This window comes from Condylostylus longicornis, unplaced genomic scaffold, assembly GCF_029603195.1.
Source record: "Condylostylus longicornis isolate FDR11 unplaced genomic scaffold, ASM2960319v2 ptg000055l, whole genome shotgun sequence".
NCBI classification, from domain to species: domain Eukaryota; kingdom Metazoa; phylum Arthropoda; class Insecta; order Diptera; family Dolichopodidae; genus Condylostylus; species Condylostylus longicornis.
Window position 1 is genome coordinate 3,784,536 of NW_026578024.1, and position 72,089 is coordinate 3,856,624.

Consider the following 72,089-nt stretch of genomic DNA (forward strand, 5'->3'; position numbering starts at 1 on the left):
TTATTAAATTTCCGGTAAAGGGATCCGGAAACAAGATGAAAATAAAATATTAACTCTTATTCTTTAAGTAATAATAGTAACATCCCTTTGATTGATGCTTACTACGACCTACTTTCTATAATTTTATAAATATTTTGAACACCCTACTTCAGTTCACTCCTTACTTATGCACAGTAAAATTCCAAATAAGAATATTAAATTCTTTGAAAACGCATTTCCTATGTGAAAATATTTTGCATTTGAATTATGAATTTGAATATGAGATAATTTTCTTTTAAGACCTGGTGAGTAAAACAACAAATGAATTATGACTAAAAAATATTTGTGGCGCCGAATAAGGACAATAACGCCAAAAAAAAATTTGACTCAATCAGATAATTTTAAAAGAACAAATATCGTGTGCAAAATATTGAGTGATTTCTTTTCTATCCTAAAACTGGTTTACAATTTAATGCGTTTAAACTAAAAACTTAAATATTTCAAACATATTATGTATGTGGATAAAAGCGCATAATTCTGCTAATTCAGAATCGAGTGAAAATCCTCACCGGACTCTTGTCGGGTTACGCTTGCCGGGTCTATGATGAAGATATGGAGTCTTCAGTACAACTTCTGGGGGAGTGTGTTGCTCTCACTCGTATGAGAAGGGAAATATTGGACAATTTTTTCAAAGCAAGTACATCAGGTAGGTGAATCTTGAGCGGGTGTTGTAGAGGCGCGTCTCGCACATAAGTCGCAGTGCAGTGTTACCCCGTGTTTGCAATCTACGTTCTGCAATCTACAATCTAATTTAATTTACTATTTTAACTACAAACAGAAACCTGAACACGATTACTCCAGTAAATATATAAAAAATTCTCAAAAGGATTTCATTTTCATTCAACAACATCCTTTTTCGCATAATATAAAAATTTAATTTGTGGTAAATGAAAGTTTAAAGAAATCGTTTAATAGCTGCAGTTCGAAAAATTTTACTTCTTGCATAATTAATTGTTAATCAAAAAAGAACATTTACAAGATCAAAAGCATTAATGACGCAGCATATGTGCTGTCTAGACTTTTTTATCCTTTTGAATCGTTATTTTGTATGTGTAATCAAAATGTGTTATGGAACAAAGATTCCTTCTAATCTGAATTTGATGCAAGTTTCGAATTAAAATAAATGATTGATTTAAGGGCTTTTCTTTTTAATTTTGGAATTTAATTTTAGACATAGCTTTAAGGATTTTTTTTAATTAAAAAACTTTCACAATTCTATTTTTAATTTTATTTCACTCAAAATTACAAAATTTTAGAAATATAAAAAGAATTGCATAATTAAATATAAGAGACGCATTTAGTTCATTACCATCAATTTCCGTGGGTTTTGAATAAAGTGGTTGATTTTCTTGAAATTGTGTTTCTTTTAAAAGAGTAATTTTTATTTAACGATTGATTAATTATCAATATAAATTTTCATATTTAAAATTATTTTCTATCTAATTTATTTTAAAGGGTTCATATAAATGAAAATTGAGTGTAGGTGCAATATGTTTCATTCACTTTTCCTTTCGAAAGCTCCTTTAGAATTCGCAGTAATTTTTAATATGCGTGTATATTTTAGTTTCTTTGAAATGTTAAGCTCATTGGTGTGGAACTAATATTAATACTAAGAATAAAACAAAAGAAAGACTTATACGTTTTGTGTGCATTCCTGTTCGTTCAAATCAATTTCACGCTCTATTGCTTGCTATTAAATGAGAGGTAAATTGATATATGAAGGTGGTATTAAAGAATTCATTGATTGAAATTTAAAAGATGTTTAAGTAATGTACTCAGTTAACAATGTATTCAAAGCTTGAATAGCAAAAAAAAAATGATACAAATCATGATTTTAAAAGTAAAGGTATGGAGTACAAATTTGCTCTCAAGTTAATAATTTAGATTGTCAACGTACTTGCAGCTCCTAAAACTTTATATTTCACAGAATTATTAAGAAATATGGCAATAATTTAAAATTATCTAGTGTGGTCAACACATTGAGCCAAGTGTATTATCTAGTTTGGCGAAAACATTAAATATCTAGAAAATGGGAATTTGGCTCTAAATATTTTACTTAATGCCATCCGGATCCTCCAAAAAGTTTTATCGGTTACTTCTGTTAGCCAACTGAACTCAAATACTAAATTTCCACAAAATCTGCTGACTAGTTTCTTAGATATGGTAAAAAATGTAAAATTGGTACGTAACTCAGTTTCTAAGCCCTGATATTTCCAAAAATTTTAGACGTTCATTGTCTTAATACCCTGAATTAGAATGTAAAATTTCAAAGAAATTGATTAATATTATGATTCTCTTTATACATGCTAAAATGTAAATTTGCCCCGTAGAGAACGTTTAGTTGCTGGTACTTCATTTATTCCGAAACTTGAGTAATTTTTCGTATTGTCAAACGCAACTTATATATAAAACTTAAATTTAATATGTTGAATACTTTCTTAATACTTAATTTTCAAAAATGTAAAACAGGCCCAAAAAACAATCCGTGACATAGCCAAAATAAAGTTACATATAAAATTTCATCAAAATCAATTTAGTCGAACTGCAGATACACGTGTACACACACAGATGGACAGACCGATATCTTGCTAAAAATAGTTTATTTACGCTTCTTTACTATATGTGTAAGTGGATTTCCACCGAAAACTCAATATGCGAAAATTATTGTGATCACATTACCTCCCTTATTCTATGCAAAGCGGTTGTCGGTAAAAAGGCATTTTGAGATGTAATTAAGAAATGTTTGTGGTTAAATTGTCAAAAATGCCATTTAATCAACTGTTTTGAAGATTTTGAACGACAGTACCTTTCAGGGGAGGCTATACTTCAAAATTCATAAATCATATGATTTGGAAAAAATTTATTTATTTTCCAAGCATAGTTCATAACCTTAACCCTAGCAAGACGGCCTTGGTGCCTTTTACTAGGAGAAGGAAGCTGGAGCATCTGCGCACAATCTATGTGTGCGGAGCGGCTGTAGAGAGAAAATCGAAGGTCAAATACCTAGGAGTGGTATTTGATTCCAAGTTTCTTTGGCAAAATCACGAGGAAGCTGTGTGTACACGGGCAACCCAGGCACTTATGGCTTGCAGGGCCATCTCGGGCAGGTCGTGGGGCAACTCTTCGTCTGTCATGTTGTGGATGTATACCATAATGCTCGTGCCGTTCCTGACTTATGGAGCAGTGGCATGGGCAAGAAGGGTGGCTCTTGGTACGGCTAGAAAGAACCTGGAACGAATGCAGAGACTCGCATGCGTCTGTATCACAGGGGCTATGAGAACTTGTCCAACTTGTCCAACGGATTTTGGGACTAATCCCTTTGCGCATCGTTGTGGAGATGGCAGCGAAGGCTGCCGTTTTCAGGTTGGGGAGAAATGGAGCCGGAATAATTGGAGTAAGAGATCGAGGTCGTCTTATCGGGGAGGTTCTGCTCCCATCGGGACGACATGGTAAGGAGGTACAGTTTCGAGAAAAATTTTGCCTCGTTGCTGAGTAACAAAAGGGACTGGCAGCGTCGCCCAGTGGGAACACACGTTATCAGATTGTACGCAGATTGGTCAAAGAACAGTATTGGGACGGGTGCGAGGGTATTTTGGCCAAGAAATTCTCCGAACCTGTGGGAACTTTTCCGAGTGTTTTCGGGCTGAGTTACACGCCATTGAAATGTGCGTGAGGTTCAGCCTGGAAAGGGGTAAAAGGAGATAATGATTATGTCGAATAGCCGGGCTGCGATCGCAGTGCTGAACTCGTTTTCTGTATCCTGCGTGGCAGTATGGGGCTGTCTTGAGAAGCTCAATGAATTGGGCAGATGCAACCGGGTCACATTGTCACAGGGCGCAAACACACCTCTTCTTGGGAATCGGATCACATACTATTCGTTGGAATTTAGGGAGGAATCAGAGAGAAGGCGGTCAGAGCGCTGAAGAAGTCTTCCGGGGCTGCGACAAGCCAAGGAGCTCCTGGGAGATTATGAATAGAAGCGATTTAAGAAAATTATAGGGATGAGCAAGAACCAGGTGAGAGTCCTCACAGGCATTTTGACAGACCACTGCAAGCTTAGGGGACACCTCAGTCAACTGGGCCTGGAAAATGAGGATACTTGCAGATTCTGTGGGGAGTATGGAGAGACCTCATTGTTCATAGAAGGGGAGAGGTGCTGGGGTCTTTGCTTTAACGGTGACGGAGTTATGGTCTTCTGGTCCTCACATTTCCTTGAATTCATCGGGAGGGTAGGTCTCGAGCGTGTGTTGTAGGTAGATAGATCTTTATACGTGGTCGCGGTGGACTGTTGCTCCCGTTGTATAAATCTACATAATTCATTGAACTGTTATAGTTATTGAAACTTCTTAGTAAATTGGGACCTCTTGTTTTTCCTTTCCTGAAAACTTTTTGACACTTTTTGTATTAGGCCTCTGTTTTAAGATGAAGTTTAATTTAAGTTTTTAAATTAAAATATTGTTAAACAAAAGAAATATGAAAATTTATATGCAAAACAAGGATAATTCCATAAAGTATAAGATAAGGTATAAGGTTTCTGTCGTCTTAAGTATTTAGATATAAAAATAAAAAAAAATATTCTGTTTCAACAAAAGAGAAATAATGACCTTAACTTCTTTGATTTGCACAAAAAAATTTTGAATACAAAATATGAATATCAAATATCATACCCTACATAAAAATTAATTTGACCCGGATTCCATTCAACTGAGAAGGATTTTTAAAACTTTCTTTTTGTTTTTGAATAATTTTCAGAATTTCCATATTTTTGGTATGTAAATGAATTGCTAGGATATAACAAGAAAATATTAACATCAATATTATTCGTATTCAAACAAAAAAAGGTTTTCTATAAATGGGCAATTTTTAGAAAGAAAATGTCCTTGTTATTTCGAAAATGTATGATGAATTTTTCTCAAAGAATTTGTTTTTCGAAATACCTATTGGAAAATTTTATATATTACATAACTACATATATATGAATGGTCTTGAAGAGATGCCCAGGCCATTGAATTTTGTTCTTGATACTTTGAAATTTTTGTTTATTTTTTCTTTTACATATTGTTCGAATTCAATAACAAAATAGCAGACATTTTAGACAATATTTACTATTTCGAGATAGAGAAATAGATTTGTTAATATTTTGATTTTGAAAAACAAAATTTGTTTATTATGATTCTTAAGGCAAATAGCAAGAGTAAGACCAAGAGCAAGAAAAATATTAAATTTCGCATCTATTATGTTTTAAAATTGGTTCTTATGTAGGATTTCATTAACATCATGTTAAGGCTATGACCTTGAATGGTTTTCTTCAGACTAGAGTAATTGAAAATATGTATAACAATTGTAGAAATAATTTTGTTTATTGCTCTGTTCTCCTGGTTGTATTTTACATTGTTATAACTTATAACCCACATGCATAGTGTTGTACTTAAAAATAGATTTATTATTTATTTTGTTAAAACTACATGTACAAAATTTTTAAATAAATTACGTGAAAAAATAATAAAAATTATTTTACAAAAGCTATAAATAATTCATAAGTGAATTGAATTTTTTGGAATTTTAAAAAAATTTTTTATTAGAACGCAATTGTAACGCAATTTTTATTGTACTTCATGTACTTACTTACATTTACTCTTATTCAAATTTATTCTAAAGTGCCTTCTAAACTCTCATATCAGTTGTTAATAGCTAATTATTAAAACTCTCATATCATTTTCATAATAGCTAATTATTAAAAAACAGTGCTTTGTTATTTTTTAAGTTTCCGATATTTCAACATACAATCAAATACACATGTGAGCATCATTTGCTTTCTTTTGATTTTTTGTCACTTGCATTCCTGAAAATTTTTATGTCAAAGCAGAATTTCACAATTTGTCAGCTTTAAATCATCAAGTGGTTCACATTAATTTCATTTTTCCAAATATCCTACATCTATAAGGTAGCTTACTTTAAAACTTTAAATTTTAAGTTAAAAAGTACAACACGAATGCTTGAAAGCGAATGTGTGATCAAATTTTCACTTCTATAATAAGTAAATGAAAATTACTTGTATAAAAAACGAAACACTTAATTTTAAGGCATAGATTTTGGAATCAAATTAAATTTATACTCGTCTTATAGATAGCTTTTAATATTTTTTGCTCTTTATATGAAAATTTTATTGAAAAAATTCAGAAATTTCGTTTTTAATAATTTCCTACATTTCTTCTTTATTTTGCAATTACAACTTGAAAAATAATTACTTGGTAAACTAGATATGAACAATTCCAAAAATTAATTCAATTCTGCTTATGGTATTATAAAAGAAGATCATGATTTCTCTCAGTCTCGCAACATAAATGGGTAATTGATACAGAACGACGGAGATCATTTAAATAAATTATGCATTGATTGGGACTTGATTAGTCAATAAACTGAGTACATATACGTATGTAAATTATAATTAAAATAATTAATGTTGACAGTAACAAACCTAAATTCAATATTTCTACCTAAACTGATTCAAATTTTTGTTTTACAAAATTACAAATATGTATGTAGGTACAATTCTATTTTAAGAAAAATAGAAAAAAAAGGAATTGTTCCCAAAAAAAAACTCTTCAAATTGAAAATAAATTTCAACTGTCAAAATCTTGTTTTCATTTCGTTTTTATAAAATTTTCCACTTAATATCCAATAAGCTTCTTCAATTCAATTATTATAGAAAAGTTTATTAAATTATTTTTGTAACAACAATGACTTGGTAAAAAAGAGATGGAATATTTTTAAAATCATCAATAATTTTTCAATAATATTCGCCTACATACATGCATACACCTATTAAATATATATTTAGTACATTGATATTTCTGAGTATTTATTAGTAAATTAAAACAAATTCAGTATACATAGATGCATACATAGGTACAGTATTAGAAATCAGAACAATTGATAGAGATTTAAAGTTCTAAAAATAGAATACCCTAATATTCAAGTAGCACAAAAATAAAAAAAGAAATGAATGATATAATTAGTAAAATTAAAATGTTAAAATGCACCTAAAAATATTCCATAACCTACGCCATCAAAATTTTCTATCGGATTCAAACATCAAACGTCACTCAATTCAAAATGGGTATAATATCTTCTGTCTCATTTTTCCTCTCAATAATATTAAATGAGATCGATTAGAGGTAAGATTGTTTTTTTGTTTACATAATCAATTTCTGTCTCTTCTTCTTGACTTTTTTTCGAGAGAGACTTTAAAACAATAATATAACGGTAAAATATCAGATTTTGGTCAAAAGTGTTACCACTTAAAACAAACAAGTTTTAATTTTTTATTTTTTTTTTTCATTTTTGTTTGAAATAAAATATTAAAGATAAAGAGAAACAAAAGCTAAAATAAACATGAAGGTGAAAATGAAAATTTATTACTGCAGAAGATTGACCGTGGCCATGATTCAAGGCGATCATATGTGTATAGTCGCAGTCAGTCATATGATGATTTTTGTTAAATTTTTCTTACCTTTTTTTTGTTGAAATGTCAATCTCAAAAAAGGCGAAATGAAAGATTAACACAGTTTGATAACTGAAATTCTGCTACCTAAAATTTTTTCATATTTACGCAATTTTGCTTTATTTTATCTTCAAACGATCGGAATGATTATTGAATTTTACCGTAATTATTGCACGATTTTGAAAATTTATTGATAAAAATGTTATTTTTAAGAATAAACCGTCCAATTATTTGAGATGTTTATCGAATGTGTCCAATATGATAGAGATGAATGGTTCCTTCATGTTCATGGAGCAACAACAATTATTGGAATATAAGTATGTAGAATCTGTTTTTTATTTTTCGAACGGTAGCGCGAAATTTCTTTCAAATCTAAAGTTTTTTTAATTTTCAAATTTTTAACTAAATTTTAGGTTTAATTCGATTTATAGCCATAAAAACTTAATCCCGTACAACTCCATAAGATTATTACCCATATTTTTTATAAAGTAAATTAACCAACTCTTACCCTACTTATCAAATGTTTCTAGGATAAAATATTTCGATTGAATTGCTAAGAAATTCCTTATTATCTAACAGGAAAATTAAATTGAAAATGTTTATGTATAAATTTTTAACAATTTCAAAAAAAGGATTAAATTAATTTAATTTTATTTTTTTCCAGTTAAAAAACAAGATTTTTGAGTTTAAAATTTTTAATCTTACAATTCTAAGAAGAAAAATCTTAAATTGATTTACTTACTATAAAATACTAAATAGCATCTTCTTGTATCTGAATTTTAAATTTTTAATATTTATTTAATAATATAAAAGGTATCTAACCAGGGTTCTTAATCCCCTTTTTCAATCATAAAATTTTTAAATGTAAATAAGAAAAATTCTTTTTCCTAAAACTTTTATTTCGTTTCTTTAATGGAACAATTATTGTAAAATTCTAAATTTAATAAATTTCTGGGAACCTCACTGAAAATATTTGGTTGACCTGAAGCAAAAATTATAGTGTTGTCAATAGTAATGTTACAAAAAGTATAATGAGAAACTTCGTTTCCTTGTTTAAGAAATTTCCTTAAGAGATCATTGCTTTCATATTGTTCTAATTTCAACTTTGAAAGTTTCTATTTACTCTTTGATTTTGAATTAATACTGTGCATAATATAAAAATATAACCTCAAATATATAAATAAAGCTGTATTTTCTATGGAAATTCGGAATGTCAAAACTGAAGTATTTCAGTTCGCTATATTATAATGAAATTTTTTAATTCTAGTTTTTAATCAATACAAGTTTTAAAGGGATTCTTAAGGGGTTCTATTGAAATGATTGTTTGGAACCTAATTCAAATTTTCAATGAAATTTTTTTGGCAATTCATGCAACGCTATACAATTTACTCTTAACTTATCTTATGAAGTAAACCAGTTTTGGTTTAAATACGAAATATTGTTAAATTGCATTTTATATAACAAAATTAATGTATCAAGTCAAGTATTAACGACATCTACATAATATTTTTTCTCTCTTTTCTTTCCACATCTTATTCATTTTAAAATAATTCCACTTATAATATAAAAAAATAACATTTTAGCTTTGACTTTTTAAGGTTATATAATCACTTAAATATTGATCTTAATATGGAATAATCCAAAAATTAAGAGCATATCAAAAACCATAAAAAGAAGAACGCATATATTAAGTAAATGATGGTGATATTCACACTTCAACTTCCAATAAATAATTTAAGCGTGATCATTTGTAGTATACGACATTTAATAAAATGTGAAGTATTAAAAGACGCTTTTAAGAATAGTTTTATAGTACATTGAAGATTTTTAAGAAGTTTCCATAATTTGATCGAAGTAGCATTGTTCAATATTCAATTTAAGAATACGGAAATTTTAAAAAAATAATTAAAAATTATATGACATTTAAATAACAGCGATTTGTTTATTTAATAGGGAAGTAAAAACGGGAAAATACAATTTAATTACAAACATGTTTTATACAAAATAAGAGAAAAAACAACAAAGTTAAAAATTTCTTTGATGGAGATGACAAAATGAAAAGCATCAGTAATTAAGTATGTTAATAATAAAATGGAGGAAATAATTAAATTAAATTCTGTATTTACATTGAAAGTAGATCGTAATAGTGTTGACATTAGAATTTTTATTTTATAGAGTGTCACCTATTTAAATGCTTTGCATATGTCCCCCTGATTAGACAAAACTTCTAAATGGAGACAATGTTAAAAGCTTAACAGAATCGAAGTTACGGGGGCTTAATGTCAATATAACTAATTTTTTTTTTTTACTTCTTGAAATTTTAAGTATAACTCCGTGTCTGCGTAAGACAGGCGTATTTTTCAATTATTTGAAAACCTCAAAATAAGGGCTGCTTCACGAATATCTACGTCTAGTTATAATCTAGTTATAATCTATTCACATTTCGAAATAATATGACCGTATGATGAAAATTCGAAAAATTTGAAATTTTAATTTTTCATACTTCAATTTAGCATATGAATCTACCTGGCCTGGGTTAGGAGTTGTTGAGAAAAATACGGTGCTGCAAATGTTATTTTACACGAAATTTTTTCTTTAATGACTTTCACTTCAATGACAAAATGTGCGACAACCCTTCAAAATTGTGTCTGTCTTCTTCAATGCAAATGAATTTGTCTTAATAACAAGATTTGTAAGCTGTGAATATAGTTTTTTCTACTTATACAATGGTCTATAGCAGTGCACTTAAATATCAGACATCCTGTATATAAACTTGCGTTAGTGCGTCGTATAGTTATTGCTCTTATATTAAACATGCATTTTGCGTTTTCGAAACAAACAATTTATTCTTTTTTTCTTTCTCCATTGGAATAGAAAAATTTAATTATTTTTCATTTTCAATACAAACTTACAATTTTTTATACAAACTTGCATTTTTGTATTGACAGTGTTGAAAATTCATGACAATATTTCGAACAATGTCTCTGAATCATTGTCATGTCTCTAACATATGTCCCTTAAAACAAAGTGCCTCATTCGCAATAGAGGACTATTTATTTCCAAAATGTAGACAGCATACGTTCTGGTATTTGTAAAATGAGTATTTAGTCATATTCAAATTGTTTTTAATTCCAAAAACTTGCGTTTTCAATTGAAAATTCGTATTGCCGCAAGGCGATTGCAAAGTTATTCATATCAAATATAATATAATTAAGTAAGTAATAATATAAAAATTACTCCAAATCAATTTTTTTGTTAACATCGCAGATGCCGTTTGTAGTTGATTATATCAAATTATCAAATGCGCCAAAATCATAATCTTTTCTGTGTCGTCACACTCTTTGAGTGGCTTTACTTCTAGAATATTCTGCGGTAGTGTTATAGGACAAAATAAATTTTGCTTGTTCTTTAGTAATTGTAGCTAATTGTTATTGGCAAATTCAAATATCACATTTCGGCTTAAATGGCGTTTACATGTGCGTATCAATAAATATCTCTGTATATGTCTACTTATGTGTGTGTATAAATGTAAATCAAAAGACCCATCGATAATGAAAATTTTATGATTGTGAATTTTCATTCTTAATATGCATATGATTAGTTCCAAAATATACAAACATACATATTCGTGTACATTTTACGTACATACTCACGCACACATCAAATAGTAAACTTCTTGTTTCTAAAAATTTTTTGTGTTTATACCCTCATATGGAAAATTATGTAGGTACCATTCCGTTATTTTGTAATTTGATTCTAATAGGTTTTTTAATTTATTAAAAACATGGTTTGCCTTTTAATATAAAATGTGGGTAAAAATTAAAAATTGTAATTGTTTCCTTTTTGGTAAAAGGGTTTAAATAATTAGGCAAAATATTTTCATAAAAAAAATTTGGATGTTTATCGTTTGATTCTGTTTCTCATTCTCATTTTACATCAATTTCACTATATAAAACTTAAAAGGATTTTTAAAGATTCGTGCAACATCACAGTTTGCTTAAAGTATTTTTTCCCATTAGCATATTTAAAAAATTTAAGGAATAACATAATGGGAACTAAAAATTATGTAGAACGATTCCATGTTTTAAAAATACCCACACAACAAAAATTAAAGTTAAAAATTAATTACGGTTAATGACCCTAAAAAAAAAACTAAAAATTATTTAAAATTTCATAATAATTACCAATGATAAGTAAGGTAAAGTAAGGTAATTTCGTCAGTGCATTTAATTTCGTCATAGGTCGCACTTCCTTCACATATTTGTCAAATATAAGAAAACCCCATCTATTTTCAATAAACTTTAAACATTTTTGTTTTTAAATATACTTGAAGTGAGAAGATCCGTTTTTAAATTTTAAAAAATTAGAATAAATTAATTTTAAAAGACATTCTTAATTACTGAAAAAATTCCGGGGCAAATTTTTGCTTTTTCTTAGTGTTTTCGTTAAGAAAAGTAGAAAGTTTCTTAAGGGTATATCTGTTGAAATATGTGTAATTTCTTACATATTTGCTTATATTTTGACAAATTAAACTTAAAAAAACATTATTAATAAGAAAAAAATTGAAAAAGTGAAATATTAAAAAATAAAAGTTAAGTGACGAAATTACCAACCAAATTTTTTGGAGTTGGAGATTATTTCGTCAGAATGACGAAATTGAGTGGTTTATTAAAACATTTTAAAATATGAATATTTACTTTTGAAACTTAAAATATTAAAAAAAATTGAATGCAGAACTTTTATTTGCAGTGTTTCTTGCCAAAATATAAAATTTCGTCAGTTATATTTTATTCAGGTATCACCGGTAAAATCTATTTTAATAGTAACGAAAAATGTAGATTGCCAAAGTTTTTCTACAAATAATGATAAAAACACGAGAAAAACGGAAATTGAAATGTTAAATTTGACAAATATAACAGTTCTGTACAATATCTAAAAAAACTATTAAATTTAAAACTAACTTTTACTAAAATTTTATTTACAATCATATTTTGTGAGGCGGCGGAATGTAATACTTAAATAGGGTGCTGACGAAATTAAAATTTTACATAGGTTTTGAATTGTTCAAATTTTGTCATGCTTTTTTTTCAAAATTGTTACCGGATAGTTATTAATTATGATATACACAGTTTAAATTTGCATTAGTTTTTATTTTAGTCCAATGAACTGTATTAAAACCTAGTTTTTTTTGCCATGACGAAATTAGCAACTCCACATGACGAAATTAAAAACTCAAAGTTTTTGCTGACGAAATTACATGACTTTTGGAGATATTTTAAAATTTAAAAAAATATAATAATTCACAAAGTAACTGTCTGAAAAAGTTAAAAATAATTTTGTCAACATTCCAAACTAACAAAAAATGATATTTTTTTTGCACACACATTAACTATTCGAAATACATCGTTAAAAAACCGAAAAAGTCCCTTAACATGACGAAATTACCTTGCTTTACCTTAAGTAAGATATTTCAAAACTTGATTTTGAATTTGTTAAAAGCGGAATGCTTTAATAAAAAATGTAGAGTGGGCGTCAATAAGTCAACAATTACTCTGCAACTATACGTTTTTAATTTGAAATTAATTTCGGTTTTCTGTTTTCAACAATAAGGGTGATATGGAAAAATTCATAGTTAAAATGTGCTTCGATTTTATGAGCTTTATTTTTATTTTGTTCCAACACTTTGTTGAGAGCCATTAAATCATCAATAAATTGTCAGAGGAGCATCAATAGCTTGGTTTTGCTTCATTTTGTGATCTTAGATAAAATAATACACCTAGACCTACCAGCAGAATCCTTTATTCCAACTTTTTATTTATTCTTCTCTCAGGGTAATAATTGTTTTATGCTTTAATTACTAAAATAATAAAACTTCCATAATAATTTGTTTTCGACCTTTTAACACATCAAAATCATGGCTATTAATAGAGAAGATCAGTTAATTAGTGAACATTTTTTTTTCGTCTTCTAATTATTGTTTAAGCCATTAACGAAAATAAATTTTATATTTTATTGTAAATTCTACAAGTTTAATGCTATTAAAATACTAATTTTAAAATTTTTTTTTTCTTTCTCATTTCAGGTTAGTGAAGCTACATGCAGATTAAATCACAACAGAGCATTCTTAAAATCAAGTTGAATTCTAGTGTTAACATTAAAAATATGCTTATGATTTTATTGGCAATTAATTTATTCTTTAGTATTATTGTTTACAAGTAAATTTTCATTATCCTTCGAGTTTGGTTATTTACAAACGCTATTAATTTGCAAAATTTATTACAAAATTATTTGTTATTTTGCAAAATATACAAATTAATAGCATAGTATTTTATGCTCCTTTAGATAATATTATAAGATAATTTTATTCCATAACGAATATTTTATTAATTTATAACACGATTGAATTTTAATAGCAGCAAATATTGTCGTGATAATTGCGACCAACATTCAAACGAATTGCTTGTCTTTATTGCTTTATGAAATTTTTATGTAGCTATACGTGATGAGAGGATATTCATATTTTCGTAACTCCAATTGATTCCAAAATCTTTATTCTTGTTAGTATGTTATTAGCTATTAACGCAAATAATAATTATTTGGGCTCTGTAGTGTCCATTTGTTATTCATACGATGTGTGTGTATTGCTGATTGGACGAATAACACAATTTATCTCAAATAAACAAACCATTTACAGTAAATGGTGAAATTCTGAAATTCTGAAAAGGTCAATGTTATTTTCCCACCTTGTCATTCTTGAATCGTGAAACGTTAAAAAAATTTCGGAAAGTAATCTCTCTCAAACTGATATCGTAATTAATCACATATTTTATACAAATACCATTTTTATTAAAAATTTCTTAAATACTAAAAACTATATAATTTAAAACTTAATGTAATAATTTTTCTTAATTTTAAGTTACAGTTCTTCACTTTAAATACTACTACAAATCTATGCTAGAATAAGTTTATCTTCCGTTTTGTTTTCGGGCCAAACTACTGATTCAATCCAATTTATGTAGGAACTTATATTCGTATATATTCCAGGTGTAGATGAACCACAGACCTGTCCATATGAAACAATACCTACTACACGTTCTCCTAACAATAGTGGTCCGCCAGAATCGCCCTTTATGTAAAAAAATAAATCTATAACTAAAAGAATTCATAAAAAAATTAAATTGCACATACCTGACATGTATCTTGTATAACTTGTTCAGTGCCATTATAAATTCTCTCTTTGCCCACAACACATAATTGGGATTCAATAATTTGATTTTCCCCATAGTGTTTTTTACATACATCGTTACTTAATATTGTCATATAAACTTTTAAGAGTCTTTTCGCAAATGGGCCCCCTGCAAAATATACATCGTAAGGAAAACTAAAATTTTTAAATTATTAAAGCGTATTATACCAAATGATGTTGAGCCGTATCCTGCTGAAATAGCATTAGAATCAAATTCCAAATTAAGTTCTCCAAAAGTCCAGAGACAAACAGGAGTTGCACTAAGAAAAAGTGAAAATTGAATTTATTTTATTTGTTTACTTATTTAATGCATTTATTTTTTTTTACGTGTTCACTTACTATACCGGTTGACCTAACACTAATACTGCTATGTCATTATGATTTGTATCACTTTGATAGTCAGGATGAGATACTACTTTAACAACTGGTACCACTTTAGTAGCATTATCAGATAACGGATCTCCTCCAATTCGTACCACAGATGGTGGTTCACTAAAAGGTAAAATGAAATGTAAAAATTTTGTTTTATTTATATAACAAATAAGAGAAACTCACTTATTATACGTGGCGCAATGAGCTGCTGTTATTACGAAATTTCTGTCAATTAAAAACCCACCACAGTTATATGTAGGATTTTTGATGTCACCATAACCCACAACAGCCATGAATGGGAACTCATCTTTTTTCGTTTCATAACCACCAACAGCAACAGGACGCTGTACTGGTGGGTTTAATTTTTGACATACTACGAAAAGAATTAGAATTATTTTGTTTTTACAATTAAAAATTTTTCTATAATAGTTTTTTTTATGAATGGAAAACCCTCACACAACATACTTACTCCTTTCACTTGCCGTTAAGTTTTCAAAATAATTTTTCAAAAACGGTAAATCCTGATTGCAACAAACATAAGGTTCAAACTCAGTAAAATGACAAACTTTTGGGTAAGTCCGGTTTTCTTTAAAAAGCTCTTGGGCAACATAACATTTTGAAAACGGTATACATGGTTCGAAACAGTCAACTCTTTGAGACTCAACTATTCATAATAAAATTTTTAAAGAAAAAAAAATTATTAAAAAAAAAATATGTGAAAATATTTTACCTGTGCCGATAATCAAAAGGAAAGAAATGTAGAAAAAATTATTAAATTTGCAAATCATTTCTACAGTTTCTTTATTTTGAGTTCTTTAAGCATTCACGCTTGAAACACGACTAAAATAACTGGAAAAATTACACGTTTATGCAGGTACGAGTATGCGCTATCTTATAATCGTAAACAAAATGAAGACGAGTTTAAAGGCAACAACAAAATACTAAGTAAAATATTATTTAATAGTTTCGTTACAATAGTGTTTGAGCTGAAAATAAGCGAGTTCGTTATGCTTTTTACACATATTCTGAATTGTTATACGAATTTAATATTATTTACACACGGTTCTACAGCACTTGTATATATTATGAATATTCAGTTTTATGCTAATTATTTTATCAAAGAAAAGAGTGAAAAAAAATTGCTTCAAATATATTTTTTTTGTGAGTTAGAAAATTGTGCCTCAGAGTTATAAGATTTTTTCGGAATGAAAAAATGGTTTTTCCAATATAAATTCTAAATGGAATTTCCGAAATTTTTTTTATTTAGTGTGGTTATTAAGATAAAACTCATATTAAAAGTAAAAGTATTAACATTTTAGATAAGTACATAGTTCCAGTTTTTTGTTCTAGATATTATTTTTCGAATAAAAACTTGTCATACATGTCTTTAATGTTATATTTATATACGCACACACATTTCAGCTGACAGATTTAGTTTTAATTTTAATAAGTTACAGCTGTCATGAATTTCATAAAGTTCGTGAATCCGTTTTACTTTTAACTTTCAAACTCTATACTTGCGTTAGCAAAGAAGTAAAAGCAAGCCATACATATTTTAGTTTCGTCGCCTGAACTTACGCTCTGAGAAGAGCACTGAACATAAACAAAAAGCTCTTCAATTATTTACACAAACACATTAAAAAAAATAAAATATTTTTGCTCATAGAAATTTTTCTCTTTAACTTTTGGCCCACTTCTGAAATACTTTGACTATCACTGAAATATACGATAAGACTCATTTTCTATACAAGTATCAGATGTCAACATTCTATATAGTAGATGCAAATATACAACAACAAATTCAATGAATTAACTAGTTTCAGAAATGGTATTGAACTTTTCACATAATGTGATAAAAATAAAATGAAAAAAATCATTAAAAAATATTTTCGATTTTATTTATTTTGCGAATCGATAAATAAATGAAAGTTGAATAAGATAAAAAAAAATACGAAAGATACGAAAAAATTAATTTTATAAATTAATTGCTATTTTTTTTCATATTTGCTCACTCAAAATGAAATTTGGGAAGCTCACAACACATTTATTACGTTAGAACAGTCTAATTATTGCAATTGTATATTCATAAATCGTGATCAGGAAACTAATATACAGATTAATTTTATTACCACGAGTCTAATTCATTATTCTTTGTATTTAAATTGAGGTGAACTAGATATTAAATTCCGATGTTGTTAATTGTATTAAACGCAGAAATTATATTGTTGGTGGGAATTTCATTAGAATTTTAATTATTTTCTACTAAAATGTCATAACAAATTAAAATATCAATAAACTATGTATAATATTATTCATACATAAAATTCTTATTTATGTTTTTTAATTACTTTTATTTTTAGTGTGTGTTTTTGTGTTGCAAAACAGGAATTAAATAATTTCTAAGAATTTTAATTTGATTTTCAGCTCTATTAATATCAGTAAGAGTAATATTAGTAGTGGTATATAAAGTGTTATATTAAATATACGTACATAAATAAAATTGTATATTTTAAATATTTAATAATGGAGACCTGTTTTCAGTACAAACGCAGTGCAAAATTAATAACAAAGGCGATTTATTTGTACTAGCAAAAAACAATCAAGAAATGGCTAAAAAATTTTTTTAAAAACTCTAAATTTAAATTTGAGAATTTAGCAATTTTACCACTAACCACATATTCTTAAACCAAAGTTCGCCAAGAAAATAAGGAAGACATGAAAATTTTCCCTCTTAAACCATAAATCAACTACTTGTCGTATTTATTGTTTGTTGTATAATGTCGTATTGTCGTATATACTAATCGTATTATTATTTGTAATCTAAATTAGATGAACCTAGTTGGTTTTCCATAAATTCTTTCTCCCAGTTTCTTGAAATCTTTTGAACTTTTTAAACGAAATCAATACAGTGAATAGATTCCGCATCAAGATTATTACAAGACCTACGGCTTTATGATTGATTTCCTAAAATTGATTTAAAAAATTACTGGATTTACCAATATTCATGCTTAAATCTTCATTACATTCCAATTAGCATACATCGAGTCTGATAACGAGACTTCTTTAAATCGTAAAAGCTGTACAACTGTAATGTTTTATAAAATTTTTCCTACTCTTTTGAATGAAGGCAGAACTGAGCCTGATCTTAACATGTTTATGTTTTTAAATTACACACGTACTTCTTCCTAAATTTCACCTACTTCTCCAACCTAAGTCCTGAACATTTATAGAGTTTTTCAAAAACACTCCATACTAATTTTATTCCATACGATCAGGTTTTGTGTTAAGATTTTGTGATTTCAATAAAATTATTTTAAATATTTGAAATTTTTGCGTATTTTAAGAAAATTTCTACATTTTAATAAATTTTCTCTAATAATTTTCACATTAGTAAAGCTTAACCTGACGTAATTTAAAAAATTTATAACTAAATCGCATATTTTAGAATTGAATAATGTTTTGTACATGCATAAACTAGAAATGATAAACTAGAAATCTTCGATCATGTTAAAATCAAGAATTAAAATTCATTCATTAACAACAATATTCTAAAATATTTTTTATAACTTGTTTTCTTCCATTATATCGAAGACTTCAAATTTTAATAAGGTGATGATAACAAAAGAAATTTTTTTGCTCAAATTATTTGCTTGGAAAATAATATTTTTGATTTTGATTTTCACATTGCTACATTTTTAACTCTCAGGCATAGAGATATTAATGAACAGAACATACAGAAGTACGGATCTTTTCTGCCAGATCTAACACAAAAATTAAACTAATTAAGTTCATAATTTGTGTATTCCCAAATTTTTTATATCAATTAACGGCAAATTAGAATTGAATTTTGATTGCAGTAATTTAACAGCAAAGATAATTTAGCAGTGACTAAAAATCTATTCAGGTTACAGTATTGGTCAACTTATTTAGAACAAAATAAAATTAGGTACCTGGGGATTGTAGGATGTTTTACGTTTTATGATTTCTAAATTAACTGTGAAGTTAAAAATTGGTTATACGGGTTACAATATTCAATATGCATTGTGTTAATAATTACTATGGTAGCTAATACAATTTGATTTGACCATTCTCCCAGTATGTATAACACACGGCTGACGGAAAATTTTTTTGTATTGTCGAGGTATCAACAATAATATCCACATGACAATCTGTACATACTCTCATTTGAGACAATTCCAAAAACCTTGTATTTCTCTTAAAGATTATATTTGAACTTTAGCTTATAATTTAAGATTTATGTCGTGATATTTTAAAGCTTTAATTAAAACCTGGCAAATATTACATGTCCTGAATATTTAAATAATTCTATTGTTCATTTATTTATAAAACAAAATAGAAAAGTGTGCCATCATAAATTCAATTTGATGCCAATGTCGTGCCATTTGCAAAATGCTAAATAAATGGTGGGTGAAAAATAACTTTTAAATCTGTGCAAATAAATAAATTAAGTAAGTTAAATGAATATTTTAAATAACCATATTTTATTTAATTATATTCTTAATAAATATGCTACCATCAAAATCTTAATATTCTAAAATGGAATTTTTCTCATTTATTTAATCGTAAGTTATGATGTGCATAAACTTAGAAAAAATTGCGAATATCAGAAAATGTTTTGCAAATTTAAACCTTGAATTTTAAAATTTTACGAACTTTTTTAAATGAATTTTGAATTTTAAGTAGTTTTCTTCGAATTTAATAATATAAATTAAATAAAATTTTATAACTATCAACTAGCAAGCATCTATTATAGAGTACGAATGCTTATATTAAGCAATTTTTGCACAAAATACAATCAAATCATCATTAATTCTGTTTAAAGCGATTGAGTTGATCTTACTTTAATAATTTTATAACTCTATATTGTTATATTGGAATGACAATAATAAGTAATTTAAATTTTTATAAAAATATTTTTTTTACTTCTATTATCTGTCAATTATTATCAAAAAATTCAAGCCAATTTACACAATAATTCATAATAATTCAAAGTACATTAAGGTTAACTTAAGTGCTGTGGAAAATTTTTTGATTTAATCTTAAAAGCAGTTTTTAAAATAAGTGACAATATTTTAAATCGTGTGCTATAACGTCTAATTAAAGTCTAATTTTGTGCAACCATCAATTTATAAAAATTCGTTTAGCACTTTTAACTAACTGCTAGCCATTTATTATCCGTTTATTTGCTTGTTTATCATTATTCTCTATAGTTAACAATGAAAATTGTAAATTTGAATTCGTTTGCAAGATTTTTATCTAAGAGATTTTGTCAAGATAACAAAATTAACAACTTACGTACTTTATTGTACATTTAAAAATTTAAGAAAATCAAAATGAATCTGGTAAACTTAGAGATAAAATTAAATGTTATTTCTTGCTAGTCATTAGTCATCATCTCATTTAAAATTAAAAAATAAATTAACTGGTTAACAAGAAAACGCGATTTTAAATTTTATTTTTTAACTATTAAAATAATACAAAATTATGGTTATTTTTTTTAGTTTTTATTTTAAACATTTCTGGTGGTATACGTTCGGAAACACACATACACATACGCTAAATTACACTGATACAATAAATTAGTAAAAACATATTCTTAAAGCGTCGTTTACAATCGAAAGAAAATTTTTAAAATTTATGGTTGGTGTTAATGGTTTTTATGGACTTTAATCAATTGCTTAATAAATTTTCATTGTCTAAGCATAGTCGTCTAATGTTATTTTCTCATACAAGCTAAATTTGCAATGTGTGTGTAGCACCATATTACTGCCGAAATGCTGGCATGTAAACTTTAATACTTATTTAAAAATAATTACAATGTACATTCTGATAATTTCAATTGGCACGGAAAATATATCGCCATATTTCCTGTAAATATGCCACGCATGAGTGGACAGTCGATTTTGCTTCTATTTTGGATTAATTGATAAAAAAGCTGTTGGTAAAATAATGCTGGGATTATACGTAATTGCTGTTACATATTTTCATTGTTTTGATTTTTGTACCGTGAGCTCGTATTCCTTAAATGTAACGTCACACATGTTAGGGTAATGTTCTAGCGTTATACAAGATCCGGCATTTAATTGAATTAAATTATCAATGGTCGATTCGGATATCTAAAAGACTATCAAAAACAACTTTATACAAGCACTCACAATACGTCCCATTGAAGTTATCGTTCATATAAGAATAAGGTGCATTTTGAAGCAGACAGTTCCACATTCGCACGTATGTTACCAAACTACTTAAGCCAAGAAATTTATATTTTAAACGACTCTTAAGATTATATAGAATCAAAAAATCTAATTTAATTAATTGGTAATTTTTAGTATAATAGCAAAAAAAAAAACAATTTGTATGTGATTTTTTTTAATTAAAAAATAAATTAATTTTAGTTTATTGATTTCGGAACTTAAAAATATTCAAATTTTCTGTTTAACCAAACCCAATCAGTATTTTGTCCAATTTGCTAAACATTTAAATTGGAAATTGGTAAATTGTTTTACTTATAATAAAAACCCGCATAAATTGACCGAAATTATAAATATTTACAGTGTGCTGCGTTTTCGACGAACTCAAGGATGAATTCTACTCCCAGCTTACGTCGGTCATAAGTAATATACCGAGAACTGACATCATAATACTTATGGGTGACCTAAATGCAAAAATTGGTACTAGGATGCAGGGTGATCCGCAAGAAATCATTGGCTCACACGGCATTGGCTCAAGAAACAACAATGGAAGCCGGCTGCTTGACTTATGTACAGAATTCAATCTGGCTGTGGGCGGAACCCTCTTCCCACACAAAAATATACATAAATATACTTGGGAATCACCGAGTGGTCACACAAGAAATCAAATAGACCACGTATGTATTAACACAACCTGGAAACGATCATTGTTGGATGTCAGATCACGAAGGGGAGCAGACATACATGGTGACCACATGCTTGTCACCGCAGATGTCAGGCTGAAACCAAGCACCATAAGATACGCGGCACAAAGAAGAAGAGGCAAACTACGTGTAGCAGCACTGAAAAATGAAAATACAAAGCGGGAATTTGTATCAAAAATACAAGAATTATCTACACGTCAGTTGGGCCCCAGTGATATACAATCATGTATAAGGCAAATTGGCGAAGAAACACTGGGGACTGTAAGAACAGAAAGAAAGGCTTGGATTTCTGATGACACATGGGCAAAAATAGAAAGACGGAGAAACCTGAAAACCACGCTTCTAACGCGCCCAACGCCTGAACTAAGAGCAGAATACAATAATGTGGCAAAGCAAGTTAAGAGGTCTGCCAAAAATGACAAACGGAGGTACTACAACACCCTAGCCTCACAAGCACAGGCGGCAGCCGAGCGTAACGACATGCGCACCCTGTATAACAAAATAAGAACGATAACAAAATGTAACACCAAAAATAACCGGCCAATCAATGACAAAAATGGATGTATGTTAACATCAAGAACTGAGCAACTTCGTCGCTGGAGGGAGCACTTTCAAGAATCTGGTGCCACGGCCCTGCAACATACTGAAACAGACCAGAACACATCGTATACCCAAAATTCAAGAATAAGCATAAGCCCACCCACACAGAATGAAATATCAGATGCACTTAAAAGATTGAAACAAGGTAGGGCAGAAGGTCCTGAAGGCATCCCTGCAGAGTTGCTGCAAGCCGATACCAGGAGTGCAGTAGCAGTACTTCACCCAATTCTGCAGAGTGTGTGGGAAGACGAAATAATACCAACCTCATGGAAACAGGGTATAATTGTGAAGTTGCCGAAAAAGGGTGACCTCAGAGAGTGTTCTAACTGGAGGGGAATCACCGTGCAGAACTCAGTAAATAAGGTTCTGGCACTTGTAATCCTCGCAAGAATTGAGGACAAGCTAGAAGAAACATTACGAGAAGAACAGGCCGGATTTAGAAGGCAAAGAGGCTGCATTGACCAGTCAAACACTCTCAGACTAATAGTGGAACAATTAGTAGAAAGGAGGTCACCCCTATTCATAACATTCGTCGATTTCGAGAGGGCATTTGACACTGTTAGACGCGCAAGCATTTGGGGGGCATTAGCTAACAGAGGAGTACCACAAAAAATCATCAAGATCATACGGGCTCTGTACGATGAGTCAGAAGTCAGAATCCTGCACAATAATGAACTCAGTGATCCATTCGAAATAGAAACTGGAGTAAAGCAGGGATGCCCTCTCTCCCCCCTACTGTTCAATGTGGTTCTGGACGAAGTTATGCGTAAAGTAACATCCACCCCTAAAGGCATACAATGGAACCTAATGACCCGTCTTGAGGCCCTAGAATATGCAGATGACATTGCCCTGTTGGCCCACACATATACAGACATGCAAACTAAACTCAACAATTTGTGTAGTAAGGCAACGGAAGTGGGGCTCAAAATAAATGTCAATAAAACCAAATCGCTCCGCATAAACACAACGAATATAGTCCCGTTTGACGTCAACTCAAGACCAATAGACGATGTAGCAAGTTTCAACTACCTTGGCAGCATAATAACCACATCAGGAGGCGCCAAGGAAGACATAGAAAATAGGTTGAAACTGGCAAGGATGGCGTTTGGTAGATTATGGGCGATTTGGAGGTCATCACATATAACAAGGGCAACGAAGTTGGCAATATTCAACGCCTATGTGAAATCGGTCCTCTTATATGGCTCAGAAACCTGGCTGGCCCAGAAAGACACAACAAACAAACTTCAGGTCTTCGTAAACAGGTGTTTAAGGGCCATTTGCAAGATATACTGGCCCCAACGTATAAGTAATATCGACTTGTGGGCCCTAACCAAACAAGAGGATATAGCGACGGCCATAAAGAGAAGAAAATGGGGTTGGATTGGGCATACCTTGAGGCGTCCACCTGAAGCAATTGCCAGACAAGCACTAGAATGGAACCCTCAAGGAAAAAGAGGTGTTGGGCGCCCCAAAAATACATGGCGCAGAACCGTCGACAAAGAAACAAGTTACACATGGGCAGAAATCAAGAACATGGCCCACAACAGAGTGCGATGGCGAAGCTTTGTAGCGGCCCTATGCTCCCGCGAGGAGTGAAGAAGGAAAAAAAAAAAAAAAAAACAGTGTGCTGCGTTTAGTGTTGAACGTAATATACAATGCAAGGAAACAGGTCACCATATAAAGGATGTTGTCCAAAATCTCATATAGTTTAATTCTAGTAAAAATCAATTTTTCATTTGAGGGCACTGTTGGTGGTTTTTCGAGTTCTGACAATCTAGAAATGAAACAAGTTTCTTTTACTGTTTGGATTTTTTTCATTCCGGATCAAAACACAAGTGGTTCACTTTGTACTCATGAATATATTGAAGTTAAATCAATAGACAAGAAGTAATTTACCAGAAAAACTAAACTATTAAAGTATCAAAAATTACTCGTTGAAATTTTCGTTTTTTTTTTTCTCTACTTCTATTTTAATTCAGGGTTAGACAATTGATGTGAAACGTATACAATAATTGATTACGATTAAAAATTTATAGTAATGTACCTTGATTGCAAACAATATTATATTTTAAGCATTAATACCACAATCTTAAATATTGTTGTCAATTATATAGTGAAATCGTAAAAGTTCATAACCTCGACCACAATCTACGACCACAATTGTATAAGTATTTGCCTTTTGGATTTTGTGTTATACTGAAAGTGTTATGCCATTTTGTTCTTTAAAAAAGACTTCATACAGTAATATTAAAATTAAGAAATTTGATGAGAAATTTCTGAAATCTCATTAAGATTTATTATAGATTTTAGATCAACATTAAATTTTAAGAAATTGATTTAATCTTCAAAAATCTCTTTTAAAAATTTAATTTACATTTTAATAATAAAAATAGTAAAAAGCTTGTAATACTAATTTTCTAGTTTTATATTTATTTATTTAATTGTTTTAATTAAGTTGAATTATTAAATTAGTTTTAACATTGAGATGAAATATAATTAAATTGTTAGTGACATAATTGGAATAATGATTCTAATCGTAATGATTCTAATACGTAAGTATAATCATTCATTAGTAATGCAAAGAAATTTGAGAATCAAAGAGGAAAATGAAAATGATTTAATATGAAAGAGAATAAAATCAATATACCTGAGGATTGTAGGATATTTTTCTTAAAATTCAAAATCTGATAAAAGATTTTCTATTTCAATGTGGTACTTAAGTAATTCATATATAAAATTATGTTTTAATTTAAATTTGTGCTAGATATGAAATTTGCAAACTAACACACAAATTTTATTGTCACTGCCGGAAATCTGTTTTCTTGAATACCTCCACTGTTCTGTTAAATTAAACTTTATGTCTATGTCTGTGTCTGAATCTCGAAATATTTTCAAATACAGATAACGATACGGAAATATTACGTTCTAACTTATACGATATTCAAAAGTCGAATTTTTTGATTTTCCGGTAGCAAATAATTGCCGAATTCAAAAAATTACTTCAGTACGCGAAATTATTGAAACAAGTATAGAAAGCTATAATTTTTTCAAAAAATATAAAATTAAATTATGAAATCAATGTACTTCTATTTTTCATTTAGTAAGTTCTTCCTTGAAACCACCGATGAATTATGTGGAAATAATGAATAACTTTACAATTATTCTGAATTGAACTAGATTACCGATACCAATATTGTGGCCATAATTTACATGACATAACACTATGTGTTTATTTGTAATTTAATAATACCTTAATGCTTAACATGAATACCTTAATTATCATGAAGCAAAAGAAAGCAGTACTTTTATACAGATTAATTGTAGTTATTAAAGTTTCTTATGAATTGAACTAATTAGTTACTACTTAATGATTTTTTTTTTTGAAAATTGAATAGGGAAAAATTTTATTGAAAATGAAAATGCGAAAATTAATCATTTTATTTCTTTAACCACAATGGTTACATTGCATTGCATGTTATTGGTAGATTTGGATGCTTACACATTTCCGGTATCTTTTATGAAATTGATATTAATTCCAAGAATAATGCAATTCCAAGATATTTGGTCCAAGTATAATTAAAAAAATATTTAATATTATGGAAAAAAAATTTTTGATTTTATGAATTAAATTGGAAATTATTGATTCAAATTTCCGAAGAAGTAAATGTACGTCATATTTATTTAAAGAACTTTGACATTGAGCATATTATGTACTTTGAAAGGTAAGAGTAAAATGGCAAAATTAGATACTTATGTAAAAATTTAATAAAATTCATGTGAATTATTTTACAATAATGAAATGTGACTTGACAGTGACGTATTTAAGGATTCTAATTTAAATTTCTAATTTAAAGATTCTGATGTTAGATAAAAAGAATTCTTAAAAAGTTATCACAGACGAAATTTCAAAAATTATAACAAAATTTTCAATTTATTTAAAATTTTTAAATATTTTCGGTTCAAATTTCAAAAATTTGGGGGGACAACATTAATTATGTAATTTTTAATTGGTAACAGATATTTTTCAAAAAAAAAAAAATTAAGCATATAAAAATGACGTAAGTTAATAATGAAGCAAAGTATCGTGTACTCAATTAAAAATTCTTTATTAATTAAAATATACTCACACACATACACCCTACGAAATTCGATATTTTCCAATTTCGTTTAAGAAATATTATTGTAAACCCTTTAATTTAAGAAATAAAATTTTTCAAGAGAATTAAATAAATATTATTAATTAATATTTATTGGGAGTTGATTAAAATTTAATTAGAATTCAAATACAATGTGAGATCTTCATGCGAAATTTTGGTACTTTTGTAAAATGAAATTTCTGAATTTACTTGATTTAACTACCTTCTTCTTACTCTTTTGAATCCAAGGTAAATAAATAACCTAGTATTAATAAATTATTTGCCCAATGTCCAGAAAATAATTGCAAGCTTAAATTGATTGACAAACTAAATCAATTTTTGTTAAATGAGTTCTTTTTCCATCGCAATCAGCTAAAACTGGGAAAAATCCATTATTATGGTAAAAGAGCTGAAATATTTTTAATCCAATTGAAATACTGTGGTTAAAATCATCCTTTTGTGCACATCATTTTAATATTATTAATTTATGTAAAATAAATAAATTTTTCGCATCCATTATCGCATACCACAATTATTGTAACGAACTACGTAGATTCATATAAGCATAAGATATTTAAGAATTGAACATTTGTGAGAACCTTTACCATTGTTATTCAAACGAGATTATTAAATAAAAAATGAGATACTTTATTTAATTTCAATCAAGCATTGTACTTTACAGATTCAAAGGATTTTACGACAGCTGTACAAGGGATTTATTGAGGTTTTTTATTTAAAAAAAAAATATTTTAATATATTACTCAATTACTTGTTTATTTAATAAAGGTTACAATTTTTTTTAATAAATGCAAAATTTATGTCATTTGTTTACCGGAAAATTCATAATAAAAATAATACGGAAAATGTTTTCGTTAAGTAACACTTTCAGGAAAAAAAATCTCATTTGTAATACTTACGGTAAAAAAAAATATTCTACCCCCTACACTTTAAATTATACGATAACTTAATTTAAAAGAAAGTATGTATATGTAAAAATATTTTCATCCTTGAAGGAATTTCGCCGGTATTTTGTTGATTTTATTGTATTCTTAAAATAAATCTCGAAATAAAGTAAATAAAAGATGGATAACGCCTCGAGATATGCAATTTTTTATGTTGTAATTTACATGTGGCAATGTTATTTAATATGTATGGTTAACATTCTTGGAATACAATAATGTGATATGGCAAGCAGTGTATACTCTAAAACAAAACATGAAAGATATTTTTATGTATGGTATTTGATTAAAACAATTTAAAACAAACTGATGAGGAAGTTTGTTTTAAATTATTAAAGCAAATATTGCAGTTACAATATTGCAAGAATCAAGAAAATGGAAGTTGGAGTATAAAGAAATGGGCATAATAAATGAAAAGTATTGCAATCCGTTAAAAGGTCATTTTACTTAATAATTCAAAATTGTTAATAATAAAAGCTTTGATGTTTTCCGAAATATTACTTTATAAAATATGCTATCCCATTGCTATCAAAATGTTTTATTGTTGACTCATTTGATAAATTTGATATCTGTGATATGATCAAAAAAAAATTAAAATCTGACCGAATAATTGACTCTTTCTGTAATGAACGTAATTGTTAGGATGGTTTTCCAACGCCATCACAAATTCATTACCGTTAATAATAGCTCTCAAATTCAGCTTGAATATAACTAATTTAATGTCATTATGTTGTACTGACTTGTACAGTTTTGACTGGATGATTTTACACTGAATATTTAATTATAAGCAGTAATTTTCCAAGTACCCACGCACATTATGCATAATTGAACCTAAGATAATTTTTATAAATATGCAAAACAAATTCAGCAGCCAGACGAAAATTTTATAAACCTTTATAAACTCATTTTTACCTGTTCAGTTGATTATGTAAATATTCTATGAAAAACAGACGTATGACGTTTATAAACTCTTTTCATGAAACATTTTGTTTCCATCCAGATTTTAAAAAACAATTAAATATTCTAGTATAAAATTTCCGATGTGGATTTTAACTCTTACGTACATATACATTCACATTTACTATTCCCAAAACAGTCATACTTGAATACACTCAGAACTTATCCAAATAGCATTGAATGTAGTTGCTTTATAAATAAATCAAAAGCAATCTATGAAGCATGGTTATTTCTTAATATTTTTAAAGACAATTTTCCAATGTGACGTTAAAATTTGCAATTTATAGTAAGAATAAGTAGTTAAAGAAATTATAACAAGTAAACAACATTAAACAAAGTATAATTTAAACCAGTCAAACCAGTTCTTTTACTAACAATATTTTAGAAAAAGAAAAAATTCAAATCCCGGCATTAGATTTATGTTCACAAGACTTCTATACATAAATATATTTTATAACTTTAAAAAGAATTATTTTGTACATAAATATTATATAAGTATGTACAAGTAGACATACTATAAATAAACCATATAAAATAAATGTGCAAAGTTGTTGAAATAAAATCAAATGTAGGTAGAGTCTGCCGAACCCACTTTATATACTAGTTTTTCTCGTAAACAATATAAAAAGATTACTCAAGCCAGCACATTTGTATATACAATGCTCGTACATACAATACACGTTGCATTCGCCAGTACTTGCAGAAACTGCACTGTTATCTATAATAAAATATCACGTATTTCTAATCTATTCCTTTTACAAAAGAACTTCAATTGAAAATTATTATTAACTTTTTACGGAATAGTATAATTTTCTTTCCAAAATTATTTTCAAATCTCGATTGTGTATAGCTATATCAAAAGTATCACATGCAAAATTATTTACTTATGCAAAAATAGAAAAGTACATTCGTTATAAGAAAAATGAATCTATGGAGAAAAATTAAAACTTTGTGCTCATACAAAATTTTCATTCTCTTAAAATAACTTTTTTATTTATGGGTCGTAAAATAATTTAAAAGAATAGAAAGAAAATAACTAGTTTAGTGTCTTGAAACCAGAATGGAATAAATAGAAGGAGACCATTTAATTTTGAATCTAACAATTGCTAAATTATACAAAATTTCATAATAGAAATGTTAACGAATACTTTACCGTAATATGTATATATATAAAATAATTTGGATATTAATTTCAACTCGGTTAACACTTCACTATATTACTTGAGCTGAGAACTTTTAACTAAATTTTCGAGTTAAAGAAAGAAACTTTAACTTAAGATATGATGGGTGAAAAACCATTCTTACGAATACGAGTAATACACAAAAAATTTTTCATCACATACATAACTACTTAATTATCTAAATAATTTAGTGTTAAATTTCCCTTACACTTTCTGAGAAAAACTTGTGTTTCATTTTACTTTCATTTGACATAGAATTTCATGCACAATATTCATGTGCATAAAATATACAAATGTACATACATATTTAATATGATTTTAGTATTTAGAATTTTAGTAACAAGAAAATACATATAGTTAATATGTACTCAGAAGTATACTATATACAAATGAGTTCATACAAATAGGGTTATGTACATAATTTAGTTTCTTATTGGTGAATTGTGCAGCTATCCAAATGTGAAAATTTCATCTTATTAAAAACAACTGCAGCTAATTTTATTGTTCACCTCTGAAATACAGCAATTTGGCACAATTCATAATATAGTCCGTATATATCACGCTTCAGCTGGATTTTATCACCAAGTTTGAGTGACGGTCGTTTCGTTATTAATGGTTTAATAGCCAATTAGAATTGAACGTTACATCGATTTTCCGTAGCATCAAAAATTTGTTTGAGCTTTAAATTTTTGGGATGGGCAGTGAGGGGAGAGGGAAAGTAGCATTGCATACAAAAAAATTTAACAGTAACACTGTGTGGGTGACATGTGTGTGACAAAAATTCTATTATTAGAAATGAGTTTAACAAAATTTTGACGAAAAATCGTGTTTTCCAAATCTTCACGGAAATTATTGATTCAAAATCAGAGAATAAGGAAACTTCCTGCTTGGTGTTTATTCTCTTAAATTATTGCCACAAATTTATTTTTATCCTTTATTTCTTAATTTTCTTCATTTATAACTCATATATTGCTACATTATGTACATGTGTACATGCATACGTAGCCTCTTAAATGAACTCTCTGCGTAAATACTACTAATACAGTTATTTAAAAATTGTTTTTGTTTTAATTGTCAATCTTACCACCATAATTTTTGCATAACTTGTTTTTATCTTGCAAAAATACTCGAATTCTATTTGAAACAAGTTTTCTTTCTTCTAATTTTTTTATTTTTAACATTTTTATCCAATGACCCTGAAAATAAAATGAGACTACAAAATGTAGGAGATATATTGTGTAGTATATGCACATAGTATGCATATTATATAGAATGTGTAACAATTTAATACATACCATAGTGTTGTGCTCTCGAGTAAATTTGTAAATGGAAATTGTGCACATAAAAAGTAATAATAATTTATTGTGCTTCTCATGAGAAAGTATATGTATGCGTTACACAATGTGCATTGTATAAAGTGTTCAACAAAAAACTCACTTTTTCTCATTTCCTTAACTATTAATGCATTTATTTCATGAAATTGAAAATTTTACTTATAACTATTTGTCGATACTTTCGATATTTACAGTACTTTAAATGTATAGACATTTTCCATGACCTTTTTCCATGAATTCATATTTCTCAATAAAAACTTTGAATTTGAAAAAAAGTTCTAAAATCTAAATGGACCGATTCTTAAATTTTTGTCATCATGGGGAAATTCAACACATAATTTAAATTTAGAAAATTTTCTTAAATTTCAATTTAGAAAATTTTCGGCATAAAAATTTTAAAAATTGAAATTTTTTCCTGAAATATACGACTAATATCGGCCATAAAGTATCGATATGCATAAACATATCGATATTTCGATCTTATTGCTCCGATCCTACGTCCAATATGTTTTCCACAAATATAGCTTTATAAACAGTTATATTTCATTTAGCTGTTACATACATACATAGGTATACTTCTATCACACGAACGCACGTGTAACCACTCCAAATCCATTTTCCTTATTTCTCTTTTCCATATTGCATGCGGGTTCTACATACAGACATACATAATTAAAATAATTTTCTTGTATGCATGTCATAAAACAATTCATATACATGTACGTAAGTAATATCTCTTTCAATTACAATGTATAAAAGAAAAGTACATACACAAGCACATATATCCATACATATAATACATACTTTATGACCCAAATTAAAACAATTAATCAATACTTCGGAACAAAATATTGTGCGATTTTCCAATCCCATCTTTCAATTTCGTTTTCTGTTTTTGAATTTTTTTATTTTTATATTCCAAAATTTGTTAATCAAAATGACAGCTACGCATATTTTCATTTTTCAAATATTCACACACATGTTTGTACGAATGTTTGCATGCTTAAAATCTGCTCTGACAATGAAAGTAATTCATTAATTTCCATAATTTTCATTCATCCATTTCAAAATATATGCGAATTGATTTGGGCTCTAATTGTATAGACACTTCATAAATAAATAAGCCATTTAGAAATATGAACCCATACACCTTTGTTTTGCACATAAAATACAAATTTGACACGTGAAACGCGCAAAATAAAATTTAGAATTCTTAATGCCTAAAAACAAAATAAAATTGAAAACAAAAGATTTCATTTTCTCTTTAATTTTTATTGTTTTATAATTTCACTTGCAGAAATCTACGTTAAAATTTGTTTAAGTTTGGGTCTCTTTATTTACTTGCATAGAGAAAACAACAGTATTCCACATTAATTCGACTAAAGTAACCTAATAAAATCGAATAAGGAATCGAACGTGTAATTTCGTTTAAGTTCATAAAGAAATCAAAAAGCTTTTGTTTCATTTTAAAATTTTTAAATGACTCTGACCATAATGTCGGCAATTATTATTCAGGTTATTCAATATTTAATATCTTTGTCAGTAATTCATGTTTTTTGTTACGTCATAAATTAATACATGCATATATGTAGGTAACTAAGTACATACTTAATCTTTGTTTCTATTTTCGCTGAAGAGTAATGTATAATACGTCACAAAAGGGTTACCGCTTTTGATATGATAATTGAGGATACATACTTAAATTCATTTTTACATACATAATATGTAGGTATGTTTGCTCTTCAAAATACAGATTTCGAAATTTAAATGTTTGTATGAAAATTTGAAAATAATAGCTTTAACTTTTTGTAGTAAATCGAGGGTGCTATTACAACTATAGAAATATTTGACAGCAATGTCAAAGTTTATGCCGAACTTTTGTAACAAATTCAATTGGAGTTTCCAGAACAAACTAAATAGTAAATTAAAATTGTTTAAACAATTCAAAATCCTTTAAAATGCTTTTAGTAAATAAATGTAGCTGCCACCACCTTTTATATATCAAATTTTTTAAATAAATTAATTATTTTATATGGCCTTGTTTTGCTCCTGCATAAAATTTCGACTATACCGATTTTCTCAAAAAATTCATATTTATCATTTGTGAACTTGGGGAAAAAATCTTGGACAGCAGCTATTGTACAAATTAACTTTTAAGCAATTTGCATTAGCATTAGCTTGCAAGCAATTAAGCATTAGCTTGCAAGTTCGCTTGCAATTTGTATAGTAGTAACACCAATTTCTGTCACTTCTTTGATTGACGAGTTGTAGATTTATTTGAATTTTTTGATATTGCTTTAAAAAAATATATAACGTGATCAATTATATGCTGGTCACATCAAATTTTTATAACACATTATATGTACATACATAATATGCATGTCATTCATTCTCTTTTAGTGTATCTTTATTACCTGCGTTATTTTCTCAAATTGTGCTAGTACATACAAACATATAAATATAATTTTTATGCGGTAACAAAAGAATACTTCAATAACCAGTTTCTATAATAATTCATAATTCGAAAAATTTTCAATATAGGTAATAAAAAAATTTCAATGTGGAAGTTGTATGGCAACATTTTAAAAACTACTCGTAATTTTGGAGATTAAATAATAATGGAAATAAAACGGTGCCACACACAACTTTTTATTATTTTTTTAATTTTTTTTTATTTATTCCAAGCATATTATGAGCGGGAACAAGTTCTTGTTGCCACTTTGTTGTTATATCGATTTTTATTAGTTCATTGAAAGTGAAATTAAAAAAAAAATATTTTTATTTGTTTTCTGTTCATTTTTTAAGGAAATTTTGTAGATAAATTTTACAAATAAAAAAAAAACAACCCAATTAGGAAGAAATTAAATAAGTAATTAATATGAAAATTGTCTTTGTATATACATAACTGTGTGTTCGGCATAATATGTGTATGACACATTCATTTAAGTCACAAACATTCATAACCTGGACACTTAGAGAAGAAATTTGTATGTAAATACGGTAACGGGCAGATGATAGAAAAATTAATTTTCCCACAATTTAAGTTGTCAGATTATGTAGCAAATCAAAAACACCCATTTCATCATGGAATTTATGTTAAAGTCGAATTAGTGAATGTTTGTAGTTTGGATTCCAGTCCGGGTCAGGATTTCAAATCCAGGGATAAAATTTTCCAACTGTTGTAATGAATCATCTAAAACATTTATATGAAATTAGGTATGTAGCTATTTGAACAGTAATAAAGTTGGGTCAAACCAATGGTTTCCCTTCGACAAGTGAAAATTCTGCTTTTAAATACAGTCTATGTATACCTATTACAGTATCAAAATATTTTCACTCTTATTTAATTATTTCTAGGATTGCATATATTTAGGATGATGCATTCATGCAGTCTTTGAAATAAAGCAAAAATTAATATAAAGATAAAATAAATAATAGGTTAACATAATGCTCGATTTTAAGGGTTAATTGTGTGAGTTAAGAAAAATAATTATATTTTTTAATGTCATGAAATTTACCGCTAGCTTTTTATGTTTATAGAACTTGGGAGGGGGTGGAGATGGAAAATCTTCTAACGAAATGAACTATTTGTTAATGTCTATAAGCCCCTAAAATTTCAAATTTCTACAGGCTGGGGTTTAGAAGAAAAACGAAAGCAAATATTTGGAAAAAAAAAAGACTTTAGATAACGGTAAATTTGGACGGCCATTTTGTTTTCCTAAAGTTTAACTATAGTATACCGCGCTAGGGGAAGCAAGCCGCTGCGTTTATGCGTTTGCAAAATGTCAAAAATGCTTATGGTTTCATTGCAACAAATAGTTAAAAAAGGCCATTTTATAACTTCTAGAGGGGGGGAGATAGGTAAAAACTTTGTTCTACGGAAATAAGTTTCTAGTAAAGATCTATGTACATACAAAATTTCAGCTTTCTATCTTCAAGAGTGTAGAAGTTTTGTAAAGAGACACACGGACAGACGAACGGACGGACAGAGTGAAACTAATAAGCACTTTTTTTCAAAAATTTTTTGGAAAAGTGCTAAAAACGATTAATTTATTAATTCAAAATTCAAATAAGAATTACGCTAAAATTTCTAGTTGCTTAAATTTTAAACTCAGAGGTTTAAAAAACCACACATTTGTAATTTAATAAATTGAATTTTTGCGTAATTACTTACATATTTTGTATATTTTAAAATTTTGTGAGTATGTTATTAGTTATTTGTTTTTATATTTTATATAAATACCTTTTATTCCTGAAAAAGCCAAAATAGTTTTATACGAATAGCACAATATGGCTTTCCACTGAACATTTACATTTCATCCACCTGTATATGTTATAATCATTTGTGTATTCTATTCAAATTGCAAACTTAATTTAATCAAGTACTTATGTGTGTATTGAAATACTAATACAATAAACATATTTGAATACAAAATCCTAAGAATACAAAAACTTTTGAATAAAATATTAAACGCAAATTCCAGCCAAAATTCTCCTTTTATTTGCAAATTAAAATCACATTGTAGAAAATAATAATATTATAATTCAAATATGTGCTATAAGCGTAAATGTTTTGGTGCAGCTTTATTATATTATCGATATTCTAATTTAGAAATTCAAAGTAATAATTTTGTTGCGATTACATAATAACTCTGGTATAAGCATGGTTTTGAAGTGAAAATGTATTACAAATTTACATAAGTACAGAGTGATTCACACCTAAAAATTCTCAATATTATTACTATTGAGTTCTTTAGGTACCTTAAATCCAATCAAATAAGTAATTTCATATATAGTAAGGCTTCTGGTTTTCGTCTTTTGATTATTCTCAGACTGCTCAGGCTGCGGCTAAATGAACTCCAGATGAAAGAGGTTCACTTCCGAAGGAAATTATTAAGCCCTTCAGAGCCAGCGTTATACCTTTTATTAAAGAAGTACCAAAAAAGTTTAAATTTATATAAAGAATATCATCAGTTTAATTTTCATAATTTACAGATATTAAGGTCCGTTTCACCCTGTTTTAAGTACTAAAATTTATATTGAATTTAATCTAAAATAAACACAAAACGCTTTATTATAAAAACATGTGCCTATTAAAATCCATGCTTATTATGCTTTTTCCCTTTATATACTCACTTTTGTTTATTTATTTGGTATTATATAACATCAATAGAGCATGCCTTTTCATAATATGCATGAATCCTTTATAATTAAAATTTGAATGAAATTTTAATTTTACTGTACTTATATTTTATTCAACAAATATTTAATAATAATATTTTTAATAATATCTAGTTTCATTTATTAGTTTATTTGATTTGAAAATTGTATTAAATAAATAAAGGTTTTAATAAACCAAATATAAAACTATTTTATTAAAAGAGGCAAATTATTTTAGTATTGCTAGTATACATATTACATATGTGTGTATATAGAATTGTGGTTTACAAAAGAAGATATTGTGAAAATAATTAATTTATAAATATTATTGTGTGCACAAATTATAACATGGATACATACATATGTACATATATGTATTTAAATTAAATTATAATTTTAGGTATATTATGTACGAGCACGTGTTAAAACAATACACACATTTAATTTTCTACTAAATTTGGTTAAGAATAACTAATTATCAACGTAAATAACATTTTTAACTACATACATGTACATACATATATGTATGTGTATATTATATAGAGAAAAATCGTACGTGAATAAGAAAGATATTGTAGTTTCTTAAATTTATTGAATGTCACTATTACGAAAACTTTGAACAGGATTTTTATTAGAAATAATTTTGAATCTATTTAAGTAATTTATTCCGAATTTAAATTGAATACGATAGCTTGTAGTTCGCTTTAAAATAAGGTCAATAGAATTATTAATTCAGTTTTTAGAAGTTGTTCTTAGTGAAGCTAGTTCGTAATACTAACCATATTTTTCTGAGTGCGCTCTTTAATTAAAAAAAATATCATTACTTATATATTTTTTAATTCAAATTTTAATTTACTGAGTACAGAATCTGAAAAAGGCGTACCTCAAAAAAATAAATTATCAAATTAAAATGACAACTACTTATAAAACATGCAATTTTACAATTAATTTAGCAGATAACGAAAGAGATGGTTAGAAATTGAGCAAACAAGGTAGTTAGAAATTAAATAAACAAGGTGGTTAGAAATTAAATAAACAATGTGGCTCAGAATTAAATAAATAAGGTGATTCGAAAAACTGTTTTGACACAGTTTTGGAATGGTGATGCAATTTTGGTTTAACTGCATTTTCGTTACGGATTGGTAAAGCTGAGTTGCGATTATTTTTTTCTTTTATTTTGCGGTTACTCCATGTAATAAGTTGTACATACATAAGTATATCATTTTATTTGCTGAATAAGCAAATAAATTTATTTCATTATTGATTACTCTCATCATTTACTAAATTACTATTTTAGTAGTTTAAGTAAATTTAAAATTCTTTCATGAAATATTTTAGGGTTTACTTCTAGAATTTTATGCATTTTAAATTTAAAGGCTTGGCAGGTCGTTGTTATATTAAAATACATAATATAATAATTGTTTTATAGTATATTCAGACACTTTAAAGTTTTCATAACTGCATTGAATATGTTACGTATTGAATCTCCAAATTTTCGTAATATGAAATACATCATTTGAAATCGAATGCAAACATAGTACTTAATAACATTTGAAATAAGTTTCTATATTCCTTTATGTATTTTTCGGGCACTATAGAACTTTTTGATTAAAAATGCTTCCATATATAAAATAGCATGGAATTCTAAATAAAATCTGATTATAAATTCAAATTTCAATGCATAAGAATAAAACAATTTCCATATAAATTTTTGATAGAAAAGATAAATTTATAATAGACTCAGAATAAAAAATTATGATGCATCACACAAAATAACTATTGTATTATTGTGTTCAATATTAAGAATGGCAAAAAGTTTTTTTTCTATATGAATTTTCATATTGTTATCAAAACTTGAAATTATTGTGACTGTTTCGTTTTAACAACACTGTTCTTTAATTTACAATTTCCTCGTATTCATTCTTTTAAAATAACAACGAGTGTTTTGAGCTTCTATAGCTTCAGAAGTGGCAGATCTTGTGAATACTACTAAAATCAATAAACCAACAGTAAAATCTTATTTCTTCAAATTTCATTAAGTTCTTTGGACATAAGTAAGTACGTTTCTGCGGAAATTAAAACCATCTACTTTAAGAAATCCGGTCCATTACTGTTAATTCTTAGCAGATACAACAAGTATATTAATTCAAGTACCTACACCAAACTTTTATGGTAATTGCTTTTATTGTTAAATATTCTTAAGTATAAGAATTTTTGAGGTTTTATACTTTCATTAAATACAACTACCTATATTAAAAAATTTTCTTATTAAGACCTATCATTATTATTAATGTATTTCACATAGCCACACAACCGCTTATTACATTTTTTAGGAGTACAACAAAAAAACTTACAATACAATAAATTTCCTTGCTATAATATTCATTCTCTCTCGAAAAAAAATTCTTTTATAGCATCAGCTGCTTAAATTTACTTTATGTTCGGTCCGAGTTTATATTGTTATTTTTTTGTAATATAAAAGAAAAACAAAATAAAAATCAATAAATTTAAAAACTTTTACCCATCAACTATAATTTTTGTACAAAATTGAAAAAAAAATAACCTCATTCTTTTTACTTTCTTTGTCAGACCACCTGTTCGTCCAATTATTTACAAAACTACCACGCATTTAAAAATTAAGAAACCTACAATTTTATTTAAAAATCGATTAGACTCTATATATATTTTGTATTTAGAATTGTTCCCTACCTAAGAGTGATTTTTCGTAGACTGCAAGAGATTTGAAATTGATACATTATGTAGAAATTATCCACTGATTCATTTCTTTAGAACAAAAGATTTTTCTATCATCTCCTCCTCTCGGGAAAATTGCATTTTCAATTTTCATTCTACCTCCTAACGTATACAATCAGAATATATTAAATGACGTTACGAAAATAATTGTTTCGAAGGGAAATTTGCTCCTTTACGAACCCATTAATTGATTTGTTCCGATGTTTTTATTCCGAATTATCAAGGCAAAACGAGCATCAATGAAGATGCTCAATAAAATCAATATTTATTAAAAAAGCAAAACGTTATTTATGTTTAAAATTTTAAAAGAAGAACTTAGTTTTAATTTTAATTATAAAGTTCTTCTATATAATTTACAAAATTCTGTTTAATTTTTAATACCCAAATATAATTTTACGTCCATTTTAATTTAAATATCCATTAGCATAAAAGGCAAGCAATTTAAATATTTTAATTCTTATTTTAAGTTTTATTTTTCCAAGTCAAATTCATAAAGTTATTATTGGAAAATCTTACTAGTAGAAGTGAACATTTTCATTTTAAACTCACTAATAAAATATTAAATTCCATGGAAATTCATATTTTAATTCCATACATGGAATATTTCATATTGTACGAATATTAAAAAAAAATATTGAAAATGCATATTTCAATCTCGATTTTCTCTTATATTTTTGAAATATAATATTTAAATTTTATATAACATTGTATATACATATATAGCTGCATACAGTATATGAAATGAATACATGAAAATCAATTTAAGGATTACTACGACCATTGGAAAATTCAATATTTCCGATAAATTACATTATAGAACCTTAACCCTTAACCAAAAGGATTTTATTTTTTATTACTTATTAGCAAGAGTTCAGGTAATTTTACACCGTATGTACATTTTCTTGTAGATATACATCTGTTGTGTTCCGATAATATTAAGCAAAAAGTGGGGTAATTTTACCCCGTGTATGTATTTTCTCGTAGATAAACACTTATAATCGTTTGTGGCCAAATAATGTTAAGACTTAAATGTTAAAATGTACAATCATACAGGTTCTTCTGTTGTGTTAAAATACTGTGGACGTAAATTTTACATCATGTTTCCTGTTTAAGGTTAAATCATATACTTATTACATGGAAATAAAGCTGTTTCCAATTACGTTATCCTTTTCGGTATATAAGAATATAAAATTGTGTAGGTATCATCTTTTTTTTTGAAGAATTGAATGCATTTATTAAATCACTATATTAAATTCACATTTTACAATTTAAAAAATCCTTTTTGGTGCAGAAGATTAAGTAACAATAAAGCTATTTTACTTTTTCAAATAAATTTCTAAATGAATTTGTATAAATGTAATTGTTACGTAGTAAATTTGAAAATTATTTCAAAGAATTTTTCATTACTTATAAGAATAACTGAAAAGCAAGCTCTTTTATTTAATTTCTAATACTAGACAAAAGAAAAATTAATTTTAGTTTAAAAAAGGTTTTAATATTCAAAACATTTCTAAATTTTCTGCTGAAATTAAATTTTGTTCAACATCAAAGAGTTCCTAATGTGCCATTCTATTACCGTAAAATTAAGAAAAAAATCACTGCCGGTACGGAATCATTACCGATGCGAAAATACGAACTAGGTAATCAATTTTAAATTTTAGTGTTAAATTTATTAATTGCAATTTATTGCACATAAACTGGTAAAATAACCAATTTCGCTGTGTTTATTTTATATTCAACTACCTCCAATAAATTTCCATGCGAACGCACTTGATTTACATATTCTTCCTTAAAATTTAATAAAATTACTTTTAACAATTTTAAAAAAACATACAAAATTTTAACAGATTTCGTACATAAATACTATAATTATAAAGTGAGTCTCATCTAATCGATCACCAATTACAAGGCAACAGATATTGGAAATCTTATAACCCAAGGATTATTCTCAAATAAAATTCTGAAAAAAATTGCAAAGTCGTTCGAAATAAAATCGCAATCTATTCTTTCTAATGTATGAAATCAACACTCGTACAAAAACGTGCCACTGTTTTCTTCATTATTAAAATTGGACGTTAAGCAGAAAAAAAATATTTATCACAATAATCTTTCTGCTTTATTTCATATACTAATTATTCAAATTTAATATTAATAATATTTTGTACAAATATGAATATTTTAAACAGAAAAAGAATTTGCACAAGAAAAACTTGATTTCCAGGAATATCAAAAAGTGTAATATTAGAATTCAACATTAATATCACAAAAGACTTGTCACAATAAATATTTCCAGAAGGCTTATATGAAAACAAACAACCACTGTGGCGATAGTTAATTCTAAGAATAAATTCTGTATAATTAATTAAATGTTATACAAAATAAAAGTTTTTCGGTTCTTTATTTTTATTAAAGTTTATTAAATTCACGTTCATATCGCAAAATTGAGTAAAATTTTTAGATAAAAGACTTTTGTACTACATACTTACATTCCTGTAGTGTAAGTATTACAGTTTTGATTATATTTAGACCTTACTTTGCTCTTTATTTGAACATGAACATTGTTCCATTCTTTAACTTAACCGTACTTATTAAGGTTAGTGAAAATTTTAAAGTTCACTTATAAAACAATTTAATTTACCATTGATTGATTTTTATTTAATCTAATTGAATTACTTGTACTTGCATCATGTTATCATCGATTCTTGAAATTTAACTTAGCTCTTATTTTTTTATAAAAATTTTTAATAATATTGACCAAATTATGATGTGGTTGATTGAATTTATTAACCAAACCCTATGTACATACGTAATATGTACGTATGTATGTGAAAAATGTATAGATACATGTGCAACTCCAAGGTTTTCGTTAAAATCTTTCAATTTGACCTTTAGTTGAACGTATACATGTAGTTATGCGATTGGGAAATGATTCTTTATAATTGAATGAAATGTGCAAATATTCATTAAAAATATTCATTGTTGTATTTGGTAGTGAAAATTATTAAAAAAATATCGATGAATATAATCTTTATTTGGTTATCTGTTAAAAATATTTACTAAGGCATATTTTTATATTTTAAGTTGAAAATTATTAGATCAAGATGATGACGAAACATGTTTTAAGTAGAACAGTTAAATGTTCCATATAGTTATCAGCAAAATCTCCTAATTATAGGAATTGGCCGAACGCAACCCCTGTTTCCTAAAGAGCTCAGTGCTCTAGATAATTTGTTTTTCTGAGTACTAAGGTTTCATTTTTCTTAGAAGGTGTATTGGTGTGTTTTTCGCTTCCTATCATATAACATTCGGTAGTCCTCTAAATTAAGGTTTCCATTTTACCGTACCACTACCACCGGTTAGCAAATTTAATTATTCCTAAATTGGATCAAAGTCCCTCTGCGCAATTAAACAAATTCAATTAATAACTTTTATACCCTAGCTTTGAAAGAATTTTGAGCAGGAACGACACACATGTTACATTTTTTTACTCATAATTTTTTAATAAATTATCGAAAGCTTTACAAATAAATGCTTGTGATCCACTAGGGTGGTTAAAACTTTAAACTACAAATTAATACAAAGTTATCACTTTATTTATTTACTTCTTTAACTAACTATTATGTTGTATGAACGTATATATATGCAAAAACTTACTCCAACAATTTAAATATAAAGTACATACAAGTATAATAAATTTATTCGGAAATACCGCATTTACCAACATTTCATTCAGTTTACCTTGAATCCATAATAAATATAATATGTTAAGCTTCACCATTTCAATTTATCTATTCAACCATTAATTCTTTCTTCCATTCATTTTATTCCAGTTTGTATGTATGTACATATTATATGAGATGTGATTCTAATTGGAAAAAAAAACTTGTCCAGCTATAAAACAAAAAAACAAAACAAAATCATTTTAATTATAATAATTTTGTAGTTATAAAAGCAAATTAATTAGCATTAATATTCATCATTTGCGACCAGACTTCCAAGTGACACGGAGACCCAAAGACAACAAAAAATATTTTCATCTCACTTAATAAATTAGTTGTTTGTTTTCTTTCATAAAACATGTTTTTGAATTAAAAAGAAATCTTATTAAAAAAATTTTTGCTTTCCTACGTAAGAAAAATTTCATTTTACTAAGAATAACTTATAAACTATTTTTCATTGGCCATCATAGACATTTACTTTAATTAGTTTAATTTTATGGGAGACAAAATTTTATGGTTTTGCGTATCGGTGGTAGCATTCAACTTTTTGAGTAATAAAATTCTAATTTTTTTATTAGAATTAGAGATAAGAAGAAAATTTTGTTGAAGTTTAATATTTGAGAGAAATTAGGGTGAAGTTTATAAAAATTAGACCTTGGTCTTTAAGGGAAAAAATTGGAGAACTTAAGAAGCACAAAATAAATAATTATTCTTGAGCAGCATTTGATTTATAAAGTTCTTAAATAAGTTTAACAATGATTCAACAACTAAGATTACGCAAACATTAAAATTATTCTTTGAATGATGGTTATTTAAGACCGCATGTTAGTTGAATCTGTTATTCAATTTTTCATTTTTTCATGTACTTTAAAACCACAAATGCGGTTTTTCACTTTATATTTCATCACAGACAACATTTTGTTATTTTGCTTCAGTAGAAATAGTTATGAAAATTATTGCAACTTATGCTGCCACCTCAATTTTTAAATGAATAATTACTTACATACGTGCCACTATTTTAATTATTACATTCATAGCAATTATTGTTACATTTTTTAAAACAGTGAAACAAAAAATAAGTAAACAGATTTCTGTTAGTCTAAACCAACGGAATTATACCCTGCAATTTGAACAAAAAAACTTATTATTGAAATATTTAAAATTTTATTTCAGTAACTCAAACCTATCAGATTATAGTTCTTCATTCCAGAAGAACTATAATCGGCACGTAATTGCCAAGTATCATGAATCTAACTTCATTATTTTTCTGAATATTTAATATTAGCTTTTGTAGTTGTATATCAGCTCCCCAAAACTGCTCAGTCGTTCCATAAAAATTTCCAGAAAATACGTAAAACCTAAATGTATGCTTTATTCGTTTTTGAGTTATCGTACGATTGGACAGGCGGACATGTCTAAATTAACGCAAATTTTCACACTGAGTATACACAAACGACTCCTTCAAGTGGTTACTAACTCCACACCAAAGTTAATATATCGTTCACGAATGCGTCTAACTCTTAAGTTAAGACTAAAGGTTCTTGAATAATTAGCATTTGCCAAAGCTTGAAACGCATATTTATTACATTTCTTAAAAATTGAATATAAGAGTGTTTGTCCTGGAAAGTTCCTGAAAATACTCTGCCTCTTATTGATTTGTATCAAAATGTATACATAATATAATAATTGTATATGTTCTGATTGGCTTTTGATACATTTTTTACCAAAAATTAGATAGAGTGGGAAGCAGTGAATCATGAGTCATGACAATAATTTACGTATGAAAGCCATTAAAAATGTGTGTGTCAAAAACACTGTGGATATTGTTTTTTTTAGTTCTGTGTAGATTTTTTTTTTTTGTTCTTTTACTTGTTTCCACAATACAACAATTCTGTTAATTTATTAAAATTGAACAAATTTTCATTGTCACATTTTGTCGACAAAGTTGCAGAGTTTTGTTTACAAAAACATTTCTTGCATGACTGCGTTATCAACATCATAGTTCTTAGAAGAAAACTGAAAGAAATGGTAATTGTCATTGATTAAAATAAAGTTTTCTGAGCGCGTTTTTCAAAAGTGAAATTCATAAATTGTCAAATCAATTACAAATATATATACAATATACATATATAGATTTATTAGACTGACCTTAGTCTAACAAATCATACATTGAATGTATGAATGATAAAAAAAACATAAATTTGTGTCAAAATTTCAACAAAATAATTTTTTTTTATTTTAAATCTGTTTCTATTTCTTTAACAATCATGAATTGAATATGAAAATTTTTTTTAAATAAAATCGTTTTCTGCATACATAGTAACTTTAAATACCATTATTAATAATGGTTACTAAAAACTAATTATATGATTGTGCTCCGGCTCACCAGCACTCAAATTTATTATGTAAAAAATTGTTGATAGACATTTTGATTGACATTTCAAGTAGAAATTTTTTTTTAATTTTCATATTAGGGTTTACAAGAAAAATAATTTTATTTGGAATAAATTTTCTTATCATTTCCATTTTTTCAAATTTATTGGCTGTAAGTGATTTGAATATCAATAACTTTTAAAAAACTTTTATTGTAACTACGTTAAGTAATAATTGCATTTATGCGACAATGTCATTGTGTAGGTTTTTATTAAAAGAAGTATTAATACCGAATTACCTACATATGTGCACCTGCGTGGTAAATTTAAGCTTTACATAAATATTTAAATTTATGCAAATTTAAATTAACTTGCTCAATAGAGCGCTATTCAATCTTTGTTAAATTCGTCATCTTTGTGAATTTTTTAATTAGCGATAATCCCCTACAATCATAATTGATATTTGTACATACAAATATGAATCAAACAGTATTAAAATTAGTTTTGAATAAGAATTGGATTTTAAAAGTATTTTTACTTAAAAGCACTCCCGTAAGATTTAAAGAGTTCAATAAATTCGAATAGAACTTCAAAATTTCTCATATAACAGTTTTGAAAATTCTTTAAAAATTTTAAAGTCATAGCAAGAATTCTAAACTTTGGAACGCCACGTCTGGCATGCTGTGCTGTCATTTAAGCTTTAAAGTGAACTCTTAGTTTGTTTTTGTTTGCGTTGCGCCTGTACCTGTTCTCCATTACTTAAAACTCGAATAATTGAATTAAAATTTTCTTACGATTTTTAAAGCGCCTCTTTACTTCTGTGTCATAGTTAATATCTCAGTTCTTACCCCGTATACAACTACAAATTTTCGTCAAATTCAACTGAATAAATGAAAAAAAATGTCAACTATGTTAATAAATTATTGTTTATTGGCAATATTTTTTCTTATGCTGCAATTTCGTAAGTTTAAAAACAAATTTTTCTTTTACCTTTCTAATACTATCTATAGCAACATACTTAGCATAAGTACATGTGTATATTTGCATGTACGTATATTTCATAATTTCATAGACATACTTACTTTAATACCCTCACATTTGAATTTTCTGAGATGACTTTACTAACATACTTTTAAAACATTTCGTGGAATTTTAATTATTTAAAAAGGTTTCTTATTTAAAAAACATTTAATATCAAGAAACTTAATTAAGTGAGCAATAAATAAAAATTTCTTTACAGTCTTAAATATTACCATGGTAATTAAAAGCGCAGCACCTGCATACCTGCATACATTCATTTATAAAACAAACAATATCATAACATAAAAACAATATTTTATGTTCAATAAATGCCAGAAAAACTTCTTCTAAAATTGGCTAGAGAAACAAAGAAAAATTCCTTATTTCAATAAGGAAATATTAAAAGCGACATGAGAGGCATGATATTAAATATGAGATGGTATAAAGTCATTACTGTAATTACACTTACATTACTCTTACATTTTACACATTATTTTATTTTTTACTTCCAAATATAGAAGTGTATGCCAAGCGAATAACCATATGGCGCTTTAAAAACACGTTACTAAAATTTATAGTAGCTATGATGCAATTTTTCAAAATTTTAATTATATGTTTATATGTAGGTAATCAAGTATTTATGACTCAAGTTGGTATTCAACACACTATGGAATTGACATCTTTAACTTTTTGATAACGTAGAACAACAAATTATGGAAAGGTATCTGTAAATTCTATGTTAATACCGTTTAATAAGATATGTATTGGAATTTGTCACCATTTATGATGATGTTTATTTGAAACGTGAGCATAAGACGCAATTTTACTCAACCACGTTTAATAAATGAAATTTTTAAAAGTAAAATTTAATCAAATGAATCCTAAGAATGAATAATTGATGCTATGTTTTTCGCATATGAGCTTATTGCAAGACGATCCTAAAGCTATTCCTTAAGCTTCACGATAAAAGAAATATTTTCGTCCTCCTTTTAACAAATTCACCATTTCTTTATATAAACTAAACAAGTAGAATTATTATACAAAACATAAGCGAGGAAAGTTGTATTTGTAAATAATATAAGGTCACAAATGAAGTAATTTGTAAATCTGTTATGTGCCCAATTTTCATTCTTCTATTCTTGTATTGATTTTGAAGTGCTTATTGCATTTGCACTGAATATGAAAAATTTAATCAAGCGAATTTATTCAATTTATAAAAAATTTGTTATTTTTGAAGGTAGTGATTTCCAGCATCTTATTGAATCCTTTTTGTTTTACAGAAAATCTCAAATTTCTTCTTATAGCAGAACTAAGTTTCGTTTATCCTTTTACATTATAACAGAATTTTGTTCCATCTCGCAGTTTTTATACGTTATAGGGAAATTTCAAAACAACTCTCAACTAAATTTCTTAATTCCTTTTTCTTTATTACCTTAAATTTTAAAACGTTATCAACAAAAAAATAAAAAAGTTTTTTTTTTTAATTTTCAGGTTATACATGGTGTTCACACAGAACCAGCTCATATAATAAGGAAACGAAGCATAGAACAACCATTAAGGATAACACTGTTTTATGATAATTCTGTATACAAGTAAGTTTCTTTAAAAATAAAAACTAGGTATTTTTGGTGTTCTTCTTTCTTGTTAAGCAAAGAAAATATTTTTTGTATCCTGCTGGTTGTATTAAAATAGTTTTCGTGTATGTACTTAAATTTGTTCAATTATTATGCAAGAAAAAAAAAAGGATAAATAGCCAGCTGGTAAAGAACACAAAATGTTATGAATATGAAAAAAATTACGGAGGGTTTAGAACTTGTGTTGTACTCTTTTTTCTTGAAGGTTATTTCATATTTATATGAAAATTATGAATCACAAGGTTTGAGCTCACCCCAGGTTTTGAATTTATAAATTTAATTTAAAATACAAATTGCATATTAAAAAATTGTAAAATTTATTTTTCCTAAAATTTGTTTTTGGATTCAGAGAAATAATTTTGGTATGCAGAATTTTTTCTGTAGGTCTTATTAAACCTGTTTTTCGGTTTGACTCAGAGTAAGTTAGCTCAAATCGGTTATAAATATTGTGAATGAAAAATTAAAGTAGTAGGGCAAAAACTAAAAACACTGGTAAAAGATGAATTGAGTGTTTAATTCTTTAAGCTTGAAGCTACACCTCTTACAGCCATAATTAGATTAATCACTTGTAAGTAAAAAAAGATTTTGTTCGAAAATGTTAAATTTTGAGTGTGTTCTGTCAAATATGTCTCCAAAGTTACATTTTTATATTAATTTCAATAAAAAAATTCATTCCGCTCTTATCATTTTTTCATACACATGACAAAATAATGAAAAATCTTTATTTTATTTTTGTTTAAAGTAGTAAGGCAATATAAATTTTGCGGCAGTACACGCAAGCATTCCAAAAGTTATAACCCTTCTAAGTTAAAATTCGAAATAAAATTTAAATAAGTAGCTACTCGTATTATAAACAGTTACATGGTAAAGCTTCTTATTTTATAGGTCCTATAGTAAAAAACATTTCGTTATCCTCAAATACAATAAAATATTCAAAGGTTTGAATGTGTTCATGGTATTCAATTTACAATATGAAACAATTTACCTATTTCTATAAAGCCGGATTTTTTTTTACTACCGCAATTTGGTTTTTTTCTTGATAAAAAAATGTGTAATGGATTCCGAGAAAAAATATTGTTAAAGAGTACACCTCTTAATAAAAACTTCAAGAGAACAATATACTTATGTACATTGGGTAGTGCATAGCTTCCATATTACTAAATACATATACATGAAAATACCTAAATATATTTTTTGTTTCATGGAAATTTTATAGTTTTAACAGCGCAAATTATTAAAAAATTTATTTTTTTTTTCTTCTATTTTTAGATTGGATTATCAAAAATTCGAATTAATAAATGTAAGTATAAAATTTAATAATATTTTTGTTAATAATGTAAAGAATATGCTTGAAATTGATCAATTCGTCAATTAGCTTAAGAGGTTTTGAATAAAAAATATATATATACAAAAACAATTGGCACAATAATGAGGAACTCCTGTGCAATTTCTTTAGGGTTGTCTTCGAGTATTTAGTTGCGACCGGAATAATATAAGAGTGAATATGGAACAGTTATGATTACCCATAACTGGCTCCGGTACTCATAAGTGGAACTTTTCCTTGGTAACATATCTCTCAATGGGATTCTGCAATCTGTAATTTACAATCTCGCACAAATTGGCATAAAATATTGCCATAAATTGCCACAAATATTGGCATAAACATATTTTGTGCTACTTAAAGGGCTTTAATTTATAATGCCATGTGGAACTAATTTAAAATATTCCGTTTCCTTTTATTTTTAAGAAGTAAGTACTTTTGATCTAATTTCTATTGCTTCTTTTGTGAATTTTCAAACTAACAGCAATCTACATCTGGGCATTTTAATTCTTGCTTCCCAAAAGAAGCTTTTAAATTCTATAAAATTGTTACGTATACAATTCGTTAAAACAAAAACTTCACTTTAACGCCAAAGTTTTGTTTGAATTCTGCACAAGTTAAATAATTTATTTACTTATATAAAAAAAAAAAATACAATTTATTTCCCGATATTTTGTAATTAAATTGACTGTTAATTGAAGCTTATTAATATTCGCTTATTCCTAAAGAGCCGCAAAGAATACACACAATTAACTAGTGGTAAGAGTTTTTAATGAGAATACCAAGTAAAAAATGGAAAAACACTTTTTTTCCAATCTTTAAACATTTCAATATTTATTATCGTTATTACTTCCCCTTTATGCTTTGGCATTAAATTGAAGTGACGCTCTCATTTACATTTTACTTTGTTATTTTTTACGCCCTTCTAAGGACACTCAACTTCGAATATTTTCTTCTCTATTCAAAAAAAAAAATTCTCAAAATTTCCAGACGACTAGACAGCCACGCATAATTTCCTTCATTAGTTATTCTTTTTTGCTTAAAGCGTATTTGAAACAAAATGGTTCCTTTATAATAAAATTAATAAAATTAAATAAAAAATATTATGTAAATTTCCATATTTATTATAATAATTAAAAGGAATTCTTGACATCATACTTCCTTGCATTTTGAATATTTTTTTAAAAATATAATTGGAATAAGTAAAAGGAATAGAAAAATTCAAAAATTGAATAAATTTTCATGTGTGCCCTAAAACCTGTTTAAACAACAAATTTCACATGTCGTTTGTAGGTCACATATTATTTAGGAAATTCTTACAATCATCTTTCACACTCTTTAAAAACATTGTCAAAATATGCCCTTAATTTAAGGATGTTCTCTTATATTTGTGGATATTTTTAAAGAATTCGCGTTAAACCATTAAAATCTGGCAAGCTAACAACTGTTGTATACAGATTAGTTTCTCTCTATATGGGATTTTCCTTTGAATTTCAATACTATTTTATGGACAAAAACAAATTCTTATAAATTACATTTAAATATTAATATTAAGTGCTCGCTTTAATAATTTTATATTTTCAGAATACAATTTTACCTGAAGCTGTGGATTTTTGGCAGAAAGCTCTTATGGTACGAGAAACGAAAGGCATCATTAGGCTGAATAGGTAATAAAATTTTCCCTTTTTTTCTTATTACTCACTACCGTAATAAATAAAAACAAAATCACTGTCTACACAATGACATTTGTGAATGACAATTTATGATGAATGTCATTAATTTGATAACTAATGACATTCAAGTTGTGTATTTGTTTACGATTTCTTTAATAAATGGAGTGATTAATTAAATTTATTAACTAAATACACATTTATTAAATAAATTAAATATTTAGCCTTCTAAATAATCAGTTTTAATTAGATTTCTAGAATTTTATTATGTCAAATTTTATGATCTATGAACTTGTCATTTTAAATTATTAATTTTAGAATTTAAAAAAATATTTATTTTACAGAAAATGTGATAGCTCTCAAGTATTTGTTAAAAATGCAAAGACTCATTGTATTGATACATGCCGACCTGTTACGATGTGTGGTGAAGTTGAAGTACCAGAAATTCATTTGGATGTAAGTAATTAATTGAACATTTTATTGAATTAAAAAACTTGCGGTTTGACTTTATTTTGTGGCTTTTCCTTCTCAGATCTTACCATTTAGTTTTCAATAATTTTGTCTTAAAAGAATTTTATTTGAATAATCAGATTCAATGATGTAAATTTTTTTTATATTTAGAATTTTGCAAAAGTATTTTTAAAGAACAATCTAAAAATATTCAAGAAAAATGTGCGAAATTTAAAAATTTTATGAATGAATAATTCGAACATTGTCTGTGGTCTTTAAATTACACGAATTTTATCTTCATTTTTTACATAATGGTTTCTATAATGTGGTTTATTATGCTTTTATTTATTTTTTAGGTTTGCCGTATTTGTAATGCAACTGGTCAAAATTGTCGCATTGAACAGGGATCTACTCCTGGTCCTGGAATAGAAAATGCTGATTTTGTTTTTTATGTATCGGCACGTCAAACAGAACGTTGTCATAAAGGATTAACTGTTGCATACGCAGCACATTGTCAACAAGAAGCCGCTATGGATCGTCCAATTGCCGGTCATGCAAATCTTTGTCCTGAAAGTATTAGCACAAAACCACAAGAATTACAAACCTTACTGTCAACGGTTAAACATGAAATTTTACATGCATTAGGATTTTCTGTTAGTTTATATGCATTCTTTCGTGATGAAGACGGTAATCCAAGAACACCTAGGACCTCAGATACAGGGAAACCATATTTAAATGAAAAGTAAGTTTGTTTATGTACCTATATGGCTGCAAATCGAAGACGATAAGTTAAAGGCAGACTTTATAGAATTATTTTCCGTATGTTCCAATTCGTTTTTCTTGAATTTTGAAATTTTATAGAAATAGAACTAAATTCTAGGAAGAAGTTGAATTCATTTCAACTAATTTTCGAGGAGTTGTTCGTGTTATTCAATTAAAGATCCATTTTTCTCTTTTTACTAAAAAAATTTTACTACAATTTTCATGTTTCCATACTTTGTAAATGAAAGTGAAATAATGCTACTGTAGTTACAATCATAACTACAAATCCTTTTAATACTTTAACAATGTGCTACAAGAAGGATTGTGTAATATATAAAAATAGCAAGTTGTTACTGTGGCAGCCTATATTATTTGTACAGGCTTAAAATATTTTTGTTGTCTATATCAAAAAGAAATCAAATTGAAAAAATTGTAAATTTTTATTAAAAAACTTTTAAGTTTTCCTCATAAATTATATACATATATATGTATATTTAATATACAAATTTTTGGTAATTTTGAGATCAAAGATTTTTGGTTAAGGAATTTTTTGTTATCTTTTGAGTCGAAATATTTCTAAGAATTTTATGGAACATTGCGAGCAAATGGACTTTTTTTTCCGTTCAAAAACAAACAGAAATTAAGTAAACACTCGTGTGAACGAGAGAATTCAAACTCTTCAGGGAATCTTTTAGAAAAAATACGACATTAATTTTCATTTTTAGCTTTAAATTCTTAAATATGAAATTAACAACATAAAAATATTACAGTCATACCAGCGCGACTCTATATAATAACAACGATACACCCACTCAACAGGAAGTAAATCAAATTATGAAAAAACTTTTCTATCAAATTCTGAATGGCGTACAATAAATTGATTTCTATTTTTAAAGTAACCTAATTTAATACGAACACTTACATTTATACATAAAATGTGACATTAGAGGACGTTCACTTAAAATGTTTCTGTTCTTGAAATGAGGCTAATAGTAATTATGAAAATTTATAGGCACATTGCATACAATAAGGGAAAGAAGGTGATGTGATATACCTCAAAATCGACTGATCAATAATTTACCGAATTTCTTAATGCTTAGTATTTGAGTTCTGTTTGTCAAGAAAAGTAACTGCCGAACTTTTTAGCTACTCTTATTCATAAGGAGTCGTCCATAACCTTTTACAAAATTTTTGCAGAAGTCTGAAATATTGTTAGCAGTCGGTTACATTCTGACCACGTCAAATTTTTTTATTTTATTTTGAATAAAATTATAAATTTTTTTATTTCCTTGTAGATTGCAAATTCATCAATGGAGTGATAAAACAATACGAAAAGTTGTAAGAACTAATTGGGCTGTACGAGGCGGCTATGTTAATAAAACTCTTGATGTTATGGTAACACCAAAAGTACGTAAAGAAGTACGAAAACATTTTAATTGTCCTGAATTAGAGGGCGCAGAATTAGAGGATCAAGGTGGTGAGGGTACTGCTTTAACACACTGGGAGAAAAGAATTTTGGAGGTAGTTAAGAAATTTCCTTTGAAGTTTTTCAAAAAATATAATAACTATATTTGCCGCTATTGTATTCAATATTTTGTTCTTAGAATGAAGCGATGACAGGAACACATACACAGAGCCCAGTATTTTCACGAATTACACTTGCATTAATGGAAGATTCCGGATGGTATCGTGCAAATTATAGTATGGCACAACCATTAAGCTGGGGTTATAAACTTGGATGTGATTTTGCAATGAGAAGTTGTAAATCTTGGATTGAAAGTAATATGGAAAGGTAATATTTAAGTAAAAATTATTTCTTTTAATTGACATTATTGAATTTTCTCGGGTTCAAGATTTTAATGTATGTACAAACAGAGTACATACATACAAAGCATTCCAAATCATCATTTGAATGAAAATTAAAATTAATTATTGCACTTACATTTCAAAAATTTTATTTTTCTTAAGTTGTGTACACGATTCATAATTATCTGGTTGAATTTTTGAAATATAGGAATCAATACTTGCTAGACTATTGAGTGTAATAGATAGGCCCTGTAATAAATAGTAGATGTGGAATTCTCCAATAGCATTGTTAAATCTGCCACACTTATATTTAATTACTGAATGGAAATATTAAACTTTACATTTGGAATAGTTTTTAAAAGTTTTAGGTTCCTCACAGCAGATTCAACAATAAAATTCTATTAGATAGCTTAGATGGCTTAGAAGTACAGACTAGCAAGTATAGTAATCACACACGACTATAGTTGAATTCACAGACCACAGTTTGATCAAAACAAAATTATTATTTAATTTAAAACAAAAATGTTTTTTTTAAAAATTAATTTTATTAAATATCCACTTTTAAAATTTTAGTGGGCGTTCAATACATCCATTTTGCTCGAAAGTGAAACGTGATCCATTACAAACCGAATGTACAAATGACCGTAATTCAGTAGCTTTATGTAATTTAGTACGACATGAATATGAACTACCAAGACAATATCAGGTAAGTAATGATTTACCACATCTCATCTTTGAAGTCCAATTTGTTTCAAATTTATTTCATTTTTTATAGTACACTTTAAAATTGAAGGGTTTTTGTAACAATGATTTTGAAAACACTTTACGTTCTCAATAAAAACACTTCTGAACCCTTTAAAATATTTTTTACCATTTCAGTTTTATTTTTCATAACGAAAACAAAAAATCATGTCCTTGTAAATTATCATTTAAATTTTCAAAACCATAAAGGATAAAAATTTTTTCATCTTATTCTTGGATCTTAAATTTCTTGTGTTGATTGCGAAAGGTTTTCTGTTAAAAAAAATTTTTTATAACATTAATAAAAATTTTAAAGTAAAAATGGTTTTCGTTCAACTTGACTTTTCATTTTTCAAGGAGATGAAATTATTTTTTAAGTATGAAATTAATAAATTTATTTTGTTGTTTATCCTTAGAATTTTGATCATATAAAACATGTACCAAGAGGTCAGGAAGGATATTACGGTGGGTCGGTTTCTTTAGCAGATCACTGTCCATATATACAAGAATTTACGTGGCGTAGCAAAAATATAATTGTTCGTGGATCACATTGCCAATACCAAGACAATAATCCGAGTAAGTAAAAATTAGAAATTTTGAAAATAACGTTAAGGGCTTATTGAATATACAATTAAACAAATAAACTAACAGCGAGTCGATGAATATCTCATTCGTTGCTTTAAAAATGTCAACTCCAATTAGATATTTTACTTGTATCTACACAAAATGAAGTTACGTAAAGGTTCTCTCATACCATATCCCGTTATTACTTCAATTCCCATTATAAGTATTACCATTAATTTGTATTTTAAGTTCAAAGATTGCTTTATCTTTAATAATTAAAAAAATTAATTTAGAAAATTTCCGTATTTAAGAAATTGCACACGTGCACAAACAAAATCTTAATGTGTTAAGTATACAAAATCTTTTAGTTGCAAAAGAGTTCAAATAAGGATATTTAGATTCTGAACGAGCAAATATGTGTTTCTCTCATTCACATCTACAGTTGAAAAATGTCAAACTTTATTCATGTTCTACGTTTATCTTCAGAATGTGGGGCCTAACTAAAGAAATTGAAAATAAAATAAAAGACACACATACATTGCATTTTATATTGTAAGAAGAGAACAACAAAATGACTTTATTTTATAAGTAATTTGAACAAAACAAAACAAATAAGAAAAAAACTCCAATGTTTCTTAATTAAAGGACAACAAAAACAAAGTAAAGAAAACGCTGAGACAAAGCAAATGCCATTAAAAATACCTAGAGGAATCATCTTAATTTTGTGATCACCCTCCAAGGATTTATTCAAATACAAAAAAGAAAATATTTAAAAATAAAAATGGAAAAGGAAAGAAAAATTCAATTAAATTTTTTTTTCTAAATTAATACTAAAAAATAAAAAAATAAACGCTCCAGCAAATACAAATTTTATTTCCTTTCGTAACGTCTTGCCATTTCGGCAAATAAGTTAATTACATTTTATGAAATAAAATTTCTAACCCATCTGTGGAAGATGACATTCTCGCAGTTTTATTGTCTATTCCACCTGTTGAGCAAGTAATAAAATTAGAATGAAGGATAAATATTAAGTTTTTAAGAGTGGGGGCATATTATTACTTTTGTTCGAAACAAAACGAATTTCTTATGAATGTGAAAATTTTAGTTCAGAATTTGAATCACACTATAGGATGCAATAGAATTGAGGTACTTTAAAAATACCTAGTAACATTGCAATTTTAAAATAAATGAATAATTCCGTAATAGAATTTAGTAACTTAATTAAAGAAAATTTCAGGACATATTTTGATTTTTTGTGAGTTATTGGCTTTTGGATACAAAAAGAGATGGCAATTGGAAGAAGACTGAAAACGAGCTTTGTTAATTTTTTAACTGACTGTACTGAAAATCGTTAAATACTTTTACACAAATAACATTTCTTAAAGAGTTTTCATGAAAGTCGGATTTCAAATTAAATTGTTATAAATAGAGAAGCTTTAAAAGGTTTTTTTTTCGAAAACTGTTGCCATCTCCCCGGAAAAGTATTCTAAATTTTAAAATTTTAAAAACTGAAGTCAATTCAGTAATTGAATAAACATTTTTTTCTTTTACAGCTTTTAATTTACAATTAACACTCATTTCAATTATTTTTATACTTTTCTTTACAGAACCAGAAAAAAATTTTGCTCTTGAAGCTTACGGCCTGAATTCGAAATGCTTTGATCATTCAGAAAATATGTGGGAGGAACGTTCATGTCGTCAAACAAGAGAATGGCAACACTGGGGTTCCGGATGTTATAAATATAAATGTGAAAATGGACGTTTAAGTATTCTTGTTGGAAATTATACCTATGAATGTTATTATCCAGGACAACAGTTAACAATACATATAATGTCAAATGGTTGGTTACATAAAGGGGCAATTGTTTGTCCATCGTGTCATGAAATATGTAATGATTACTTTACAGAGCGTGGCGAACAAAATTGTCGATTAAAAGAAGAAGCACCAGTTGCTTATCAATATCCATATGATTCATTACATTGTGATGGTGTTGCCAACATTAAATATCGCAACACAAATAAATTAGAATTTTATGGTAAATTATTTATAAAAAGTATAGCTTTAATTATGTTATCATCACAATTAAATCAAGCGACATTGGGAGTTAGATAAAGAATTTCTTTTTACATTTTTTTTTAAATAAATAAAATTAATTTTAAGAGTTATACTAATTATTAATAATTAATTATTTGATAAAAAAAATATAGAAAGCGGGAATAAAACAAAATTTTCATTGCTCAAAACTATTTCTATACTACTAGAATTTAAAATTGACAGAATGTAATGTAAAACCTACAGTTTTATTTAAGAATTAGTATAATAAAACTTTTAATTTTCGACTGGAAGTAAATGTGTGGATATTAGTTTCGGAATTTGTCGCCTGTTGGTTTTGTAATTCATTGTCATAGCATAAATAATATGAGAACCAATAAAATTTTACAGAACTGCCATCTATAAATTAAAATTGTAGATTGAATGATTGATTAAAATCTCGTATTTAACGCTCGTGCATGAGAAAATACTTGGAATCGAGTATTTCATTGTTTTTTTTAGAAATGTGACCGGAAATTTTTGGCAATTATTTGTTAATGTCCCATTTACTCAGAAAAATTAATAATTTTATCGATGACCTAAAAATGAGGAACATAATTTAGTTTTAAAAATATACGAACGCAATCAAACATAAAATCTACAACTGAATATATTTCGAACTTAAATTAAAAAAGGTTTCAAATAGTAAAAAAAATTCCAATCAAATATTTGCTTTATTGCCAATTGTTTAACCACTATTTAAAGTTATTTTTCAAAATATTTTAACAATTTGGCTAAATACTTTTGGTCTACACTGTATTAAAGTACCCAAACGCATTACTTCCAATTTAGAGTTAATTTTAAAAATGTAATTTATTTATTTTTCTATGTAGATTATTATTAAAATAAAAAACAAATAATTTTGTTTCATTTCCAAAATGAATTCCAAAAAAATTAAACTGGGATAAATTGTTGATAAAATAATTATTAGTAATTTAAGCATTCCATTTACATAATAATTATATAAATATTAACTGTACACCTTATACGTGTATACCCCATGAATATAGCGTAAATTGTAAAATACATTTTATATTTAATATTTTAAGACGTCTTTGTGATAAATTCATACTGTAAAAATTAAAAAAAAATTTAATATTAATAAAAAAAAAATAGAAAATAAAATCAATTACATATGTGTAGAAAGAAACTATCAAATATCAATAATAATCGTAATGACATAAGAATCCAGGACACCAATCAGCCCTTAAATTAAGCACAACAAAAATACTTGGTAAATTTTCATTACTCGCTGTAGCGCAATCTATACTTCGCAAAATGAAAATTATTCACATACAATATTTATTAAATTCAATATTTCGTTCAATATTTTTATAATTTGGAATAGTTAATGCTGAAATTGATTTACGTTCTTGGATTCTTAATGTCTTAATTGATCATTAATTGATAGTGATATTTTAATAAATAAGACCTATACATTCATTATAATATTGTAAATAAATTTCCAATTAAAATGAAAAAGAGAATCATAAATATTAACAAAATTTTTTTTTTAGTCTTAAGAAATATTTGTAAATTTATTTAGATATTAAGGCCTAAATAATATTAAAAATATGTTCACAATTTTAAGAAATCACTTCTTACACAGAAGGATATCATAAATTTTTATGTCCCAAAATTGTACACTTTTAAATTCCTTGTCGTTGTGGTAATTCCGAAGGGCGAATCACTCAATAATAAATTTAAATCTAAAGTACCAAATTCAATATTTTACAGAGGAGCAAATAAGCTTTTTTAAATAACATTTGAGTATTTGAACAACAGGTCGTTCATTTATCATCAAATGGCTAATATACTTAGCATATTTTTGCATTACTTTTTGCAATATAAACAATCTAAGAAAACACTTAGTCTTTTTTTGCTACTTCGATTTTGCATTTTACTTATTCCAACCACACTGATCTCGCAAATTAATGAACATACGACACTGAATTCTATTCCACATAAAGAGAACCTTTCCAAATTACTAAATAGATTTATCCTTTATATATTTACTATAAGTAATATAACATAAAAGGTTTTCAATTATAAAAATACATCCGTGTCTTAACTTATACTTATAGTAATAATATGAAGCGATAAATAAATACAAGAAAACTAGTTTTATGAAAATTATTATAATTATGATATCCTTTTGCCCATTTTGCAAACGTATCAAATAATGACATCCTCAAATTCTAATTTTATCAAATTGTAATCATTTATTTTGTAAATAATTGAATTAAGCTGGTCATAGGCTTCTAATATATTATACATATAATAAAAATAAATAATTTCATTACAGTTCACAAAAATAATGGTTAGTTTCCTATAATAGTAAGCGAAGAGAAAAGTGATGGCTTTAGTAAATATTCTTTTTTCATTTTACAAAAAACAAAATAAACAAAAACACTTTTTTAATAATTATAAATTTGAATTTTGAAAATTCTTTAGTCTCTCATTTTAATTATTATTAAAATTTAGCAATTTTGAAATTATTTTTATTGCCCCATAATAACCTAAAGAAATTTTGATGTAATTGACTTTGTAATATTGTAAAATAATAGAATCCCAATGAAATTTTTGTTTACATTAGAAGGAATTTTAGAATTTAATTAATTTCTAAATTAATTTCTAATTTAAAATTTTTATAAAATTCAATTACCATTTTAGTAGACTTGTTCACCAATAGCATTTTATTAATTTTGTGTTTTACTTTAAAATTAATTTTTAAAATTTAAATTAAAGTTGTGATTCCATTAATAATTCTGACAATTTTTTTATACTTTATTCACAATATCTAGCTGGAATTTTATATTTGAATATTTCTGGAAAATATTCTTTTCAAATTATTTGTTATTGTGAATTTAATTTAGTTTTTATTGTACTATAATTGTGAGAAATTTTCAGTTTCCATTTGAATGTCTTGTAAATCTATAGGAATTTCTCTTAGAACATGATAACAACATTCTTGATAAAAAGAAGTTATGAATGCATACTTGAAACTTTAAGCTCTTTCTGATGCAAGTAAAATAAATTTAATTTCAGTAGTTTTAAAAAAATATCTTGAAAAATGTTATACATGCCTAACTAACTAAAATTGCTCCAAAAAATTTTCGAGATCATAAAATTTTCTAAGAGTACGTTGAATATAGATATGTCATGTTGTAAGCTTTTGAAATGTAAATGTATTCTAGTTTCGATTCAAGTTGAAAATGAAAAATCTGCCCATAATTCATTCATACATTTCATATTCAATTGTTCATATTGGCATTTTTCATATAAGCAAAATGGAGGTTTTTAATCATTCACAACTATGTAGATAAGTGAACTTATATTGAAAGTAATTGCAATTGGGAAAGTGTACAATTTGTATATCTAATTCAATTTAGAAAAATTTGTCAAAACTTTAATGCCATATAATATTTAGTAGGAACATTTGAGAATGCTAACTTTTTAAACCATCTTCACTAAATTTCACTAGTTTTGTAAAACAAAAAGAATACAAAAAGAATTCAATTGTGTTTTATTCGAAATAGCAATAATGTAGACATCATGTTCTGAGAACCCTAGAAATACACGACTCCGAAAATTTAAAAACACAATTATACTCCTAGATTATCTTGCAATTATTCTCCTAGCAAAGCTCATTAGTATTGCTAAATTTGGAATTTCTTTTGAGTTAAATTTCAATAGATTGGATTGTAGACCAAGAATAACAATATTCTTCTGTACTAGTTTAAGTAATAAGCATATTGCATCATACATACATAAATTGTTTCAGCGCTTTTGCTTTCCTCATGAGAACTTAAAAACTCATATTTCAAACAAATTCTTTATAAATAATTTTCATTTTTATAAAAACAAAAGAAAAATCATAGAAAATTTTAAAAAATTTCATTACCATTTCTTTTACATTTTTACAATAAACGATGCCCTTAAATCTATCTTTATTTTTGAAGGGTATAATTTATAATATTTAAAATTGTTAATAATTTTGTTTTTAAAATAAAACTTTATTTTATTCTACAGGTTATCTGAAATCAAAATTTTATAATTCGCGACAAAATTCCAAAACCTACATAAAAAAGCATATGGCACAAGGTTGAATAGAGCATAGTAGATGAAATTTTTTTTGTTATCCACTATTAAAAATTGAATCTCAATTAGCCTCTTATCAATAAATTAATGTTTTATTTTTTAAAAATAAATATTAACAGAGAGGTTGAACTATATATAAATTTAGATGAATCAAATTGTGTAAAGTATTAATTTTACATATTGTACGCTCTTTAAAAACTGCGCGATCTACAATGATGCCATCATATGAAATGCATATTAGAGGAGAAAGAAACTCTTATAAGTTCAAGAAGTATTATTACAATAAAAACATAGCTAGATAGATTAAACAGATTAAACATCAATAATTGAGAAAATAAAAATCATACTGTTGGAATTTAGTTGATTTGTTTTAGAAACTCTAAAAGAATCTAATACAATTTTTTTAATAAAATAAAATTCTACAGCAATGTAAGCAAAGAAATAAAGGATTTCTGTTTTCGTCTATTTCAAATTCATTAAAGTTCATATTTTTTACTTATATATGTATGTACGTGTGTATATTATAGGATGAAAGCGGTGAGGAACAAAATGATTTAAATTTTAAAATAAATCTGAAAGTGGTACGCGAAAGTTGTACGCGAAGAATCTTTAATACTGTAATGAAAAATGAAGAGGAAAATTTTATGATTTAAGCCACTTTGGTTCTCATTGTTTTGTACATGAAAAAAAAAATAACTGTGTATATATTATATAAAATAGTAAATTCAATAAATTATGATAAAAAAAAATTTAGTATTTTTAGTTTCCTTGTCATGCTTAAAACTTTCATTTTAATTCTGTATTTCCGATGGTCCTTGGAAACGGAAGAGGCAACGGAAATACAGAATGCCTTTTGGAAACCTTTTGGAGTGTGAATTAAATACAATAATATATTTTCCAAATTTTGTTGAGCTATGTAAATCTCGGCCATGTTATTAGGATGTTTGTGGAATTTTCCTCGTAAAGTTTTTCATTTGAAAACAAAATCGCTTATAATCAAAAATTTCTCAGGGTATTTCATGACTACAATTGCTCCGTTTTAAAATTTAAAAGTAAAAAAAATTAACTCAAGTTTATTTCTTTTCCCTTTAGTGATTCTAAGAGAACATAGTAAGAACAACCTGGCAAGACCACAAATATTTTGCTAAATCAAAATAGTAAATCCTCAATTATTTTAACGTAAAATTGTCTTGCACGGATTTTTTTGACTTTTACACTAAGGTGCATAATAATTTTGTATAGCATATGCTTACATTTAACTTCACTGTAAAAAAAGTTTATAACCAAAGTTGATCTAAGCTAATCTGAAGTACATTTTACGTAAATAGAAAATAAAAACTTTTGGGAAATCAATAAAAATGAATTTATGATGAAAGTTTAAAACAGCAAGATTATCAAGAAATAATAGAATTATGATGTGATTTGTTGATTTTATTATTATATGTATGTATGTACATGAGCATTTATAATAATAAAATCAACAAATTTTCAAGGTAAAACCCAATCTTGTTCAAATTCTACACTATAATTTTTATTATAACTACTTATGTATGTACATACATATGTAAGTAGTTATAAAATTCAAGTGTTATTGTATGAAAGTCTCCTCTACATAATACAAGACATAAGAGAAGAAAAACCAACATGTATTACGAAAATATTTATGCTCTATCTAAATAAAGTACATATGTACTCGTATATAAATCACACGCAAGTGTATATAGTTATATAACGTATGTACATATGTATAAATGCATATTATGTATAAGGGTTTGTCCTACATTGTTATAAATTGAATTATTTTCAATCATATTCAATGCCATTCTTACGCACATACATATGTAATTATTTTATGAATTCTTTCAGTAATACGCGCATTAAATTTTAAAACGACAATATTGCCCTGTTACTAGCTTCAATTTGACTATTAACAGAATCAATGTTTCATACAAACGCAATGTTTCATACAAAATAAGTTTTATCAACAGAAAGCAATGACATCATTGTACAACAATAAAATGTATGTACATACATACATACATATTATACAATACATACACAATAATCGTCTAATTTGTAGCAATTTGTTTTGGATTTTAATTTTTATTAGGGCGCAATATAAAACTTACGTGCAAGAGAAATTTTTTTCTTATAAGGTTTTCTTATTTTTTTTTTAAAATAAATAACATAATGTGGTTGAAAAATTTTTACTCTGTACACAATTTTCCACACATGTAAAAATCTTAAAAAGGTACATTTAAAATATTTAAAAAAAAATTCAAGCATAAATTTTATAAAATTTCTGGAGTCACGTTCATATGAATCCGATTCCGATTATACTTGTATAATGTTTGTGTTTAAAAAATTTTTCCAACTTATTTTTTGTTTCAATTTTAAAACTCACAGATACGAAAATTATAGTATATTTGTATATAAATAGTGACTTAAGAAAATTTTATTCAGCGGCCTGCTATTATGAAGTGAATCGGTTTCACAGCCCGCTAATTGTGAAAACAAAATAATAAATCCAACAAAAAACAAACTTTATTAAACAAGCAAAATAAAAAACTTGTAAAACAAAAACAAAAACCAATAAATAAAAATACTAACAGACTGAGCTACGCTAACGACTCAGTCTGTTATTCTACTATGGGTAACTTCATAACGTTAGCAACTTGGTCGCTACTTTTTGCTGCTCGATTGGACGAATTTGAAAAAGTATTTACATGTGTATATACATAAATTATTTTATTAGGTGAGTAATTTTTATCTACATATTTACATAATATTTTGTATGTAAATACCTAAATTTGCTATGTCGTAACTCGAAAACAAGGTTTTTGAGTAGAGCACAAAAATTTCTCATTTTGTTATAAATAAAAATATCGTAGTGAAAGAAAAGGCAAGAAGAAAGAAAATATTTTAAATAATTCTCTTAATAGGTCCTTCTAAAAAATTGAATTTTTTTTAAACTATACGGTATGTATGTATGTATGTAGATTTACAATAAAAGACATTCCAAAAAACTGTGTGCGATACTAGTTTATGCACCAACAACTCTTTCATATTATTGTAAAATGTCTATTAGAACTAGGTGCACAAAGAATTTATAGGAACATTTAAATGGTTTTAGAGCATTCAGAATAGTTCTATTGGAGCCGTCGATATGTAATATGCGCATAAGTTATGAATCTCGCTAGAATTTTTTTTAAATTAATGACATTCACATTTATCAACATCAATATTCGATGTGTAATACACACACATACCTATGTACATTTAATGTAATAAATGTTCAAGCAAAAAATTTTTTTACTTAAAAAAAAATGTTGGCTTGCTAATAATTACTTCTATAATATTTCAATGTTTTGAAACCTTCTTCAAACATGGAAGCGTTAAAATATAAATTTTATGGTTTGTTAAGGAAAAATCTAAATTATATTGTGCATATGTATGTATGTATGTATTTATTTGAATACAATATGTTACTGATTGCCAATCGTGATGCCAAATCCCAATTCATTTTGTTGATAACAGAACCTACCTACAATATGTACATGTATGTATGTATATTCATGCTAAAAACACAAGGCTAAACTAAATTTCTATAGTATAGGTATTTATATATGTATATGTACTTACATACAATCTGCCACAATAATCGTCTAATTTTTAAAAATTCATTTTGGATTTTAATTTTTGTTAAGACGCCGCAACGCACTCTAAAATTTTTTTCTTACTAGCTACTATTTTTTTTTAAAATAAACACATACATACATACAAATAAAATTTTGTACATAATATTTCTATACATGTAAAAATTTTTAAAAGCCACACTTAAAAATATTTTTGAAAAAAAAAAAAATGAATCATTCATCGAGCATAAATTTCATAAAATTTTTTGAGTCACGTGCATATCAATATTTTATTCCGATTTTGTATGTTTGTATAATGTGCGGTGTGTGCTTAAAAATTTTTTTCAATTTATTTTTTGTTTCAATTTTAAAACTCACAGATACAAAAATTATAGTATATTTGTATATAAATACTGATTTAAGGAAAATATAATCAGCGGCCTGCCGTTATGAAGTGAATCGGTTTCACAGCCCGCTAATTGTGAAAACAAAATAAATCAACAAAAACACTACTATATAAAACAAAAACTAAAATTTTAATAACAGGCGGTTAGCTACGCTAACGGCGCCGTCTGTTATTCTACTATGGGTAACTTCATAACGTTAGCAACCTCGGTCGCTACTTTTTGCTGCTTAAATTGATAAATTTGGAGAAGTATTTGCATATGTTTATATTTATGTAATTGCTTGCAGTATGTACGTAAGAATTGTATTTTATATGTGCAATGATAAAAGTTTAACTAAAAAAATTTTTTTTGTTTACCAATTGTATTTAAAAAATTGGAAATCTCGTTTAAACCTTGAAGGCCAAAAATATAATTTTTATTCATATTTAATACAAATGTGTATACATAAATTTAAATTTCCATTAGTTTATTCCTATGGGAATTAATAATAAAAAGGAAAACTGTAAATTATATCGTATATACGTAGCTATTATTTGCATTACATTATATACAAACACACTTAGGTGTTAGAGATCGTCAATCATGTTGAAAACAGAGGGTGATGCAAGATTTTATATGTGTGAATGTACCTATTTACAAATATGCAGAATCAAATCAAGGCGATCAATAGTCTATTGACATTTTAACCCTTTCGTTAAAGTTTTCAAAAATTAATTAAAATTCCATTATTGATATGCATGTATGTGTGTTGTAATGCCATTATTTGAAACTTTTACATACCTATAGCAAAATACAATGGAGATGATATTTAGATAAACCTACTACGTTATTTTGAATAACGTAATAAATTAATTAAATGGAAATAGAATTGAATTATATTCCGCTAGTCTACCTATAATTTTACACCCTGTACCCTTAAATGAAGCTGTCATCTGCAGTATGTACACGATAACACAAAAACCAATAAAGCAATCGGCACCAAACTTTCACAAGTTGTTTCTTTTGGGCCAAGGGCGGACCCTATTATAATTGGACGAATTCGGACAACCGGTTCGGTTAGCTATTATACAACTCAAAGAGTTTATTTTAAATATTTCAAAAATTTTATGTTATATTTTGTACACGTATGTCCGATTGCTTTGTACATATGCTTTAAATATTTTAATTGAATGACTGCACAGGGTCGGGTAGCTGCCACATACAACTCCAAAAGCTAATTTTTGAATTTTCTGCAAAATAATCAAGTTAAATTACCAATCATGGGTTTAATTATTGGTCAGACAAGTCCATGAAATTTTAAGGTGGAATGGCTTGACAGGTATGAATAACTGTAATACAAATTTGAAAGTGAATATTTCGAAAACAGGTTTTTGAGCTCAAATTGTCAAGGAGCGCAGGGCATAGACGTTTTTACTTTTGAGCTCTTACAACTCTATTGTAAAATATTTGTTCTGAATTATATACTTCGTATGTATGTACGAGTTATGGATATAAATTCATTTCACTTACAAATTTTATGGGACTATAGGATTTTTGTAGTAAATTTTATTATTTTTCAAATATTTTAATTGGATAATTTTTATGCATACATACATTCACACATCTAGTATATAGATTCATATTAAAAAAAATTATTTTATAAATTTATTTTAATTATTTTATTAAGGTTTTAAAACTTAACTGGCTTCATTTTATTCAACAATGTATTAGAAAATAATATTGTGTATGTACATTACATTATGTAAGTATGTATGTCATACTAAGAAATTTTTTCAAATAACTCTTTATGAATATAATTGAATTTTCATTGGAATTATTATGTATGTACATTGTACGTATATTAAGATGAATCAAATAATATTATAACAATTTCATACATACAAACATCCATAATTATTTAATACATATGGAGCACCCCACTTTACCTTGAATAATAAAATAAATTGGAAAATCCGAGAAACTGATTTTATTATTTATTTATTTAGCATAATTTTATCGATACGATCGAGTGTATTAATTTATTTCAAAGTACTTATGTAACCTTGTCATTTCACCCAAAAGTTATTATGAATCCCATTTTCTTTTTATTCTATTCGTATGACATTGTAATATTAAGCTTGTATGGCATTTTTTTTTTTGTTATTGCAAACGATTGCCTGTCTTTTTAGTGAAATATACAAACAAAATAGATTGACCATATATTTACATACATCTTCTTTATATGTATGCCATTGTCCTTTAATGACATGCAGTAGTGAGCGACGTATGAATAAGGCATCAAAACTGATTCCAAACTGATAAGAACTTTTCATTAAAATTTACAATAAAAAAGGCTTCCTTTACATTTCTTTTAAGCAGAATATAGTTTACTTTGCCATTTGGAAATGCTAAATTGGGAATTACTATGTATGATTGCATGTATATAACGTATAAAGGGTGATCTGGAAGTGGTATTGGACGTGATTTTTAAGAAAAAAAAGTTTTTTTTGTGTGTGTGCAGAGTGAGCTCGGACGTATAAGAGTAGTTTTGAGGGGTTCGAGATAATCAGATTCAAAAAATTATTTTGTGATTATAATATCCAAAACAGCTTCGAAGCTGTTGATGCTAGGGCAATCTGTTGTTCGCTACTCTTTTTCTCAGTTAAAAGACCTAACTAACGCTAATGTCTGAATTACCGTTTTCAATTTGTACCTGTTTAAATAAATATATCAAAAAAATTGCCATAGGTATTTCTTTTTCGTTTTCGATGCAATCCTTACAACTTGGTTTTGAGCAAAAACAACACACGCATGCAAAAGATAAAGTATGTTATGTATGTTTTTTGTATGTAATGTGTGAGAAGATTTCTCTTATCCTCATTCGTTTCCATTGAAAGATCTACAATATGCAATATTCTATTTCTGATAAAAAAAGGGATTCTATTATTACGTTTATCTTTCTCTCAATTTCTCTCAGTTTCGAATAGGAAATTGATTCTATCGAGACGATGTTTTAATATTTGTGAGTAGTTCTCATAGGCAGCCCTAGTGACATAATGCATACATAATTAATTTAAATTTTTTATTCTTTAACTTAGCCAAACAAACGCAGAATGTACAATACCGTTAATAGTGAAAAATGACTTAATCGCTTAATGTAGTAAATACGAAGTGCGTTTAAAATTATTAGGGTGATTATAACAATTTTTGTACGTCTCTATATTTAAAGTGTGATGTATGCATGTATGATGATTCACTCATGATATTTAAATACATCTGTAACGACCCTGATTAAATTATATTGACATTGAATTTTTCCAAAATTTATTTTTGTTCCGTTTCCTTTATCAAATACAAATGTGTGTATTCCACTGCTTATGCAAAAATGTACACATGTAAAACTTAATAACGTGCTCCTAAAATAAAAATTTTAATGTGTGTAATAATTAAGGCAAGAGTTAAATTTAACATTGTGGGTTCAACACACATGATTTTATGTAAATACGAAAAAGGGAAATTTAAAAAATATTTTAATTATCCTTTTATCTCTGAAGTTAAAAAAAAATATTTTCTTGTTTGTTTTTTTTTTTTTAACAATATTCCAACATTTTTGTTTAATACAAATAAAAAGCAAATTGCGAATCCCGGCACACTCATTTATTGCAAATTATGGTGTTCCGTATATGTATGAATGTAGGTTTGTGGGATTTGTGTATTCGATTCTATTAAATTATGCTTATTAATTATTTGAAGCCAAATTAAGAATCGAGTGAAAGCGGAACGGGAATTCTTTAAGCAAACACATTAAATTTCTAAATTATTAATTTAATTCAAAAAGAGATTTAAAAGAACGAAATTTGACATTACCGAATTTATCTTGTCGCTTGATTTTATAATTTTGCAATAGCTTTTCAAATTCTCTATTCTCATAATTTCTAGTTCTCTGAATACTTAACGCATTCACTGTCAGTTACGAGATATCTCGTAGTTAAGACCAGGAATGTTACTTCTACTTAAAATCAATATGGCGCAGCTAAATTAATTTATTATTGTACTTTGGCAGAGGAATAATTTCATTTTACTTGAAAGAAAGTTTTTTTTTTAATTCGAGCATAAAGGGAAAGTCCAGAAAATTTATTTTGTTCTAGAATGGAATTTTATGCATATAAAATTTAGTAGGGCTCAGTTTTTCGAGATTAAAGGTTGTTTTAAATTCGAATTTCTATTTTTGTTTATTTTTAAAGAATTTCCTGTAAATTTTGAGTACACGAGTTATCCCGTAGCTGGCTTGTACATGTACAACTTTGTATAAGAGTGCCAAGGAACGAGATATCTCGTACTGCTCGAATGTCATAAAATTTATAAAAAAATTAGTTCAACAGGTCCTTTGTAGTTCTTTTAAGAATTTTACTTCATAATTTATAATACAAGATAAAAATTAAGAAATGACACTTGGGAACAAAATGAAAAAAGCCCTTTGAATGCATTAATAATTTTATTGAAGTATATGATTAGAAGTACAATGTTAATTTTTTACTTAACTGCATTATTCAAATATCAGTGCTAATTTATAATCAAGAAGCTTTTTGAGTATTTAAATGAAGACAAGTAATTTATGAAAATCGCATCAAGGTGTCTGGTTTGACCGTTTTGATTTTGATTTTTTTTTTAGACTAAAAGATTGAGCTTTTAATTTAAGCTTCTCCAATTTGGTTTGAAACCCGATTCTTTTATAAAAATATTTACTGCAGACACAAACCTGTAGGATAACTGTAAATAATTTTGAAAAATATTTCAAAAAATTAAGTATAGATGGCAGGATATAAAAAATCTTTGAGAAATTTTCACTTTCGTACAAAGTTACATAGAAAATGGAATAACCGTGAATTTGCCCATATTGTGAATTACCAAAATTACACAACACAAATAGTTATTTCAAAAATTTCTAAGTTCATTCAAAATCGCTCAAAAAAAAAACACGTAAGATTCCACATCCTTAGAATTACAAGAACCGATTCTATATGAAAAGGAAGAAAAGGAGCCAGCAGATAACTGACTCATTTATTAAAAAAAATAAGCCTGGAGCTAAGATCAAAAATGTTATAATGTTTCTGGTTATAATATTATTGTAACAACTATTATAATTTAATTCTGTCTCATGAGGGATTTTTATCATTTTTATAAATAAAAACGATTTCAGTTATTTTGGAAGTAGGAAAACTGCGGAGTCTAAATAGAGAAATTGGATTTATAGGAACTTTTAATCAAATCAGAGTCAGAGTTGGAATCGAAATCTGTTTAATTTTTAAAATTTAATTATACTGTTCCATATTTTGGTCGAAATGGAAGAGGAGTAAAACCGAGTGCCAGGTATATGTAGAACACAAAAAATGTATGAACAAATGTACTGAAATGAACGATTATCAAAATTTTTTTAGTCCATGGATGTAGGGGATTCATAATAATAGACTGGAATATTTTAAAATCGATATGAGAGTCGTTCATAGTGAGATCTACTATTTTTCATATATTTACAATCATGGAATTTAAATATAGTTAATATAAAATTTAAAGACTTATTAAAATACTGACTGACCTTCAAATCTGTTATTATATGCGTACACAATACTCTAAGGCACTATAAACAAAGTTATACTTCGGTATTTAAAGACTTGTTTTTTTTTCTTGATTCAATTTTCTACTTTGTTGCATTTTACGCTTTACTAAAGAATTATTTACAAACAAAGAGAATACATAGCGTATACACATACATTTTTTAGTGTCGTACGATAATAAATTTAATTTACTCTACCTGGTTAACTATTAGAAACAATTGCTATTACATTCTATCTTTGTTCATACATTTACTCTTACTATTATTGTTGTTGTGACCTTGTGGCACCTACTTTGAATTACTCTAAAATTTTCATGTCTATAATAGTCATTTTTTATTGCATTATATAAATAGAGAGGCTTCTAAAATTATTAATGAAAATTGTCATGTAAATTTATTTAAAATTATGAAAATGATATTTTTGTTCTGATAAAGGAACCCTCTTAGTTTGTGGTGCAAAATTTTTCTGAAATTTTAAAATTTAAATACGTAGTAATAATTTTAATAGTGGTTATAGCTTTCTTGTAATATAATCTAGGCACCAACTTAATGTAAGTATTCATTTTTTTTACTCAATTAAAGGACGATCCTTAAATTCCATTTTATTTGCTCGTGAATGCAAAATCTACGCGTATATGTATAATAATTATGTTTCAATAATAATTTACAGTTTTAAATATATTAAATAAGGCAAAGCTATGTTAATGGGTAAAGTATTTTTTTTTCGTATTTCAAACACAATGATATTAAAGTGAAGATATTTCTTATTTAAATTCTAATTCAATAAGCATCCTATTTTAGTGCAACTTTTTTCATATACATACTTTAAACGGATAGACTAGTGTGAATGTATGTAATGCGACGTATGCTCGTGCAGTTACTGCAATAAAATTATAATAATTGTATATGGTATGAGAATTTCTACTTACCTTTACTTAATTCCTTCAATTTTAAATGACAGATTTGTTAAAGTACAAACTGCTAGACCTCTTTAACGCATTTCATTATAAAATTCACATTTTCATCTCTTCTAATAATTTAATA

At 26.9% G+C, this 72,089-nt stretch overlaps 2 protein-coding genes across 2 annotated transcripts; one reads left to right on the top strand and one right to left on the bottom strand.

The window, feature by feature from the left end:
- Positions 1–14,379: 14,379 nt before the first annotated feature.
- Positions 14,380–21,045, bottom strand: LOC129611950 (trypsin-like). The gene is made up of 7 exons (XM_055525378.1): positions 21,006–21,045; positions 15,631–15,825; positions 15,345–15,534; positions 15,129–15,281; positions 14,958–15,049; positions 14,732–14,898; positions 14,380–14,669 (listed from the first exon to the last, which is right to left on the bottom strand). The coding sequence occupies exons 1-7, from the start codon at positions 21,043–21,045 to the stop codon at positions 14,493–14,495; spliced, it is 1,014 nt and encodes a 337-aa protein (XP_055381353.1). The 3' UTR covers positions 14,380–14,492.
- Positions 21,046–21,828: 783 nt separating this feature from the next.
- Positions 21,829–57,796, top strand: LOC129611951 (leishmanolysin-like peptidase). Its single transcript, XM_055525380.1, has 12 exons — positions 21,829–22,195; positions 22,262–23,382; positions 47,761–47,861; positions 49,173–49,203; positions 50,809–50,891; positions 51,239–51,350; positions 51,701–52,086; positions 53,402–53,627; positions 53,711–53,898; positions 54,486–54,618; positions 55,070–55,229; positions 56,825–57,796. The coding sequence occupies exons 1-12, from the start codon at positions 21,829–21,831 to the stop codon at positions 57,328–57,330; spliced, it is 3,414 nt and encodes a 1,137-aa protein (XP_055381355.1). The 3' UTR covers positions 57,331–57,796.
- The last annotated feature ends 14,293 nt before the right edge of the window (positions 57,797–72,089 follow it).

Coding starts and splice junctions, on each gene's coding strand:
- LOC129611950 (XM_055525378.1), bottom strand. CDS start 21,045: ATGGCGATATATTTTCCGTGCCAATTGAAATTATCAGAAT. Junction 15,282..15,344: donor CATTGCGCCACGTATAATAA/GTGAGTTTCTCT, acceptor TTTACCTTTTAG/TGAACCACCATCTGTGGTAC. Junction 15,050..15,128: donor GTGTTAGGTCAACCGGTATA/GTAAGTGAACAC, acceptor ACTTTTTCTTAG/TGCAACTCCTGTTTGTCTCT.
- LOC129611951 (XM_055525380.1), top strand. CDS start 21,829: ATGGGTGACCTAAATGCAAAAATTGGTACTAGGATGCAGGGTGATCCG. Junction 52,087..53,401: donor AAACCATATTTAAATGAAAA/GTAAGTTTGTTT, acceptor ATTTCCTTGTAG/ATTGCAAATTCATCAATGGA. Junction 55,230..56,824: donor ATACCAAGACAATAATCCGA/GTAAGTAAAAAT, acceptor TTTTCTTTACAG/AACCAGAAAAAAATTTTGCT.